The sequence below is a fragment of the Adiantum capillus-veneris genome, chromosome 5 (genome assembly GCF_014529385.1).
Source record: "Adiantum capillus-veneris isolate H3 chromosome 5, ASM1452938v2, whole genome shotgun sequence".
NCBI classification, from domain to species: Eukaryota; Viridiplantae; Streptophyta; class Polypodiopsida; order Polypodiales; family Pteridaceae; genus Adiantum; species Adiantum capillus-veneris.
The window spans coordinates 163,983,212-164,054,514 of NC_140935.1; the positions used below are offsets into that span (position 1 = coordinate 163,983,212).

At 44.4% G+C, this 71,303-nt stretch overlaps 3 protein-coding genes across 9 annotated transcripts; 2 read left to right on the top strand and 1 right to left on the bottom strand.

Annotated features, from left to right (window-relative positions):
• Positions 1-9,361: 9,361 nt before the first annotated feature.
• Positions 9,362-49,628, top strand: LOC147458479 (uncharacterized). Of its 7 annotated transcripts, none has more exons than XM_086513118.1 (8): positions 9,362-9,623; positions 10,001-10,130; positions 46,575-46,691; positions 46,767-46,912; positions 46,994-47,165; positions 47,238-47,399; positions 48,951-49,069; positions 49,162-49,628. In XM_086513118.1, the coding sequence occupies exons 1-8, from the start codon at positions 9,595-9,597 to the stop codon at positions 49,268-49,270; spliced, it is 984 nt and encodes a 327-aa protein (XP_086369244.1). In that variant the 5' UTR covers positions 9,362-9,594; the 3' UTR covers positions 49,271-49,628. The 7 variants fall into 7 exon arrangements, 4 of the variants coding, with proteins under 4 accessions (XP_086369244.1, XP_086369241.1, XP_086369243.1 ...); XR_015188234.1 differs by having other exon boundaries at positions 9,365-9,623; positions 47,238-47,312; positions 48,281-49,069; positions 49,162-49,191; XM_086513115.1 differs by having other exon boundaries at positions 46,994-47,399.
• LOC147458480 (uncharacterized) lies at positions 41,418-42,260 on the top strand. Its single transcript, XM_086513120.1, has 2 exons — positions 41,418-41,556; positions 41,647-42,260. Exons 1-2 carry the CDS (start codon positions 41,512-41,514, stop codon positions 42,031-42,033), a joined length of 432 nt encoding a protein of 143 aa, XP_086369246.1. The 5' UTR covers positions 41,418-41,511; the 3' UTR covers positions 42,034-42,260.
• A 1,184-nt stretch (positions 49,629-50,812) lies between the features above and the next one.
• Positions 50,813-52,237, bottom strand: LOC147458481 (uncharacterized). The gene has a single exon (XM_086511855.1). The coding sequence runs from the start codon at positions 51,844-51,846 to the stop codon at positions 50,884-50,886; it is 963 nt and encodes a 320-aa protein (XP_086367981.1). The 5' UTR covers positions 51,847-52,237; the 3' UTR covers positions 50,813-50,883.
• Between the last annotated feature and the right edge of the window lie 19,066 nt (positions 52,238-71,303).

The following is a 71,303-nucleotide window of genomic DNA, read 5'->3' on the forward strand; positions in this document are numbered from 1 at the left end:
ACCTCCCTTCTTGAGCAAGAAAAGAGAAACCTTGTGCTCTGATACGAATGGAACATTTAATGGCCTAATAACTTAAGTGTAACGGAAATTAGCATTAACATAGTGAGCATTCATCATAATAGATTCCTAATGAGCATAACAAGAGTACTTGGGTGGAGAGAGCAACAAAAATCATAACACCTAGTTAGATAGCATGAACAATACTTCAAAAGAGAGAGAATTAAGCTATTGACAATAGTTGAGGACCTGATTTACAGGGAGCCGGTCCCCCCTCCAAAAGGCTTTGTATTATAGGTTTCTCCCATCAAGAGAGACATTTTATAATACAATTCTTTGTGTTCCTTCAAGACTGGCTAGTGCAATGAAGATGGAAGCTTCAAGCACTAAGCAAAACACTTATAAAACACAACATCAATTCCCTCATGGTCTCAGACCCAAGACCTCACACACCTTCAAGATGGTGAGAGCTAGCGGGGTATGAGAGTAGATTGAGAGGAAGAAGGAGTAGTCTTACGAGAAAGATGTACATCTCCTCACATAATCACTCATATTAGCATAGCATAGCTTAGTAATTAGCCTGGTAGAGGAGATGAGCATGCATTGAAGCTTGGCTCTTGGTTGGATTTGCATCACAAAGCCAAGAGTTGTTGGTGTAGGCCTCCCTTCTCACAAGCCTGGAGTAGGTGATAAGCTTTCCATTAAAGCTTGAGAAAGAGAGAGAGAGTGTTTTCTTGCTTCACACATGAGCTTGTGTGTGAGTGTATGAGATAAATGTCTTTGAAAATTCAGTCCCCCTCTCTCTCTTGGTCCACCCCTCTTGCTATTTGCTCATGCTACCACCCCATTGGACCTCTCGAGGCTTAGCCAATAGGATTTAAGGAGCATTAGTGATAGCCTTCTGACACGTGTCCCCCTTTCCACTTTTGTGAGAGCTTTAGGTAATTAATTAATGCAACTTAACTCTCATTGGACCCCTTTGTCTCCTGGCCAATATGAATCAGGCAAGCCATTGGGTTGCTGAATGCTCATTGGACCCCTTGGAGACAGTCCAATAGTCTTCTAGAGAGCTTAATTCTTATTGGTTTTTTAATTAAGTGTTTTTGAATCAATTAAACTAGATTTACTCCAGCCTAATTCTCATTGGTCCAACTCCATGGCCATCCTATAGGATTTGAGTACACCTTGTGGGCTTCTGGGCTAGGAGCTGACATGTCTCTCTCATTTCCTTTGTGTAAAGGAGGCTTGTGTGTGTGTGTGTGTGTGTGTGTGTTTGTGTGTTTCTCTCTCATCCCCTACTTGCAAGTCTGGCCCCCTCCTTTGTAGGATTTGTGAAGACTTTTTTTACACACACAAAGCATCCAATTTTCCTAAGCTTAGCCATTGGGCACAACCTCCGATTTTTGCAGCCTTAGCATTCCGGAAGTCTTAATGGGATGAACCTTAGGGTCTTTAAAGCCCATTGTTGCACCTTGCTCTATTGTAGATGCCCCCGCCTTTGGATCCCTATGTTCCCTCCTTTGGATCCTTACTGTGGCCGGTCTGCCAGCTTAACCAATATTATAACTTTTTCTCCCTTGGCACTTCCCCATATTAAATGATCAGTTTAAAATGAGAAAATCATTTAGGAGAATTAGTTATTATGATTTACCTCTCTCTTGAAATCATAGTCATCCTCGACTATGGGGTAGAGAAGATAAAGCCTATTCATTAGTCCTTTTTCTAGCGAGTAGAGGATCCCTATGTTACCCTATGACATTGTTCCAGAATGGGTGACTAGTCCAATTGATGCTTGAGAATGTAAGCTGCCGCAAGTATGTCTGCACATTAGTCCTATCAATCTTCCATAGTAGAGTGACAAGCTCTACTTGGTGTTTGGGAGACGTCGTCTCTGCAAACTTGATCTAAGCATGCATACTACTTCATTTTTGTGCACAATAAAGAAAAAGAGAGTCTTATAAGACAAAAACTTTGTTCATTTTAAACATTTGTACATTTGCTTACTCTAGGGAAGCATTGTAAGCATTGACAAGGTTTAAGTTATCCTTTAATTGTATGCCTTGCATCCATCTAGCATCTTCAAAAGGATAATTCTTAAACTTAATAAGATATTGTCGGATAGTCTTACCAACTCTTAATACCTTGTCTTCATGTCAGAGAATGGACTTGGACTGCAGTACTCTTCTTGGTCCTCGATCTCCGGTGGGTCTTCAATAGTTGGTTCTTGAGGTGGCTCTCCTTTGTAAGGCTTTAGTAGCCTCACATGAAAAGCATCGTGTATGAGCCAAGGGCTGGGCAACTTGAGGTTATAGGCCATCTCATTGATAGGCCTAAGAATCTGGAAGGGACCAAAGTACCTTTTTGCTAACTTAGCATAGTAATTTTGGTGTCCCGTAGGATTCTTGCCCGTCGTGTGCCTTAATCGAGCCTTGGGAAATTTGAGTAAGACCCAATCATTTTCTTTAAAGGCTTGGGCTCTTCTGTGCTTGTCAGCATCAGCCTTTTGCCTTTGCTGTGAGATAGAGATAGCATCCTTGATCTTTTGGAAAGATTCTTGTAGGTCTCGGCTATACTCATCTGCAGCGAAGATCTTCCCATGAACCTTAAGTAGCAAGGGACTTTTTTATCTTCCCTCAATTACCTCAAAAGGTGCTTTTCACGTGGAAGTATGTACATTGTTATTGTAGGCATACTCCACTAAGGGTAAGTACTTCTCCCATTAGGATCTTTGATCTACTTCCATTACGTAGGCTTTTAGTAGATTGAGATTGTTAGGTTAGCTATTTCACTTTGGCCATCCGTTTGCGGGTGATAGGCCGAAGAGAAGTTTAGCCTTGTTGCCAAATTCTCAAAGAGACCCTTCCAAAAGTTACTGGTTATTCTAGGATCTCTATCCAACACTATGGACATTGGCAAGCCATGGTACTAGAAAATTTGTGATATGAAGAGGGTTGCCATTTGATGGGCTTGGATAGTCTTTTTGAAAAGTATAAAATGAGCTTGTTTACTGAACCTGTCTACTATCGTCCATATTCTCGTATTCCCATGGATAGACTTAGGCAATCCAAAGATAAAATCCATGGATATGCTCTCCCATGGTGAATTAGGGATTGGCAAGGGTCGAAGAAATCCAAGTTGCTTCCCTCTATCGAACATTGTCTTTTGGCATACCACACATTTAAAAACATACTCTTGTATGTTTGCTTTTATGGTAGGCCAATAGAAATATGTTTCAATCCCTTTTAGGATAGAGTGAATCCCTCTATGCCCTGCATAAGGAGGAGCATGAGATTCATACATTACTTTCTCACGGAGTGAGTTAGTAACGCATAGCATATTGCCATAGAGAAGATAACCATCTTGTAAAGTAAATGGTTCCTCTTTCTTCCCTAGTGCAAGGGCTGAAATCACATCTCTAAAATCGGGATCAATAGCATACTCATCTATCATAGAAGATAGATCATTGTGAGTTGCTATGGAAACCGCGTTCACTCTCGGCCATCTTGAGAGTGCATTGGCTACTTGGTTATGCTTGCCAGCAATGTGAGCAATATGAAAATGAAATTGCGAAAGAAAATTTGCCCACCTCATTTGTTTGTCGGAGAGCTTGGTCTGCATCATGAAGTACTTAAGACTTTGGTGATCCGTTCGCAGAATGAAAGGAGTCTCCAATAAATAGTGCTTCCATGAGTCTAAGGCATGTAGAACTAGGAGGAGTTCCTTTTCATATATGCCTAGAGGTTGCTCAATAGGGTCGAGCCTTTGACTTTCATAGGCTATGGCGTGTCCTTCTTGGAGCAAAACAACTCCAAGGCAATCACCACAAGCGTCACATTGGACCTCAAATGGCTTTGAGAGATCCGGCAGTATAAGCATAGGTTGAGAGATAAGCTTTTCTTTAAGCTTTTTGAAAGCATTGTTCTCCTTGGCAGACCATGTATACCCAATGTTTTTCTTTGTTAGCTCATGTAATGGTCCCGTGATTTGTGAGAACTTTTCTATGAAGCGTCTATAGTATGCACACATACCTAATGAGTTTCTTAGCTCATGAAGATGCCTTTGATGTATCCATTTGGACGCCATCTTGAGAGATAATGTGACCTAAATACTGAATCTCTTGTAAGAAAATTCACTTTTCTTTCGATTAATGTAAAGTTTATTCTCTTTTAGAACTTGAAATATTACGTGGAGGTGTTGCTTGTGTTCATCTAATGCAGAGTAGATGATGATATCATAAAAGAACGCTCCAGTAAAGGTTCCGTGAGGCATGAATAGCTTCTCCGTCAAGCGGTTGAATGTGGCTGGTGCATTTGGTCAAGCCAAAAGGCATGACAATGTATTCGTAAAGACCAAACGTAGTGCAAAATGCGGTCTTTACAATGTCTTGATCAACTATCCTTATTTGATGATAGCCACATTTTAGGTCAATCCTACTAAAGTAGGTCGACCCTTGTAGCTTATCAAATAGGTCTTCTACCCGTGGAATGGGAAACCTATTCTTGATAGTGATCCTATTTACTGCTCTATAGTCGACACACATACGAAATGTGTCGTCTTTCTTTTGCACTAGTAACACAATTGAGCAAAATGGAGATGAGCTAGGCCTAACCATGCCCTTCTCAACTAACTCATGCACTTGCCGCATAATCGCCTCTTGTTGATCATGAGAAACTCTATAAGGAGGTTTATTAGGGGGTGAAATTCCTGAAAGAAGTTCAGTTGCATGGTCATCATTGCCTTGTTTAGGAGGTAGTTCACAAGGGATGTCGTCAATAAAGACATCTTGAAACCCCTTGAGAAAATTGGATAACTCTAATTCCTTGTGATTGTTTATATTTTCTTTTGCTAAAGCATTAGGTTCATTTTGAGAATCTTTAACAAAAATCATGTATACAGAAATAGAGCTCTTTATTGACTTATTGAAAGCTTGCGTATGTACAATGGGTACGGTGTTACCCATTTTCTTAGCATCTAGGTACATATCTTTTTTCCTGAACCTAAAGTAGATTCTCCTTTCAGGGAATTTAACATTGGCAGCCATGCGATCAAACCATGGTGACCCTAGGATTACATCCTCATGCTTGAGAGGAGAGATAAAGAAATTGTCTTTGTCCACATAGCTTTGAACATGGAGCCTCAATTTCCCAATTAAGGGCGTGACTGAAGCTTCTTGCCCCTTGAAAGCACCATCTGTGGGTAGGGCATCTCCCATCTCATAGGCTTGGATGCCTAGCTTGGTGGCCAACTCTGTGGATATGAAATTGTGAGTAGAACCAGGGTCAAAAAGAATAAAAGAATAATGTTCTCTCACCTTTCCCCAAGCATTGTATAGAGGAGATCCTTTGTGGTGAGCTTCCTCTTCTTGGATGTTGACAAAGGTAGCTCTAGGAGGCTCATGGAGGTGTTCTTTTGGGGACAAGCACGGTACGCATGCCCTTGCTCGTTGCACTTGAAACAATGGTTATCCTTGTGATAATGCTCAAGCTCTTTAGGAGAGGGTTTGTTTTTGCCTTCGTAAACTCCCTTCTCCTTAGCCTTGTTGGAATTGCCCTTAGGAGACTTTTGGACATTGTCCTGCCCCTTAGGCTCATTGGAACCCTTGTTTTTCGTGGGCTTAGAATTTTTCTTAGCCCCTGTTTGGATATTGATTTCAGAAGCCACCATAGTATGGTGTATAACCACAGATATGGTGCATGGCCTTTGGGAGTTGACATTCTCTGCCATTTCTTCAGTTAAGCCCACACAAAATTGATGCTTTTGCTCTCCAAAATCCATCTTTTTGAAGACAGTGGCTTTGAGATGTAGGTCCCAAAACTTGTCTACATATTTGTAAATGGATTCGTAGGGAGAGAGCTTCAAGCTTCGCCATTTAGTGAGTACTTTGTCTTTGGCATCAGTGGCCAAAAACTGCTTCATAATGGAAGCTCTTAAATCTTTCCATGTTTGTGGAGCTTCACCGTTCGCCCGTAGGCTAGACCACCATTGCCTTGCGGACTTTTGAAAGTGCATAGCTACATGGCGTAGCTTAGAGGACTCCGTGAAGCCCTCATCTCCAAAGGCTGTATCGAATTGTTGGATAAAGGCCAAGACTTTGTCCATAGCACTAAAGGAGCCATCGTAGGTAAGGAAAGAGATGCTCTTTCCTCCCTCTTTGAACTTCTTGAGCTTGGACGACCTCTTCCACGCGGCATAGGATTTCCTATGGCCTCTTCTTTTTTATGGTTCAAAAGTTGCACCATCACTTTCTTAAGAAGATGAAGAATTTGAGAAAGATGGAGAAGAGGGTGACCTCTTTCTCGCCTTTTTCTTGCCTTGATCTTCTTTGTCTGCACCATCACTTTCCTAAGAGGAAGAGGATGAAGAAGATGGAGAAGAGGGTGTCCTCTTTCTTGCCTTTTTCTTCTCTTGCTTTTTGTCATCCCTCTTTGAATTATGGTGTGGAGAAGTGTGCGATGGTCTTCTCCGTTTAGGTGGTGATGGAGAGCATTTAGCCCGCCGTTTTCATGGAGCCATCTCCGTCGAGGTGGCACAAGACTCACGTCTTTCTCGTTCCTTCGGTGGGGGCTCTTGAGTTCTTCTTTGAGAAGGAGATGCGTCATGAAGAAGCAAATTTCTGAGCCCTTCGTATGGATCCTCTTCTTTTTCCCGAATCGGAGAGAGGCCTCTTTTGGGAGTCTCACGAGGAGGCTTCCTAGGTACTCTCTCGTCATGCTGGGGAGTTTGGAGAATCCCATGCGCACGAAGCAATCATTGCATTTCACTTTGAAGGGATGGATTGCCCATGGCTTGTTGAAGCCTAGAAACAAGGTAATTAACAAGCATAGGGGCATCATTAGTAGCCTGCTCATTAGCAAAATCAAAGCTATCAACATTAATTTCAATCTCTTTACTATTGTCAGCCATTCTAACAACTTTTAGGTGTAAACTTTTTAGGTGTACTTTGGCACTTCAAGCCCTAGTTGCTACTCCTCTTTAACCCTTTGGAAAAGCACTCAAGCTACTATACCCGTGGCTCCAATACCATTAATTGCAAGGAATAGAAGAGAGGGTCGTTCAACACCAAAACAACACCGGCTCCTGTCAAGCTTCTAATAGCTCAATAGTGGTTAAGCTGTAGGCAAGCCCCGTAGGACTCCACTATTAAATAGCTCTCGACGGTGATGCCCCATTATCTGCACAAAGGCAGGCGCACTACAAGGCTGAAAAATCCCTATTCTACTTACTCATTTGCAATTAATAATAACAACCATTTATAGCTAGCTTGATGACCTTCCTTCTTGAGCAAGAAAAGAGAAACCTTAAGCTCTGCTACCAATGTAACATTTATAGTAACTTGTGTGTAGCAGAAATTAGCATGAACATAGTGAGCATTTCATTAGAATAGATTCCTTATGAGCATAACAAGAGTGCTTGGGTGGAGAGAGCAACAAAAAGAATAACACCTAGTTAGATAGCATGAACAATACTTCAAAAGAGGAGAAATTAAGCTATTGACAACAGTTGAGGACCGGATTTACATGGAGCCGGTCCCCCCTCCAAAAGGCTTTGTATTATAGGTTTCTCCCATCAAGAGAGACATTTAACAATACAATTCTTTGTGTTCCTTCAAGACTGGCTAGTGCAATGAAGATGGAATCTTCAAGTACTAAGCAAAACACTTATAAAACACAACATCAATTCCCTCACGGTCTCAGACCCGAGACGTCACACACCTTCGAAGATGGTGAGAGCTAGCGGGGTATGAGAGTAGATTGAGAGGAAGAAGGAGTAGTCTTACGAGAAAGATGTACATCTCCTCACATAATCACTCATATTAGCATAGCATAGCTTAGTATCAAGAACAGCCTGCACAAGGGAACTATCAGAAATGATTTTGCTTGCAAAAATGAGTTGCTCATTAATATCCTTGATGCCAGCAGGAAAGTTTGCATGTCATCTTCCTCATGCATAATCTTCGACTCCAGCTCTTTATGCAGCAATGCAATTTTAGCCTCATTGCAACTTGCATAAAGACGAGCCAGAATATCCCAAGCCTTATAATTGATTTAGCTGAGCGAATGTGAGGAGTAATACGGCGCTTCATAGATAATGCAATTAGTGCATGGGTCTTCACATCTCTAACATCCCAACGAGCCTGCTTAGCTGTAGGCAAAACAGCTCTAGCAACATCAATCCTGCCACCAAAACCTGCAACATTCTCAATAGTGCCTACATGCACAGAATCAGGACGTACATCAATGCCCTGCACAACAATGCTCTTGGACACAAGAAATGTTGAATCATGTAAGCTCACATTGGGTAATTGTCCTTGTCCAAAATTATCCTCAATATCATACATCTTGAACACATATGTGTTGTTGTCAGCTATGGCGAATGCCTGCACGTGATGTGAAAACTGCCCGAAAAGAGGAGAAACAAAGAGGGACTAACGCGTGGTATATAGAACAACCCAAAGAAGAAATTAAGGGACTTGTTATGCCAAAAATAGCACTGACAAAAATTCTGCACAAAAGGACAAAAATGCTTGCACAGTAGTGCAAGTGGAAACGGAGGCCGAAATGAGCCCGAACCAAAATTCTAAGCAGACCTAGAACTACGAGCTATTCCAAAGTATTTGTGGACTTGCTGACGCTCACCAAAGCTCTCACCCAAATTGGAGCAAATGAGCAGGCGGGTGCTGGCGACTATGCCTGGGAGGATGCAACCTACTCGGGTTGCAGGGAAACACACACAACTCGGAGAAGACGAAGAAGGTCAAGGCACACACCAGAGAGTAGTATTACTTAATGTGCAATTGAAAGATAAGTTAGCCCTAGAGTGATGAGTGTATATACAATGCACGAGGGAGAAAAACCTGCTAGTGAGGTCACACACATCACTACTACATATATATGGTAACAGTTTCTCTTCATTGAATTTAGGTTGCATATAACAAAACACCACGATCTATGAGTCCACCCCATACCACCCTTGGTGTGTAATGAACTTTCCCATGGCTTCGTATGAACAAATGACAATTTAATTACCATTTCACCACCTTACTCCTATTATTTTAAAGCCCTATCTTGTACTACTCCAAATACTACGTGAGCACTCCTATGCCTCACTTCCCTATCTCGTCTATTTCACAACACTTTCTTAGTAGGCCAACTTGATTCTTCATCTAGTTACAAATAGAAAGCGTGTAGTGTTTTTTTGTTTGGGAGCTCGTTTCTTCTGCTCTATGTTTTTAAAATTGTGAGTTGTGTTATCGAAGCATGAGATTAGTATTTAGATTGTCATTTGTCACTTTTCTATGTTTTGTGCATACACTAATGAAAGGCAGTGCCTTCGTCTACTGTCAAAAGCAAAGAACCAAGAGAGGGGTGGGCGGCGGGGGCAAAGTGTGAAATGGAGGATTTTTGAAGTGAGCGAGAAGAGCAAATGGGGGTAGACACGCTAACTGCTTTATTCATCGTCAAAATCATGCTATCCTTATCGCAGAAAAGTCCTCAGTTCGGATCGTTTTCGCACTCCATGCATGCACGCCGCCTGTGTTTCGCTGTGCCTCTAGCCCGCCCCATTCTGCTCCAAACAAGCTTCTCACTTTGATGAGAAATGCCGAAGCATTCTCGTCCTCCCTCGAGGTACAATTAGTTTCACTTCTCTACTTTAATTTTGTCCTCTCCCGCCGTTAAGTTTTTCTACGCATTATCGCTTCAAATATGTGTTTCTCTCACTGAATTTCAGCTCGTTTCGTCTAAGATTCGTCTCTCATATTGATGCCACGAGTTGTTTTCTCTGAGTTTTATAATGACTACCAGCACAAATTGACTTTTGGTGTTTGATATTTATGTTGATCCACTGGTGTGAGTGCATCGCTTAATGTTCACGTGCAGACTTTATGAGGTCTTCTACGCATCCTTGTTGACCCGTGGGTGCTTAATCTACAGAAAGTTCTTAATGCATCTGCATTGTAGAATTCTTTTAGCACTTCCAATAACACGTATCTTTATGCTCTCAGAAATTATGGAATTCCAGAGCACAGTAATACTGATTCTTGTTGGGGAAAGCAACCGCGGCCTTTAGAGAATGGCAATTGGGTTTGTGAGGATCCACATTGTGGAAATGTGAACTATCCTCGCCGAACAGAGGTACATTGAATGGCTTCCAGTTTGGTTTGTTTTAAGTCTTTTTGGCGGATTTATTAGTTGTCTACTTGAGGCTAAAATTGGTAGCCTGTGATTTTTTTTGCTCTATGGTATATATTTGTGTGATGAGAATCGATAATTTTTCTCGAATATGTGAGTTTGAATAGCTTACTGGAGATTGTACTCCTCGTTATGTTTGGCAAAGAAATGAAGACATTAAATATATTTTTAATGGGAGTAGAGTTCTTTCAAAAAGAAGAGGACACCGTCTGATCGTTTAGGGCCCTTTCACAGCCAAGTATTGTCCAAAGTGTGAAGGTTTTGAAGGAGATCATGCTAAGGATTTAGTAAAATTGACAATCGTTGAATCACATTTTTTTTCTTTGGATAATGTTCTCCTGTGCACATATCTTATGCTTTTTATGCACATAATATGCATGAGGGTCCAGGGATACAAGAAGTTTAACAAAGAGGAACCGCCACTTTTTTTTTTGGTACAGCTTAAGAGCATGCAAAGGGAGAAATTTCTGTTTTAAGCCAACGTTCTTTCACCTTTCCATTTACATATTGTTCATGTGCAAGAAAGAAAAATGCGGTTGCTGATGCTTTATCATGAAAACCCCAAAAAGGAGCTGCAATATCTATTTTGGTATCATGAGCTTATGACATGAGAGAGCAATATGCTAAGAATTCTGATTTTGATGACATCTATGACAAATTGCAGACTGGTGTTGACTGAATGTCTCATTCCACCTTTTGGAGGACATTCTGGAGGCCTTGTGCACACAAAGCTCCTGGGATTGGTGGCCTACTCTTGGATTGGCGTATACTACTCATCATGTGCTTGCTTGCAATGGATGCCATCGTTCGAGAAACATTCTACACTATACATCCTATGGGAGTGCCACTATGGTCGTCACCTTTATCAACACACCAAAGACAAGTACACCAATACAAACCAATTCAAGGCTAAACAATGCAACACAACAGTGCAGTGTAAGAGGCACCGAATGCTAGGAGATCAGCTGTACCAGCTAGGTCTAGCTAATAACTTAAGGTTATGCGTCCCCAAGAGTCAGTACTTGGGAGGTTTTGAAGTGGGTGCATGGATGGATAGGAGCAGGGCATTTCTATGCCGAAGTGACCTCAAAGATTATCCTCCATTCGAGATCATGGTGGCCTGCGGTAACGGAAGGGCACCACGTGCCAACGGAAAACAACAAACGGACAAATTTTAAGCACTTCAAAACAACTGAAAGAGATGCACGGCACATGAGACACGGAGTGGCGGAGTTCCACCCCAAGAAAGCACTAGCCCCAAACCCTACGCCCCTTTCGGTATTTCTTTATATTAATTCAACAAGTTATAGCACGGGTGGCTCTACTCTGCATTTGCTGCCACAAGAATGCCAGAGAGAAAGGTAAGGCTTATGGCCTTCTAAAAGCAGTTTACATGAAAAGCATTCAATCCAAAAGCGTCGGGTCCAAAAGCTGCCTCCCAAAGCCATGAGCGTAATTTGCAAAAATCCGTATAGTGCCATGTCAGCATGTCAGCGCATTTTGCGGGCGTCCGTACAATTTGCCACGTTAGCATGTCAGCGTAAAAACCGGGTCGTTTGTACAATAGTGCCATGTCATCAGCGGTCTATGCAAGGCTTTTGTGTGTAAGTGTCCTTTATTTACTTGGGCCCCATAGGACAAGGTGCCATAAGTCGGGAGTACTTTTAATAGTTAGGCCTCTCGATGAGGAAGTGTAAGTTGGTGAGAATCTCTTCTTCTTTTGTTACTTCTAGGGTTTAGGTCCCTCGGTCGGGATCTGCAGGTTGGCGAGGGTTAGGATTGGGGAGCCTTAACCCATCGGGTCTTCAGTGGCTTGACACGTCAGCAGCTTGTGACATCCCCCCTTCTTGAAATTAGAGTAATCGTCCGCAGTTACAATATATCTGCAAAACAACTCAAGTTAGCTCAAAGATATTCATGGGTCATTCCGAGGGATAGTTAGTTTTCTCATTCCATATCGGAGCTCTTGATATTCTGGTGTAGCAAAATTAGCCATCACACCTAGGCTGCACTGATCCGCAACGGGTGTTGTAACAGACTTGGACACTCCAAGTCGAGAATCTACCGCGACAACACAAATAAACACTTCAAAACAGTTCACAGTTTATAATTGATTTGACACTGGCCCGGCGGAGTTCCGTGCCTAAAGATATTGGCCCCAAAGACTGGCGCCCCTTTCGGTATTTCTTTATGTATTAATCTGTGTTCAAGGCGCTCACACTCAGACTCTGCGTCCAGATACGCTGAGTTATGAGGCCCTGCCTGCTTATTTAAAGAGTACAAGGGATGCCAAAAGCAGAGCCCTAAAAGCTTCCCATAAAAAGCTGCGTCAAAACTGAAATTAAAGGCTTGTGCTTTTCTCTCTCAAGTTCTCTCTCTCTTGAGCCTAAAAAAATAAAGCAAAAGAGTTCTCCCTCTCTCTCTTTCAATTTCCGTAAAATAAAGCAGCAAAAAGCTGCGCCAAATTCTGTGCCGTAAATTGCGGAATCCGTACAACAGGCCTGCCACATCATCCTGCCACGTGTCATTTTTTCGCAAGCTGCAGCCATGTCACCAATTCCAGCCCACCATGCCGGGACTAGAGGGTGTGTGTGTGTGTACACTAGGCAACCACTTCACCAGTTTGTGACATACCCCCTCTTCAAAGCATTGTAATCACCCTCAATTACGCTTGCAAAACAGACAGAAGCCATAAAGTGCCTTAGCAGACATTGACTGTTAGTACCAATGCACTAGGAACACACATCTGGCACACGTACCAATCGACAATCACATCACACGACATCACAGGACATCACAAGACATCACAAGACATCACAAGACATCACATAAAAATTCAACATTCATTCGGATCTTAGACCATGATTTATTGGCAATGCAGTTAGCAATCGCATCTAGATCCACTCAGGACCTCATCGATGCCCGTTTGACTAACTCCTATTGTAACCATGTCTATTTGAGATCAATCAGACCAAAATGCTGTAGTCATTTCGTCTATCAGTTCCTGCACTTAAAAACAAGTCAAGAACAAATCAGTTTCATATTCAGGAATTCCATTTCATAAAGTCATACAACAGAATACTGTCAGCTCTCAGTATCCCTGAAGCTCAAAGAGACATCAGTGACTCTAGTATTCAAAATTCAAGACATCTGTTGACAAAGGAGCAAATTAACTCCCCTCTTGTGGAAACCCACTGCACCATATCTCCGGCCAAGCTCAATTCGGGGTTCCATTTGGAATAGACTATGCTAAACCAAAAGCTTCAAGGTAAAGTTTCACAATTTGAGGAGTATCTGCTAGGTCCTCCTCCTCCATCCACTTCGCATTCAATGCAGGATAGTTCTTGAATTTAACCAAGAACCGCCTTCTTACTTTACCCTTATTCTTTGTGTCCTTATGTGCCAAAATCTATTCAGGAACAAGGATCTCCTCGTTTTCTTCCACCTTGGTTGCTCATCAGGCTCCCCATCTTCGGGCACATCACCTTTGAAAGGTTTCAAGAGACTCACATGAAATGCATTGTGAATCCTCCAAGTGTCCGGCAGTTTCAGTCAGAAGGAGACATCATTGATCTTTTCAGAGATCTGGAAAGGTCCGTAGTATCGCACACTAAGCTTTGGAAAAAGCCTCTCCTTTCTCTTTTTCTTTCTTAGGCGTGCCTTCTCAAAACGTAAGAGCACTTAATCATCCTCCTTCAATTTCAAATTGCGACGATGGCGACCCGCTGTCTTTTTTTGTCTTTCTTGAGATTTCTGCAAAGCCTCGCGGACCTTTGCAAAAGCCATGTCTAAGTCGCGTGTTTACTCATCGGCTTCAAAAATCTTATCTTTCGTGCTTAGAAAGGGTGGAACCTCGCAGCTCCTTCAATAATCTCAAATGGCGCCTTCCACGTCGAAGAGTGTATCGTGTTATTGTAGGCAAATTCCACCAAAGGTAGATACTTTCCCATTGAGTCTTCTGATCCGAGATATAAGACTTCAATAAATCTAAAACCACTGAATTGGCAATCTCAGATTGCCCGTCAGTCTGCGGGTGGAAAGAAGACGAGAACTGCAACAGTGTGCCAATGTTCTCCCAAATTGCCTTCCAAAACAAACTCGTAAATCTGGGGTCCCTGTCGGAGACAATCGTCTCGGGCATGCCATGTAAGTTGAGAATCTGGGCCACAAACAGTCTCGCTAAATGATCCGGCTTGACTGTTTTCTTCACTGGAATGAAATGAGCCTGCTTGCTAAATCTGTCAATAACAATCCAGATACCATCGTGACCACTCCTGTGTTCTCGGGAGATCAAAAATGAAATCCATTGCAATACTTTCCGAGGGGTGGGTGGGTATGTGCAAAGGCTGTAACAATCCCTGTGCTTTATGCCTGTCAAACTTGACCTTCTGGCATACCAAGCAACTGCGCACAAACTTGTCCACATCCTTCCTGAGTCTCGGCCAATAGTGGCATTCAGTCATAACCTTTTCCCTCAACAGCTGTGTAATGCACAACATGTTTTTCCTCATCAAGTAGCCATCGCGAATAGAATATCTCGCTATTGTCTCCCCATCCCATATCCGTGTGAAAACGTCTGCAAAATCCATATCTGTGGCATACTGGTCGACCATATCCTTGAATCTCCTATGATGTATCGCAGAAATAGCTAGAACCAACGGCTTTCGAGACAAAGCATTTGCCACCAAATTCTTCTGTCCCTGCACATGGACAATCTGGAAGTGAAACTGTGACAAGATGTTCGCCTACCGCATGTGTTTTTCCGATAGCTGCTTTTGTGACAAGAAGTAGCGTAAACTCTGATGGTCTGTAAAGACAGTAAATTTGCTCTAAGTAGGTAATGCCGCCACTGAGTAAGAGCATGGATAACCGCCAAAAGCTCTTTCTCATAAATTTGTGCTGTCCATTCCGGCCTTGAGAACAATCGGCTCTCGTAAGCAATGACATGGCCTTCTTGCATTAAGACCGCACCTAGACTACGACCACAAGCATCACAATATACTTCAAATGACTTCTGCAAGTTCGGCAAAGTCAAAACTAGTGCCGTAGTCAATTTCTCTTTCAAAGTCTAAAAGGCAGTCACCTCTGTGGGTCCCCACGAGAAAGGGACTCCTTTCTGTGTCAAGATATGCAAAGAGGAAGCAACCTCTGCAAACTTTCGAATGAACCGCCTGTAGTACAAACACAATCCCAAGAAGCTTCTAACTTCATGGACATTCTTCAAATCGGGCCAATCATGGATAGTCTCTATCTTGGCCGGATCCATTTGCACTCCTGCTGCTGACACAATGTGTCCCAAAAAGTGTATCTTTGGTAGAAAAAATCACTTTTCTTCGCATTGTAATGCCTGAAATACTTGAAGCAGATGATCTCTATGTTCTGCCTCATCCTTGGAGAAAACATGATATCGTCAAAGAAAGTGCCAACAAATAGCCTGTACTCTCGAAAAATCATGTTCATCATCCGGTTAAATGTCGCAGGAGCATTGGTTAGGCCAAAAGGCATCACCAAATACTCAAATAACCCAAAAGTCGTCCGAAAGGCTGTCTTGTAGACGTCTCCTGGCGCAATTTGGATTTGATGATATCCACTCTTTAAATCAATCCTGCTAAAGCATGAGGATCCCTGTAATCTGTCGAGTATGTCAACGATCCTAGGAATCAGAAATCTGTTGTTGATGGTGATTTTGTTGAGAGCTCTATAATCGAAGTTCATTCTCCAAGATCCGTCTTTCTTCAATACCAACAACATTGGAGAGCAATACGGTGAAGTACTAGGCTAGACAAGACCCTTTTCCAAGAGGTCTTTCACCTGGTTCATAATCTCTTCGTTCTGGGCTCGGCTCACACGGTAGGGTGGCCGGTTTGGTGGTGTGCTTCCAGGTATCAGATCTATGGTATGATCTTCAAGACGAGCAGGTGATAACTCGTCTGGCATGCCCTCTGAGAAGCAATTGGCATGAAGTGGAGAAAATATTGGCGTTCTTTATCAAGTTCATACATATTTGTCCTATCCTCATCTCTCAACTCTTTCAAAAAGATCGAGTAAACAAACAAACTGGATTTCATTAATTTAGAAATGGCCGAAGCCGATACAATAGGGACAGACTCTGCCTTAAGTTTTATATCGAGTACAATGGTTCTGCCTTTCTCTGTTGTCAATGTCGCTTTCCTCGCTCGATAGTCGACCACGGCGTTGTTCTTGTGGTACCAGGGAATTCCCAAGAGGACATCACAACCTCCAAAGGCATTATGTAAAAGTCCTCATGCCCCAAATACCCCCAACAATGCAACCGAAGTTTGCCAATGACAAGTGTAATGGCTACGTCTCTGTCGGGTGCTGCTAGAACTGCCTCCGCAAGTGGTCCCTTTCGATCGGAAGTGATCTCGAGCCGCGCCGCCAATTCCGGTGAAATGAAGTTGGCCTTGGCTCCTCCATCAAAGAAAATAAGGGCTTCTTGGTCTTTCACTTTGCCCCAAGCTCGGCAAAGTTCTGTACTCTCGTCCAACGTGCTGGGATCGGTACCCACGCAATCTGGAACCAGTCCTGTTTTCATCTTGCCTTTTCTTCCACGTTCCTCAGCTGCTCTCGAACTCTTAGGCCTCTTGTCGTCCTTGTCATTCTGTTCTTTCTGTGCCTTTTTAGGGCACTTTGCGGAGATATGTCCAGTTTCCCTGCATCCAAAGCACTTCCCTTCCTTGATGTAGCAAGCTCTCTCCTGAGGAGTGAGCTTGGGTGGTGCATCCTTGTTTTCTGGGTTGCTCTTCCTCTTTCTACTTTCATTTGTCGAAGTCTGTTTGGCTCTTTGTGTCATGATGTCATCGGTGGGTAGGTCAAAGTGCCAGAGTGAATGACAAAACCCCGTTTCACATGACTCATCTACTCCGGAATGGAAGCTAACTTTTGTTCCAAGCAATGATCTCGGATCTCTGTAGGAAGACCCAAGGTAAACCGCTCAATCTGTTCCTTGAACGAGATCTTCTTAAATGAAGAGGCAGGTAGAAAAGAGCTCCAGAATCTCTCGCAATAAGCGTCCAATGTATCCTTCTTGGTCATCCGAAGATGGTTCCAAGCAGTTTGTACATCGTGTTCATACTCTTGAGTCAGCCAAGAAGAAATAAAAAGCCTCTTGAATTTCAACCATTTAACTGGCGTAGTCTTGTTTAATAGAAGCGTGGACCACCAAGGTCGAGCATTCCCCTTAAAGTAAGAGGCAGCTCTCTGAATCTTAGAGTGCTCTGAGGAACGCCCTCCCGCGAAAGCGATGTCAAACTGCTGTACAAAAGACAAAGCCTTCGAAGCATCTCGATAACCAGAAAACGTGTCAAATTTAATTGACTGTCCACCTTCCTTAAACTCTCGGACTTTCTTGCTTTTGTCTTCCAGAAAGTCATACTTGTTGGCTTTGTAAAAATTCTTCTTCTTTGCATAAAAGTTGCTGTCATTAGAGTCTGAACTGTCTGTAGACGAGTCCTCTGTAGAACAGTCACTCACGGGGCGAGATTTAGACTTCTTTGCCTTTTTCTTGCCCTTTCCAAAGCGTTGCTTTTTGCTTCGCTTTTTGCCTTTTCTGTCTTCTTCGCTCAAGTCAGATGAGCTAGAAGAGCTATCGAAAGAAGAAGAAGAACAAGAAGAAAAATAACTAGGTACTCCTTCAAATCGAACACACTTCTTTTGCTTTCTTGCCTTTTCAAAAGTAGACTGACGACCCAAATAACCCGGGAAGTTAGTTCCCTTCTTCTGCTTTTTGTCGTGCTTTTTAACTTTGTTTTGCGCGTCAAAAAGCTGAGCAATTCGTGCATCGACCACCTTTTCTAATTCTTTCTCTGTATACTTCTTGGGAGTAGGAGGTTTCTTGAGAGCAGGTTTTGTGGTCTTCTGCACCTCCTCGAAAGAAGTCTTGCTCATATATTTTGCCAATTTCAGGTCCTTGGCAAAATTAAGCATCATCTTTGTTGCATCGCCGATCAATTGTCGACGCTCCATCTTTTGACGCTCCGCCTGAGTAGGCCGAGGCGGGCCATACTCCTCGCGTGAATCTTCGTTGTGACCCCTTCCCGCATCTCCGGATGCAGAGGGAGTCGACTGATCTTTGCTTGAAGCCATAAGTGCCGCGGGAAAAAAATAGGGATCGGATTTCCCGTAGAAGTGAAATTGGCCGTGCTTTGATACCATTGTAACAGACTTGGACACTCCAAGTCGAGAATCTACCGCGACAACACAAATAAACACTTCAAAACAGTTCACAGTTCACAGTTCACAATTGATTCGACACTGGCCCGGCGGAGTTCTGTGCCTAGAGATATTGGCCCCAAAGACTGACGTCCCTTTCGGTATGTCTTTATGTATTGATCTGTGTTCAAAGTACAAGAGTGCAGGCATGCGCTCACACTCAGACTCTACGTCCAGATGCTCTTAGTTATGAGGCCCTGCCTGCTTATTTAAAGAGTACAAGGGATGCCAAAAGCAGAGCCCCAAAAGCTTCCCATAAAAAGCTGCCCCAAAACCTGAAATTAAAGGCTTGTGCTTTTCTCTCTCAAGTTCTCTCTCTCTTGAGCCTAAAAATATAAAGCAAAAGAGTTCTCCCTCTCTCTCTTTCAATTTCCGTAAAATAAAGCAGCAAAAAGCTGCGCCAAATTGTGGCCCACAAGCTGCATTGTAAATCGTGGAATCCGTACAGTAGGTCTTCCACGTCATCCTTCCATGTCATCTTGCCACGTGTCATTTTTCCGCAAGTTGCAGCTATGTCAGCAATTCTAGCCCACCATCCCGGAACTAGGGGGTATGTGTGTGTGTGTGTACACTGGACAGCCACGTCACCAGTTTGTGACAGGTGTCTCGATGCACTAAAAATAACATACCTAGGCAATCTCACCCAATTAGGAATAAGTGGTTGACACATCACAAGGCAACACAAACGCTCACACATGCATGCTACAAGACACAACAAACAGTACCACTGAGCACTCCCAGACAGACGATCTTATGCATGAAGGTACTCAACGACTACCTCCTCACTCCCTCCGCAAATAACCTAAAAAGTTCCGGGCTATGAGCTTAGAGGATTGATACAACCAAACGGTCCCTAGACCGCAGCTTGCATCGCTTGGAGGTTTTGAGCATAGAACTAATCGCTCCCAGACACCCGCCGGTGTGCGTCGTTCAGAGGTTTTCTAGCATACAATCAAACGCTCCATTTCAAACAAATTCCGAACAATATTTTCAAACAACTTCTCAAATAGAGTTTCAGACAATGTCTAAATTAAACTTAAAAAGCATTCTCGGTGTATCTTGGTTTGTCGAGCTCGAAAAGACGACAGGTTTTCCATCCTGAGACCTGCAACAAAATCAAGGTTAGTTTCCTTGTAGAAGGTTGTAGCCGACCGCAGCATGGTCCATAAGCTCTTGAATGGTTGAAACTTGCTTGGACAGACAGTGTGCTTGTAGCGGTGATGGCAATCCGATGATATAGCAATCACATTGGGCTTTAGTTCGAGAAGAGACACCTGATGAGAGATGTTGAGAAATTTCAAGTTGTAATCTGCTAGGGTTTCCGTGTGGCAGCATTTCAGGATACCTCACTCTGCCAGAAATTGCACTCGAAGGAGGATGTCCAATGGCATGTAACTTGGGGCAAAATTTTTCTTGAAAGCTTGCCAAGTCCTTGGAGTGTGCGGCTTGGTAGCTATAGACATTTACCACTGCATGGCACTGTCTCTGAGAAAAGCGGTGGCACGAAAGATCTTTGATTCTTTTGAGTAGTTTCCCATGGCATAGATGTTGTCAAACTCATGTAGAAACTGTAGAGCTTTCCTTGGAACTTTCTCTCCCAAAAAGGAAAGAAATGAGTGAAATTTGGAAGGGCCATCTTGCTTTGTTTGCTCTTTGGGAGGATTGGTATGCTTTCAGAAAAGCACACGATTGAAGCTCTGATACCACTGTAACGGGAGGGCACCACGTGCCAACGGAAAAGAACAGACGGACAAACTTTAAGCACTTCAAAATGCAACACACGAGGCACGGAGTGGCAGAGTTCCACCCCAAAAGAGCACTGGCCCCAAACCTTGGCGCCCCTTTTGGTATTTCTTTATTTTGCTTCAACAAGTTACAACACTGGTGGCTTTGCTTTTGCATCTGCTCCTGCAAGAATGCCAGAGAAGAGAGCCCCCTCTTCATATTTAAAGGCGCATGGCGCTCTAAGAGCAGTTTACATGAAAAACATTAAATCCAAAAGCATTTGGTCCAAAAGCTGTGGCCAAAGCCATCAACGTGATTTGCGGAAATCCTACATTGCCACATCAGCATGTCAGCGCGTTTTGCAGGCGTCTGTACAATCTGCCATGTTAGCGTAAAAACCGGGTCGTTCGTACAACAATGCCACATCATCAGTTGTCTACGCAAGGGTTTTGCGTGTGTAAATGTCCTTTATTTACTTGGGCCCCATCGGACGGGGTGCCATAAGTCGGGAGGACTTTTAATAATTGGGCCCTCATCGGGCCTCTCGATGAGGAATTGTAAGTTGGTGAGAACGTCTTCTGCTTCTGTTACCTCTAGGGTTTAGGCCCCTCGACCGAGATCTACAGGTTGGCTACTTGGGGAGTCCTAACCTGTGGGGTCTTCAGTGGCTTGACACGTCAGCAGTTTGTGACACCTACCCTTCATATGGATTTAGCTAGGTGTAATGATTGTACTTGAATGGTTTATGAGAAGGCTAAGTATGATAGGTCAAGGCACCATATGTGCACCAAAGACAACTTTTAGCCAAATCACTAATAGAGGATCTAGCCACATCTTTGCAAAAGTGAAGGAGGCTCTTCAAGAGTATGAAGACAAGCAAAAGAAGGTAGGAGATAAACAATGTTGAGCTTTGAAACTTAAGGAATTAGGTTCTTCGTAGAATTGAGAAGGCCAAACTCAGGAAGATGAGGGAAAGGAGAAGCTTTATCCAAAGCTCAGTATGAGACATTATGGAGTCTCGGACCTTTTCACATCATAGAAAAGACCAATGATATCTCTTCCAATTGCTAGATCATTGGAGGATTTGTGTTACAGCCTTGGACACCCCAAGTCAGAAATCTGGCATGACACACGAGATTATCACTTAATAACACTTCTAGGCAGAGAGGCGGAGAAGTGGTACTCCTTGGAACCAGAACACTCTTGACCAAAGGAGAAAGGCTGCCTAGGTCAAGAAGAAACCTGGCAGCGCTCCAAGTCAAAAGGAACGGGCATAAGAGGTGGTAAAGGGGCAAATGAAGAGGCTAGAGGGTAATGCCAGTAGCCGATATCTTGATGGAGGCATTGGGACCAGCAGGAATTGAGACTATCCCGGATTCAAATGAAACATCAACAATTTGCATCTCTATGATGCTCATGCTGTCTGTGATAACATCTAGCTATTGTATGTCCATGTCTTCAGGCTTCCACAATAGGTACAAATAATATAAGGTTGAATTTTGTTGGGTAGCGGTGCTAGGGTTTCCTTGCTGAGAAGCTCCAGCACTGCAAGCAGTTGCTGAAGTGGTCACTGGTGTCACCCAACAATTGGGTAAGGGGCATATCGATCTTGAAGATGAGAAATCTGCTACAAAGTACTATCAATTTGGAAACGGTTGAGGCCGATACAAGAGGGACTGATTTGCTCTGATGGTTTTTAGGGTTAGGGTTTCTGCGTCGAGGTCATAGAAGCATCGGATCAATGTGTTCGTTTGGCCCGCCCCAGACTCACTCCTCCTATAAAGGTGGTCCATGCCAATCTCTTGGTCAAAGCCAGAATTCTTTGTGCTATGATCAGTTCTCTCTATGTGGAATTTGCATCTAAAGACATCTGCGTGGTGCTAGGAACATCTGCTTGACCTTGGGTCTTGTACTAACTTGACTGGGTTTTGCAAGAATTGAGCGAGAGGCCTAAAGCCTAGAGAAAAGAAGAAGAAACTGAAGAATTCACAAGTTTAAAAGTCTTGCCAAGTGGCCCAAAGAAACTTAGGGGTTAGGAATTATTAATCCTAACCCCTACCAACTCATGGAGCATTGGCCGAGGGGCTTACAATCCAATAATTAAAAGCTTGACTCGTGGAGCTGGTACGTGGCACTGGTGTATGGACAGCTCCGCAAATTGCATTAACTAATGATGTGGCACTGTTGTACGGATTTTCGCTTTTTTTCGCTGGTAGCAGGGGCATATTTTCACGCAAGCTGTTGGATGCAGATGCTTTTGAGTGCAAGTGCTTTTAGGACTGATGCTCTTGCGGCTCTACTTTTGGCATCCCTTGTAAGTTCATAAGTGCCCTAGGGGCCACTTCTTGAGAGCATCAGGTATTTTCAAGAATATGTCTTCAGGAGAACTGTAACGGGAGGGCACTAGCCAACGGAAAAGAACGGACGAGACAAACTTTTTAGCACTTCAAATAATAGTGATCTGAAAGATCTTTATAATGCTTGAATTCAATACAACAAACATGGTGCGGCATTGCCTTGCTCTGCTCCTACTCCTGCTCCTGCTATTGCAAGGCAGCTATAAAGAAGCCCACCCTTCTATTTAAAGGCCCATGGCCTTGAAAAGCACTTTACATTGAAATGCTTCAAGTAAAAAAGCATCAAAAGCTAGTGAAACAGCAGTCAATGTAAATCCAAGGAATTTCGTACAGCTGTGCCATGTCAACAAGTGCCATCACATATCGCGGCGGTGCGTACAATGCCACACAAGGCAAATCGGGGGGGCATCCGTACAAGCAAGCCACGTCATCAAAAAAGTTACGCAGGGTTATTTGTGTGTGTGTGTGTGTGTGTGTGTGTGGGTCTTGCTTTATTTTAATGGGCTTAGGCCCTAGGAAACTTGGGCCCCATTGGATGGGGTCCCATAAGTTGGTAAGAAATCTTTAATAAGTTGCCCCAATCAGCGAGATTTTGTAAGTTGGTGGGAACTCCTTTTGCTGCTTCTAGGGTTTAGGCCCCTCAGCCGGAATTTGCATGTCAGCTTGGGTTGGGTCTGGGAAACCCCAACCCGCCAAGTCTTCAGTGACTTGACACGTCAACAATTTGTGAAACCCGCCGGGTCTTCAGTAACTTGACGCATCAACAATTTGTGACATCCCCTCTTCTTGAAAGAAGAGTAACCGTTCGGATTACCGTATATGTGCAAAACAAGTGAAGTTAGCTCAAAATTTCCGAGGGTCATTTTGAGGGACATTCCACTACTCCCCCGAGACGAACGGTCTGCGGTATGAAGCTACTCAACGATTACCTTGTCTCTTTCCCTGCAAATAACCTAAAAAGGTTTGGGCCATGAGCTCAGAGGACTGATGCAACTAAGACCCCAGCATGTGTCGCTTGGAGGTTTCAAGCCTACAACTAAACGCTCCCCAGACATCCTGTCTAAGTCGCTCAGAGGTTTTGCAGCGAACAACGAAACGCTTCCTAGACATCCTGTCTGCGTCGTTCTGAGGTTTTCAAGCATACAATGAAACGCTCCCCAGACATCCGTTCTGCGTTGTTCTGAGGTTCAGACAATATATCATGAAACCAATGTTAAAACCAAAGTCAACAATTCTAATGGGCATCAAGACAGGTTTAAAATAGATACAATCCATTTTAAACAAATTTCAAACAATACTTTCTTAAACAAAGTTCAAAAGTATCTAATACATAACAACTAGAAAATTCATACAGGTTTATGTTTAGACAGGTGAACTTTGAGGACGACTGGCTTGCCCTTCTGAATCAAGGTAATCGTACGATTTCGGACGTGAAGTATCGCGTCATTTTTTTCGTGCCAAGGCATGTCCAAGAGAACGTCGCTCTCGCAATTGCCTAACTTCAGGATGTGGAAATATTCTTTTCCATGGTATCCTTGGATAGTCATGGGAAGAGTCCCAATTAACGAGACAACTTTGTGAGTTTGTCCGGTAGCTAGCTCGGCTTCGATTTCGCATCCTTGTGAATCATAATCAAAGTCCATCGGCTTCAGAAATTTTGGAGGATGAATTTTTGGGTAGCTCCGAGATCGAAGAAAATCAGGGCTTTCATGCCTTTTTCTTTGCCATATGCTTTGCACAATTCATTTGAACTCTCAAGATTTATGCCATAAATATCAGGTACTAGTCCCATAGCAAGTATAGCTCTCTTAGCCGGCGGTGGCCTTGGGGATCTTTCTATTGCCGGAGCGGAAGGTTGCTCTGAATATGTCAAGGCTCCTTGAGGACATGTATTGAAGGTATGCCCGGTTTGAAAGCATTCAAAACATCGGCCTTCTTGTAGCAGGGTTTCTCGTTGACGTTGTGTCAGATGAGGTCTTTGTGGTTGACTTTCACGGGATTCCTGGGGATTGGTTCATTGTTGCCGAGAGTTCGGATTGCTTGTCCGAGTTGTTTCTGTAGTAAACTCGAGCTTTCCTTTAATAAATTTATAGCCAACCACGGCATGGTCCATAAGCTCTTGCATGGTTGATACTTGCTTAGACAAACAATATTCCTGCAACGGGGATGGCAATCCAATGGTGTATCGCTCGCGTTGGTTCTCCGAGGGAATTAACTTAAAAAGAGACTCACTCCGACAAAATGTGGATTTCAAAAAGAGAAGTCATATAGCTATGAGCAAAAATTGTCTTGAAAGCTTGCCGTGTCCTTGGAGCATGCGGTTGTGTCACGATTGAACTCCACCACTGCATAACATTAAGAAATCCCGCTGCTCGAGAAATCTTGGATTCTTCTGCGTAGTTCCTGTTGGGGTATAGGCGTCTGTGCCTTGCCCGGCCGCCCAGAGTCTGGGCGCCCATTGACTTGTATACCTTATACATAGCATAAGTGTATAGGGGGCTGCTCACTCTTTGAGTCTCCCCACCCATATCTGTGTCGTGTGTCTCCTTCTCTCGCTCACTCTCCGTTTGTGGTGCTCCCCGATCCCCTTCAATTGGTATCAGAGCGTAGGTGCGAAGGGAGCGTGTGTGTGCACAGTCACAACGACAGCGGAGAGCATGTTTCATTCCCGAAATCGCGTCCGCGCGCGCACTTTGAAGAGTGCAAACAGGGTTTCAACTTCGGCATCGGCAAATTCATCTTTCCGAGAGCGTTTCCAGCAGGTATCCTGACGTTTTACCCCCCTTTCGAAGCCATTCGAACCATCAAAAACTTCATTCGAGCTACGGTTGAGGAGCTGCATTTTTCAGCCCTCTTTTGGCAGTTTATGCTGCGTTTTTGGGTCGAAACGGAGGTTTTTTGGCATAGCTTTCACACCCGGACTCGGATATATGTGATCCAGGAGTCTACCTTGGGGTTTTGGCACGCTCTGGACACGCTCGTCATATCAGAATTTTAAAATTCTGAACGCTGAATTTTCTGCAGCAGCAGTTGTTTATTGTGTGTCAAGGATTCCACACATGGTTTGCTCTCAAATGTGAGAGTGATATTTGATGCAAGTTTCCTCACAGGTGGGAGGATACAATGAATGCCTTATGTGGTTTGATGCTCAGGGAGACTAATGTGATTGCATTTTGAGCTCGGCAATGTATGCCTCGAGCATATTTTTTGGCAGTCACAGGTAGAACAGATATTTGTGTACTAGATTTGCAGGTGTTTGCAATGATGTATGCAAAGTGTGGAGATTTGGTGCATGCATTTGGAGTACGGTTTGATGCGCTTTGGTTGCTCATGGTTTTGAGCGTGCAGTCAGTTTGGTTACTGGTTTTGTGGCTGTTTTACTGACGAAACTTTGGCGAAATTTTCTCAGGAGTTTTATGCGCATTATTTATGCGATCTAGGTAGAGATTGCGGGTTTCACTCAACATTTGCGTGCGGTGTTCTCTGTAGGTGGGAGATTTGTGTGTGTGTATGCATCGATACCGGACAGTGTGGACTTGGTGATTAGCTCACGGGTTTGACAGGCGTACAATTATCTTGGCACACTCACAGGAGTGAGTATTGTGATGTATGCTTGTGTGGCTACGAGCTAGGTAGCCGGATTCGAGCACTAATGGCTTGAGGTTTTTCAGCACGTTTCAGCTACAGGTTTACAAGTTTACAGGCAGGTTTGAGGGCTTATTTGGGCGCTGAATTTTCAGCCATTGTTTCCTCTTTGCAGGTGTCCATGTATGGCTCAGTTGTAGGCTGATTTGGGACACATTTGTGACTTGTTTATGCAGCTGTTTAAGCGCAGTGTTTTGGGGCTGATTTACAGCCATATTTGCAGACTTTTGTTGATGCGATTCGAGCCAGTTTAGGGCTGATTTGGTTGACATTTGCTACTCATTGTTGGTTGCTCTTTTGCGAGCATTATGGCTGATTTTTCATTTGACTTCCAGCGTTATGGTCTGACACAGTTTGATGGTGCAGATTTTGTTGCTTGGAAGGAGCATATGCTTGTTGCATTGGTGGATTTGGGGCAGGATAAATCCTTGCGTGGTTTATCGGCGAAGCCCAAGTCTATGCGTGATGATGATTGGCAGGATCTTGATGAGTCAGCCATGTCTACGATTTGTTTGCATCTGGTTGAGTCTGTTTACTGGTAGGTCTCGAGGGAGACTACAACTCATGCTTTATGGCAGAGTTTACATGCTATGTACGCGACATCCATGTCTACAGGGGAGTCTAGTCCCACTTCTATGTCCATGGGAGAGATTGGTCCCACACGCAAGTCTCGACGGCATAGAGACTTGAGATGTTGGCATTGTGGACATAGAGGGCACATTAGGCGTCGATGTTTCAGGCGTTTGAGACAACGGAGGCGACATATGCGTGATGCAGATTTGGGCACGACAGATGCTAGTGAGATCAGTATGGTGGTTACTGAGTATGCTTGTGACGGCGATGTCACATTTACATCTAGCTTGTCTTCAGACGATCTTATGTCTACGGATTGCATATCGGATTGCACATTGTCTTCACGTTGGTTACTAGATTCAGATACTACTTTCCATGTCACGTCGCATCGTGAGTGGTTTAGCACGTTTTCTAGTAGGAGACTTGGTTGTGTGCACATGGCTGATGGTTTTGTGTATGACATTGAGGGTGCAGGAGACGTATGTTTGTCCTTGCCCAGTGGTATGAGATTTACCCTGCGTCATGTGCGTTATGTGCCAGCTCTGAGACGGGATTTGATCTCAGTCAGACAGTCACGGGATAGTGGATGTCAGATTTCGCTACGAGAGCGAGATTTTGTGATACATTTGGGTTCGCTAGTGATTGGGAGAGGTGCCAGGAGTGGTACAGGTTACCCATTGCATGTGGATCACGAGAGAGACGGTGTTGTCTCTGTGATCATGCAGCCAGGTAGAGAGCGAGAGAGCAGGCGAGTCTCTTTTGCTCATGGGTTGCAGGATGCTTTGCATGGAGTGCAGAGTAGTGAGCTCGTTGTGCACACAGTTGAAGCACGACTTGAGCAGTCACACAGAGAGGTGACAGAGTCAGACATGCATGCTTTGCTAGTGACTAAGCAAAGCAAAGAGTCAGTTGTGCGAGATACTTCTATGCAGGATAGACAGGTAGAGCGGTCTTGCTCTAGTGAGTCACGACAGGAGGACGTTGTGCAAGAGTCTATGCATATGGAGTTAGAGCATGAGAGCTCTAGTGAGTCACAGCAGATTGAGTGGTCATGTTTGCAGTGGATGATTGCAGAGGAGGTTGAGATGTCAGTGATTATGCAGTCATTCCTTTCTATGCTCGACAGTGAGCATGGGGATATAGTTGTGCAGGATATGTCTTCCAGCAGACACCTAGAGCAGCTGGTTTGCATTGAGGTTGCACGACAGGTTGATGCGTCTTTTGTGGACAGTCAGGAGATGCATGTGGCTGACACGCCTTGTCAGTCAGAGATACCTATTGCCAGGGATATATATGTTGATGCATGCTCCGTAGAGCTAGCAGGGCCCGCTAGCATTGCATCGGCATTCGGTGGTCTCATGTATGAGATGTTGATCTTGAGATCGGATATCGCAGCTGCAGTGGGAGCATTTGCAGTTGGGGTTGTCAGTCGTGTTGACTGATGATGGCATAGTGCACGAGGGAGATATGCAGGTATTGTATACATACTTGCAGTACGTGTGCGGTACGTCTTGTGGTGTATGGACTTACACGGGAGCAGGACAGCCGGATGCACACGATCACAGCCAGCCAGTGGGCATCGATTGAGAGCGGTTTTCTCTCTCCTTTTGTAGTCTTTAGACTAGGTTCTCTTGCTTAAAGGCACAGTCGCCTTTAAGTGGGAGGTTGTTGGGGTATAGGCGTCTGTGCCTTGCCCGGCCGCCCAGAGTCTGGGCGCCCACTGACTTGTATACCTTATACATAGCATAAGTGTATAGGGGGCTGCTCACTCTTTTGTGTCTCCCCACCCATATCTGTGTGTCGTGTGTCTCCTTCTTTCTCTCACTCTCCGTCTGTGGTGCTCCCCGATCCCCTTCAGTTCCCCAAAGCATAGATGTTGTCACATTTTTGGAGGAACTATAAAGCTTTCTTCTGATCTTTCACCCCAGAAAAGATGAAAATTTTTAATGTCGTGCCGCCATCTTTGAAATCCTTTGGCTGGTTATACGGGCTCCAACTATTGTATCCTGGTGGCGTTGGTGGTGGCAATGCCGGTGGCAAAGGCGGTTGCATTGGGTCAGGGTTAGACGACTGCACCATATTCTTGAAGACTTCCCTACTCGTAACAAACGGCTGGGAAGGTTTCCGGTTAGAAGCTCTCGTACTTTTGGTGTTGGAGGAGGAGGTACCACCTGAGGCATTAGAGGGGGTAACATGTAATTCATAAACTGCTAAAAACTCTGCAACATTGGGAGATTCTACTGCGGATGCCGTGAAAGAATGTTCCGAAACTTGTCGTGGAGAAACTCCATATACTCTGTCATGAGGTTGTGACAACCACTAACGTTAGTTGTTGGTTTCTTTTCCTTGATTTTTATTTAATCTCTGGGACCCTCTTTTTGAAGTCTGTAACATACTTGGACACTCCAAGTCGAGATTCTAACGTGACACCACAAGAATACACTTCAAAACAGTTCACAGTTCACAATTGATTCGACACTGGCCCGGCAGAGTTCCGTGCCTAGAGGTATTGGCCCCAAAGACTGGCGCCCCTTTCGGTATTTCTTTTTGTATTAATCTATTGCAAAAGTACAAGTGAGCGGGAGGCTCTCACTCACAGACTCTGCGTCCAGATGCTCAGACCATGATTTATCGGCAATGCAATTAGCAATCGCATCTAGATCCACTCAAGATCTCATAGATGCCCAATTGACTAATCCCTATTGCAACCATGTCTATCGAGATCATTCAAACCAAAATGGTGTAGTCATTTCGTCTATCAGTTCCTGCACTTAAACAAGTCAAGAACAAATTAGTTTCATATTATCCCGAATTCCATTTCATAAAGTTATACATCAGAATACTGTCATAGGAGGTTTCTTGAGTACCGGTTTGAGGGGTGGTTCTATGGCCTTCCGCCACTGAGAGTGCATTTCGTCGAAGGATGTTTGCGTCAAAAATTTTGCAAATTTGGGATCCTTTGCAAAGTTGATCATCATCTTTGTCGCATCGTCAACCAATTGTTGACGCTTCATCTCCTCAATCTCTGCCTGAGTAGGCTGAGGCGGGCCATACTTCTCGTGAAAATCTTCTTCGTGATCTCTTCCCGCATCCGCAGATGCAGAGGAAGTCGACTGATCTCTGTTTGAATCCATAAGTGTCGCAAGAAAAGGATCGGATTTTCCGGTAGAAGAGAAATTGGCCGCGCTCTAATACCACTATAACAAACTGGACACTCCAAGTAAAGATTCTACCGCGACATCACTTCAAAATAGTTCAGAGTTCACAATTGATTGGACATGGCTCGGTGGAGTTTCGTGCCTAGAAATATTGGCCCCAAAGACTGGCGTCCATTTCGGTATTTCTTTTTGTAATAAATCTGTGCTCAAAGTACAAGGGAGTGGCGGGGTGTCACTCTCAAACTTTGCATCCAGATGCTCTGCAGAGTGAGAGCCCTGCCCACTTATTTATATGTTTACAAGGGGTGCTAAAAATAGAGCCCCAAAAGCTGAAAATCAAAAGCTGCCATATTTTAAAAAATAGGTTTCAAAATAAAACAACTCCAAAAGCTCTCTCTCTCTCTCTCTCTCTCTCTCTCTCTCTCTCTCTCTCTCTCTCATGCTTTGTGTAGGAGTTTTTCGTAGCCAAAAGCTGAATTTCCATACGCTTTTGCCACGTCAATAGTCCGTGTTTTGTGCCGGATTTTGCGCCGCAATTTGCGAGGGTCCGCACACTTCTGCCACGTCAGCCCTGCAACGCAATTCCTGGAATTGCCTGTGAGAGAGAGTGTGTGTGTTTGGTGTTTCCTCTGCCTAGGACCATGCCATGTCACCGAGTTTGTGACAATGTTGTCCGAATGGACACTGCCAATTTTGAAGCAATCAAGACATGGCTAGACTTGAAGACTGTGCACGATGTTCGATGCTTCTTGGGATTATGCTCTTACTATAGAAGGTTCATCCGGAACTTCGCTGAGGTTGCTTCACCCCTACATGCTTTGCAAAAGAAAGAGGTCACTTTCAAGTGGACACAAAAAGAGATTTTAGCTTTTAATCTCTTAAAGGAAAATATGATTTCGGATCCAGTAATTGTTTTTCCAGATCTCATGAAGTCATTTGAGGTCCAGTGTGATGCGTGTGGCAATAGTATTGGGGCAGTGTTGATGTAGGGTGGTCGGGTAGTAGCTAATGAAAGCAGAATCTTGCAAGGGTTAGAAAAGACTATGCAAATCTATGAGAAAGAGCTACTGGCTGTGATTCATGCACTTTCAAGTTGGAAACACTACGTGCTATGTGCTGATTTTGTTGTCCAAACATATCATCATTCCTCTTGATACTTTTTGACACAGTCAAAGTTCTCTGAAAAGCATATGCGATGGACAAACATTCTATCTATGTTCCACTTTCAAATTCTTAAGGCTGACCAAGAGAGTTACCTCCTCAGCGTCCTGAAGATCACACCATTGATTTGATTCCAGGAAGCACTCCACCTTACAGAGTTAGCAAAGCCCAAAACGAGGAAATTATAAATCAAGTAAAAGAGCTTCTAGAGAAGGGTCTCATTCAACCAAGTACATCACCTTACTGTTTGCCAATGTTGTTAGTTTTGGAAAAGATGGATCTTGGAGAATGTGCATTGACTACAGGGCAGGGCTCTCAAAAAAATCACCTTCAAGAACAGGTTTCCAATTCCCAGGATCGATGATATTTTGGACAGGCTACAAGTTTCTACATGTTTCAGTAGAATCGACTTGAAAAGTGGCTATCATCATATCAGGATCGCTCCTGGAGATGTATACAAGACCGCGTTTGAGACGTCCTTTGGATTGTACGAGTATTTGATGATGCCTTTCGGTTCTACAAATGCTCCTGCAATGTTCAATAGAATGATGGATAGGATTTTTCGAGAGTATAGGTCATTTGTGGGCACCTTTTTCGACGACATCATCCGTATTCTCCAAGAGTGAGGTAGAGCACAAACACCATCTGTTACAGGGTTTTTAGGCATTGTGGCAACATCGTTTGGTAGTTAATTGGAAGAAGAGCGAGTTTTTCTTGCCAGAGATACACTCTTTGGGACACATTGTCTCTGCAAAGGGTGTTAAAATGGATCCGCGGCCAAGGTTGAGACCATTTGAGATTGGCCAAATTTGAAGAATGTTCACGATGTTAACAACTTTTTGGGTTTGTGCTCTTATTATGGGCGGCTCATTCGAAAGTTTGTAGAGATTTGCTTTTCCTTTGCTTATTTTGACGCGAAAAGGGGTTTCTTTTACGTGGGGACCATCTGAGATTGCATCCTTCGAGACTCTCAAAGAAAAGTTGAAAATTGGTCCGGTGTTGGTATTGCCAGACTTGCAAAAACCTTTTGAAGTTTATTGTGATGCTTGTGGTTGCAGTTTGGGAGCCGTCTTAATGCAGGAGGGCCATGTTACGAGAGTAGAATGTTTTCTCGACTAGAACGGGTTGCACAGATTTATGAGAAAGAGCTTTTGGCAGTCATCCATGCTCTTACTTAGTGGCGACACTTTCTACTCAGAGCCGATTTCACAGTGTTCATTGATCACCAGAGTTTGGGATACTTTTTGTCTCGGAAGCAGCTTTCGGACAAGTTGATGTGGTGGGCAAACATTTTGTCGCAATTTCATTTTCAAATTGTCTATGTACAGGGACAAAAAATGTGGTGGCCGACGCATTATCTCACAAGCCACTGATTTTGGTTATTTCAGCAATTCATCATCACAGCTTTGAGGATATGGTAGATCCATATGCCATAGATCCAGATTTTGCAGATATCTCTGACCGATTGCAAAGTCGGGAGGTAGTAGCGTGTCTGCGCAATATCCGGTTTGCTGTCACGTCAGCAGGGTTGTGTCCGAGGGCCAGCCATGTGTAAGGTGCAGCGGAAGTGAATGTTGAATTTTGCTCAAGATGAGTGCTCCGAGCTGTGCTCAAGGGTTCCTTTTACTTAAGGGAGAGCCTTCTGTTCCTTTTGTGAGAGAGTGCAAATGATCACAAACAAAGTGAATGACCCTATGAATGAAGGTGGAGAGAGAGAGAGAGAGAGAGAGAGAGAGAGAGAGAGAGAGAGAGAGAGAGAGAGAGAGAGAGAGAGAGAGAGAGAGAGAAGAATACGACACCAGACGGTTGTCAAACCCTCCTCCAAGGGCCCCCCCTCTCTATGGCGAGAGATGTCTATGCTATTGATTGCACAAACCTGGTACAATGGTCTAGATGCAATGCACTTGTCGACGATGTCGATGACAATGATGGCGACGACGAGACGGGCTGAAATCTGAAAACGCTAGGGGCTGAAATTTGCAAATCTGCTAACCGCTGAATTCTGACAGTGTGCGGCGAGGACGGCGATGGCGACGACGATGCGCTGAAAACGCAGATGCTGAAATCTGCGGACAGCGGGCTGAATCTGAAAACGCTGGCTGATCTGACAGTGTGGCGAGGATCTGCTGTGGGGAGGTGAGATCTGCGATGTTTTGGATTGATCTTGCGGAGTCTAAGTGCTGAAAACTGAAAGCTAGGGGCTGATCTGTCCGTTGGGAATCTGCAAAATGCAATCTGCAAAAAACGTTGGAGCAATTTGCAAAAACGCTAGGCCTGAATCTGGAATCTGCTAATGCTAGGGCTGATCTGGTGCTGCTGAAAACGCTAGGCTGAACTGTAGCCAAAACGCTGGTCTTGATCTGCTGTTGGCTGGAAACACTAGGTAACCTGCCAATCTTGCTGAGAAGGTGCACTGTAAGCTGGTGGATTTCTGCTGCCTCTTTTGCCAGAAAGCGCTAGCGCTACGTTTTCTTTTATAGAACTTAGCAGATTTGCCCTACCTAGTTTCCCAACAAAGTCACTTATTAATAAGTGAAAAATGGATAAAATAGGTTCTGTGCACTGTAAAATGCTCATGATGGGTACTGATTGTCATGCTGATGATCATGCTGTGTGCAACCAGAGGATATGCAACTACTCGAAGTGCTTGGACATGCATGGCCTGTGCACAAGCTCACAGAGGTGCCATAACACTTCCTAAGTTGACCTGAACCCTAGATCTCAAGTAGCTTGTCCACATGCACATAGGGTTAGATGTGCACGTGACACCACGTCACTAGTTTGTGATATACCCCCCTCTTGAAAGAATTGTAATCACCCTCGATTACGCCTGCAAAACAGACAGAGGCCATAAACTGTCTTAGTAGACACTGAATGTTAGTACCGACGCACTAGACACAACACCTCTAGCACTTGTACAAAGCGACAGTCACATCACCAGACGTCACTTGACATCACATGACATTACATGACAAATCACATTCAAATTCATTCCAAATCTCAGACCATGATTAATCGGCAATGTATTTAGTAATCGCATCTAGATCCATTCCGGACCTCACGGGTGCCCGATTAACTAATCCTTATTGCAATCATGTCTATAAGAGATTTATGAGACCGAAATGCTGCAGTCATTTCGTCTTTCAGTTCATGCACTAAAACAAGTCAAGCACAAATCAATCAGTATCATTTTCGGGAATTCCAGTTCATGAAGTCATACAACAAAATATTGTCAGCCCAGCAGTATCCCTGAAACCCAAGGGACATTAGTGACTCTATATCAAAATCAGGGTAATCTGTTGACAAAGGAGCGGAGTGACTCCCCTCTTGTGCGAGCCCGCTGCACTAGATTCACCCATTCTGAAATCAGGGTTCTATCGGAGTAGACTATGCTAAACAGAATGCTTCATGGTAAAGTTCCAAAATTTGAGGAGTATCTGCTAGGTCCTCCTCCATTCACTTCGCATCCAATGCACGATAGTTCTTGAATTTAATCAAGAACTGCCTTCTTACTTTACCCTTATTCTTTGTGTCCTTATGTGCCAATATCTGTTCTGGAACGAGTATCTCCTCGCTTTCCTTCACTTCGGGTTGCTCATCTGGCTCCTCATCATCGAGCACATCGGCTTTAAAAGGCTTCAATAGACTCACATGAAATGCATTGTGAATCTTGCAAGTATCGGGCAGCTTCAGTCTAAAGGAGACATCATTTATCTTTTCTTTTATCTGGAAAGGGCCATAGTATCTCATTCTAAGCTTTGGAAAAAGCCGCTTCCGGCCTTGAAAACAAGCGGCTCTCATAGGCAATGACATGGCCTTCTTGCATAAAGACTGCACCCAGACTACGACCATAAGCATCACAATATACTTCGAATGACTTTTGCAAATCCGGCAAAGTCAATACCAGTCTCGTAGCCAATTTCTCTTTCAAAGTCTGAAAGGCAATCACCTCTGTGGGTCCCCACGAGAAAGGGACTCCTTTCTGTGTTAGAATGTGCAAAGGGGAAGTGACCTCTTCAAACTTTCGAATGAACGGCCGGTAGTAAGAACATAAGCCCAAGAAGCTACTAACTTCATGAACATTCTTCAAATTGGGCCAATCATGTATAATCTTGGCCGGGTCCATCTGTACTCTTGATGCTGAGACGATGTGTCCCAAAAAGTGTATCTCCGGCAAGAAAAATTCACTCTTCTTTGTATCGATAATAACTAACTTGTGATCTCGCAATGCCTGAAAGACCTGAAGCAGATGGTGTCTATGTTGTGCCTCATCCTTGGAGAAGACTATAATGTCATCAAAGAAAGCATCGACAAAAGATTTGTTACTCTTTGAAAATCCTATCCATCATTCGGTTGAAAGTCGTTGGAGCATTGGTAAGGCCAAAAGGCATCACCAAAAATTCATATAAACCGAAGCTCGTCCGAAAAGTTGTCTTGTAGACATCTCTCGGCGCAATTATGATCTGATGATTCCACTTTTCAAATCAATCTTGCTGAAACAAGAGAATCCCCGTGGTCGGTCAAGAATATCATCGATCCTTGGAATCAGAAATTTGTTTTTGATGGTGAGTTTATTGAGAGCTCTCTAATTAATGCACATTTTCCAAGATCCGTCTTTCTTTAAAACAACCAACATCGAAGAGCAGTAGGGTGAAGTGCCGTATGGATAAGACCCTTTTACAGCAAGTCTTTCACTTGGTTCATAATCTCTTCATTTTGGGCTTGGCTAACACTGTAAGGTGGTCGATTCGGTGGTGTGCTTCCAGGTATCAGATCAATAGTATGATCCTGAGGACGAGATGGTGGCAACTCGCCTGGCAGGCCCTCAGAAAAGCAATCGGCATGAGTGTGGAGAAAATCTTGGCGTTCTTGATCAAGTTCAGACATATTCATTCTGTGTTCATCATTTAACTCTTTCAAGTAGATCGAGTAAACAAAGACTGGATTTCATTAATTTGGAAACGATCGAAGCCGATACAATAGGGGAGACTCGGCTTTCAGTTTTACATCAAGTACGATTTTTCGGCCCTTTTCATTTGTCAAAGTCGCTTTCTTGGCCCGATAATCGATCATGGCGTTGTTCTTATGATATCAAGGGGTTCCTAGAAGGACGTCACAACCTTCCAAGGGCATTATGTAAAAGTCCTTGTGCCCCAAATACCTTTGACAATGCAACCGACGTTTGCCAATGACAGGTGTAATGGCTATGTCGTGTCCGGGTGCCGCTAGAACTGCCTCTGCTGGTGGTCCCATGTGATCGGGTGTAATCTCGAGCGGCGCCGCCAATTCAGGTGAAATGAAGTTGGCCTTGGTTCCTCCATCAAAGAAAATCAAGTATTTTTGATCTTTGACTTTGACCCAAGCTTGGCACAGTTCTATACTTTCATCACCCATGCAATCTTGAACCAGTCTTGCTTTCATCTTGCCTTTTTTGCCACGTTCCTCAGCTTCTCTCGAACTCTAAGGCCTGTCTTCATGTTGGTCTTGCTGTGTCTTTTGGGGCACTTCGCGAAGACGTGCCTACGTGCCCCGCATCCAAAACACTTGCCTTCTTTGATGTAACTGGCCCTCTCTCGAAGAGTGAGCTGGGGTCGTGTATCCTTGTCTTTCTTTTCTTGGAAACTCTTTTTCTTTCTACTTTCATTGTGAGAGGTCTGTTGGGTTCTCTGAGTCAAGATCTCATCAGTGGGGTAGGTCAACTTTCCCGAATGTATCGCAGAACCCCGTTTCGCATGACCCATCAATTCTTGAATAGAATTTGACTTTTGTTCCAGGCAGTAGTTTCGAATCTTTGTAGGGAGTCTGCAGTAAAATTGCTCAATCTGTTCCTTAAAAGAGACCTTCTTAAATGAAGAGGTTGGTAGAAAAGAGTTCCAAAATTTCTCGCGGTAAGCGTCCAAAGAATCTCCCTTGGTCATCCGAAGATGATTCCAAGGGGTTCTTATATCTCGTTCGTACTCCTGAGTCAGCCAAGAAGAAATAAAGAGCCTTTTGAATTTCAACCATTTAACTAGAGCTTCCTTCCTCAGAAGAAGAGTGGACCACCATGTTTGAGCATTTCCCTTGAAGAAAGATGTAGCCCTCCTAATCTTGAAGTGCTCTGAGTAACGTCCTCCAGAGAAAGCTATGTCAAATCTGTTGAATGAAGGCCAAAGCCCTCGAAGGATCTCGGAACCCAAAAAAGGAGTTCAAACTTAATCAATTGTCCACCTTCTTTGAATTCTTTTACTTTCTTGCTTTTATCTTCGAGAAAGTCATATTGGTTGGCTCTGAAAAAATGCTTCTTCTTTGCAGAACCGTCAGAAACTGGGCGAAATCTGGGGTTCTTTGCCTTTTTCTTGCCCTTTCCAAAGCTTTGCTTTTTGCTTTGCTTTTTACCTTTTTTGTCTTCCTTGCTTGGGTCAGAAGAGCTAGAAGAACTGTCAGAAGAAGAAGAAGAAGAAGAACTGGGTTGTCCTTCAAATCGTACACGCTTCTTTTACTTTCTTGCCGATACAAAAGATGATTTACGACCCAAATAACCCGGGAAATCAATCTCTTTCTTGTGCTTTTTCTCTTGCTTTTTGGATTTGTTGTTTGCGTCCAAAAGCTGACTAATCTGTGTTTGAACCACCTCTTGTAATTCTTGCTCTGTAAACATCTTCGGAGAAGGAGGTTTCTTGATTGCCGGTTTGATGTGATGAATTGCTGAGACAAATTTTTTGCAAATTTCGGATCCTTCGCAATTTTAATCATCTGCTTTGTGCACTCGTCAACCTAGTGTTGACGTTCCATCTCTTCAAGCTCGTAATGAGTGGGCCGAGGAGGCCCGATACTCTTCCTCTGTTTGATCATTAAAATGTTCTTTGTGATCTCCTTCCGCATAAGTAGATACAGAAGAAGTCAACTACCCGGTAGAAGAGAAATCAGCCGCGCTCTGATACCACTGTACAAACTTGGACACCCCAAGTCAGGATTCTACCGCGACACAAGAGGTTCACTTCAAAATAGTTCACAAAGACGACAGGGCCCGGCGTAGTTCCTTGCCCAGAGGTATTGGCCCAAAAGATTGGCGCCCCTTTCGGTATTTCTTTTTATATTAGTCCATGTTTAAAGTACAAGAGAGTCGGTAGGTGCTCATTCTCAGACTCTGCGTCTAGATATGAGGGCCAACCCACTTATTTATTGGTACAAGGGATGGCCAAAAGTAGAGCCCCAATATCTTTTAAAATTAAAAGGAAAGTTTGCCAAAAGCAATTGGTCTTTCAAAAGCTGCTAAAAACAGCCAACTCAATTTACGAAAAATCCGTACAGCTGTCAACGAAATTCATGGACGTTCGTACGTTGCCACGTCAGCATGTTTGTGTAATTTCTGGATGTTCGTATAGTGCCATGTCAGCCTGTCCGCGCAAAATCCGGGTTGCTGCCACATCAACAGGGTTGTGTCCGGGGGCCAGCCACGTCATTAGTTTGTGACAGTTACACAAGCATTGCAGAATAAGGTTTTGACAGAGTGCCACTGTCCACCTTTTTTGGGCCATCGCGGCATAGACACCACCTTGAAAGGTGTGGAGCGGTTCTTGTATTGGCTGAGGGTCAAAAAGGATGTGTTCGAGTTTGTTTGCAGTTGTTTAGTATGCTTTAAGGTCAAGTTTGACAGGCATAAAGCACCATGTCTTTGGCAACCTTTACCTATACCTAGCCGAACATGGGAAAGTATAGCAATGGACTTCATTTTTGATCTTCCCAAGACTCAAAGTGGGCATGATGGCGTTTGGATAGTTAATGACAGATTTAGCAAGTAGGCTCAGTTTGTTCCAGTCAAGAAGACAATTAAGCCCGATTATTTGGCTAAGCTGTCTGTCTCATAATTTTTTTGACTACATGGTATGTCTGAGTCTATAGTTTCAGATAGTGATCCTTGTTTTACCAGTTTGTTTTGGAGGGCAATATGGGAGAATATTGGTACGTAGCTACCAAAGTGGAATCCGTACGTACGTACCTTACCATTCCGTACGGTACAATACGGCATGATTTTTTTTTTTTTGAGGCGTTTTCTCCACGGACCAAGTGCGCTAGGGGCGCTTTCAGATAGTGTTAATAGGGTGAAGGGGAGAGAGCCTTAGGCTTTTTTAATTGACCTGGAATACAAAAAGACTCTCTGTTGTGTTACAGAGAAGTGCACAGATACCTGCAGAGAAGCGCACAGAGACCTGCAGAGCCGAGCTACGCGTGTGAAAAGGTACTGCTTCTGCCACCATGCACTCCGTACTCTTCTCGCACTCCGTACTCCTCATGTGTGTGCACTCTTTTGCATTTGCAATGTGCAGAACTCATTATGCCGCGTAAAACCAACCCCAACAGGTCGCTCCATACCAGTGTGTTGAGCATCATCACGACCACTTCTCAGCAAGGTTCCAGCACACGCTTATGGCAATGCAAGTATTGTGGGGACCAGTACACTAGTACTATTACGCGAGTCAAAAAGCACTTGACGGGCATCGGGTGCACTGATCAAATTGGTGCATGTGAGAAAATACCACCACCTTTGAGGGAGCAGCTTATTGAAGAGTATTTTCTTGTTGGTGCTCCTGGTTTGAGAGGTGCTCCCAGCACACAAGATGCTTTACATGATGCTTTTGTTGGAGAGCTAGAGACTTTAGGTGTGGAGACAGAGGTTGGAGGAGGTTCGGCCTCCATGCAACCCCCTACTTCCAAGAAGAGAGCACGTGTTGGCGGTGAAGATGAGGATTCCTTGCCACGTGAAAAAGGTACATCTGAAACACCAACGCAGACCACTTTGCCTAGTCGCATCTCTTCTCAGACTTGGGTCAAAGAGCGTCAGAGGGTGGAAGAGATAGAGATATGCCGCACTCTTATTGAGTGCAACATATCTTTCAATGTTTTGCGCATAGATCAGTGGAAAAGAATGGTAAAAGCCATTGCACAGGTTGGGCCTATTGAGACATGGACATGTCTTGATTACACCAAGATGCGCACCACTATGTTAGATGAACAGAAGGCCTTAATTGACAAGGCACTTACGCCTGTGAAAGCTGGATGGAAGGAGTTTGGATGCACCATTATCTCAGATGGTTGGGCAGACATACGTAGACGACACATAATCAATATCCTTGTGTCTTCTGCTTTGGGCACCTATTTCTTGTGTGCTGTGGATGCAAGAAAAGCAGGGAAAAAGATCTCGGCTGAGTTTATATTTGGTCACATCAAAACAACCATAGAGGAGGTTGGCAAGGAGAATGTTGTGCAGGTGGTGACAGATAATGCAGCTAATTGCAAGGCAATGGGATTTATGGTCGAGCAACAGTTTCCTGGCATAGTGTGGACTCCATGTCTTGCACATTGTTTGGATTTGCTCATGGAGGATATTGGCAAACTTTCATGGGTGCAACCCATAGTTGCAGATGTAGTCAAGGTCACCACATTCTTTCGCAAGAAACATCAGGCTCTCGCTATCTTCCGCAGCCATAGCACTTTGGATATGGTGCGACCTTCAAAAACCAGGTTTGCCTACACTTACTTGGTTTTACAGAGACTCTACAAACTTAGAGATCCACTACTCCAAACAGTGGTGGATCCAAAATGGCGAGACATGTCAAGATACTTGCAGAGGCGGATCCTTGATGAGAGCTTTTGGCAGAAGTGCACGCTCTTTTAGTGGCACTCAAGCCAGTCTACGTCCTCCTTCGATTGACGGATATGGAGGGATTGATCTTGAGACTAGTCTATCATCTGTTTATGTAGACGAAAGACCACGTTTCCAAATGCTCTCTGTTGACTATTGATCGGTAAGGGGTTCCTCATGTTCTAATGGTTGTCTGTTTTAATCATCAAGTTTAAGTTCTAACTTGTATTGACAAGTTGTTTTGATATTTCAGCCGATCAGATTTATTGGGATGTGTTGAGATGTGTTGAGAGCCGCTGGACTTTCATGAGCCGTCCCATACATGCGATGGCTGCCATGCTTCATCCTCTCTACAGGTCGCCAGAGCTATGGAGTGATACATTGCTCAGCACAAAACTATCAGAGTATATTGGGCTCATGTTTTTAGAGGATGATCAGCTTGGGATAGACAAGGAATTCACCAACTACATGAATGGCATTGGCGCTTCTTTCACGAGAGCAATTTCTTTGAGGAAGGAAGCCACGAAGTATCCTTTGACGTGGTGGCACTCGTATGGGAGAGTTGGTCTTCCCAACCTCTCATGCATTGCTCTTCGTATCCTTTCTCAGGTTAGGAAACTGCCATCCATGATTCCATTGTATATACTACTTTTAACTTCATCTTTATATTACTTTTCACTCTCCTTATTTTGTGTGCATTGATGATTGCGCTCTTGCTTGAGCACCGAGCAGGATTGCTCGGCTAGAGCATGTGAGCGCAATTGGAGTGCTTACTCTCTTATACACACGAAGATTCGAAATCGCCTTAGCACTTCTCAGTTGGAGAAGTTGTGTATTGCAGAGCCAACATGAGGCTCGTGCGGAGTTACCACTCTTTGGGGCAACCCAAACAGGTAAATTATCTCGATGTTGGCTTCTTTAAACTCAACCTGCAAGCATATGCCATAAATAAGTCATTTTAACTTTATTTTACTCTTCAACAGGTGGATGCGACAAAGCTGAAAATGGTAGATGATCCTAGACCAGAGGAGGTGGACCGACAGATCAGAGACAAGCAGGAGCAGATTCTCATAGAGCTGCATACTCCTCTACGCACGGTGGGAGGAGATCCAGACACTGTGAGACGAGAGAGTATTCCAAGGGGGAAGCTTCCTATTTGCTCCAATCGCAGGCGAGCGAATGAAGCTATCCGGCTCATCCATGCAGAGATTGCTGATATGCCTGAGGAGGCTTGTGGTGCAGAGGTGCTTGTACCAGAGTTGACATATGCTGAGCGTGACCTTGAGTTTGATGAGGAGGGCAATGTCCTTGATGATGGGGGCTTGCTCTCTACCGACGATTCATCTTCCTCATCTGACACAGACTTTTGAGGCTGCACGTCTTAGTGCACACTGGTGACTGCATGCTTTGGAGGACAGGCTGCAACAGACTTTTATTGTTATTATGACATTGTAGTATTTCACAGTACTTTGTTTTGGATCTTGATTCAGTTTGTATGGTATATGCCGACTTCAAGCTGATGTCATGGACATGATGTTTGTAGTCGTTATTTGGTTTTATGATTTATGGTCATTGGTTTTCTCATTGAGTATTGAGTCTTGAGTCATTAAGTTTTATGATCAATATGTTCATTTTTAGCATTGCATTGTTAATTTGTTAATGAGGCTGAATTTTGAAAGGTCTGTGAACTTAAATTTAGTGTAATTTTCTTTTTTTACAAATGGTACGTACCTATCACGTACCTAAAGGTTGGTTTAGTACGGAAGTACGTTCCGTACGTACCTAAACCGTACCGTACACTACGTACCTTTCCACCTTGGTAGCTACAATTCTCGTTCTCTCTTCACCGGTAGATAGATGGGCAATCAAAAATAGCAAATTCAGTGGTGTTGGACTAGTTGAAGTCATACATCTCCGATTAGAAGACTCAGTGGGAGATGTATTTGCCCTTGGTGGAGTTTGCCTACAAGCACACAGTCCATACATCTACGGGGAAGGCACCGTTTGAGATTATCGAGGGTGTTAAGAAGGTTCCACCTATTCTAAGCACCAAAGATAAGATTTTTAAGCAGATAAGTATACTCAGGATATGGACATTGCTTTTGCTAAGGTACGCAAGGCTCTAGAGAAGTCTCAGGTGTGACATAAGAAGACAACAGACAAGCATCGACCTGACTTGCAGCTGGAGGAGGATGATTGGGTGCTTTTACGGTTTGAGATGGCATGCCTACGGAAACGAAAGGGTAAGGAGTGATTTTTTCCAAAGTTGAGTATGCGATACTAAGGCCCTTTCCAGATTCAGGAGAAGATAAATGATGTATCTTTCAGACTGAAATTAACAGACACTTGGAAGATTCACAATGCATTTGATGTGAGTCTAGTAAGACCTTTCGAATGTGAAGTGCTAGTGGACAGAGAGCCAGAGGAGCAACCTGAAGTGAAAGAGACAGAGGAGATTCTCATTTGAGAACAGATTCTGGCTTAAGGTAAGCTGGCACACTGGTATTTAGTCAAGTTCAGGAACTTTCCGGCTTTGGATGCAAAATGGATGGAGGAGGAGGACCTAGCAGATACTCCTCGAATTTTAGAGCTTTACCTTAAAGATTTTGGTTTAGCACCGACTATTCCAAGAGTTACCGATGCATCAGTAGGTTGAATCTTATGCGGTGAGGATTTCACGAGAGGGGAGTTACTCTGTTTCTTTGTCACATATTACCTCGAGGAAATAAAGTCAATGCTTTCTATTGAGATTTCAGGGATACTAATGTGCTGATAGTATTTTGTTGAATGACTTTATGTAAAGCAGTACTTAGAAATGGAATTCCTAAAATGAATTTGTTATGTGTGCTCTTTCCTGTGTGTGTTGTTTGAGTGCATGTTTTTTAGATCTCAGGGATATTGACGTGCTGACAGTATTTTGTTGAATGACTTTATGTAAAACAGTACTTTGAAATGGGAATTCCTTAAATGAATATGTTATGTGTGCTCTTTCATGTGTGTAATGTTCGAGTGCATGTTTTGAAAGACGAAATGACTACAACATTTTTGTCTTGTTCACTTGAGGGGTAATGTGAATATGGTAGTAACGAGATTTAGTCAATCAAGACGCCTATCAGAGATCAATGCGGTTTGGGTGTGATTGCTAGATAAGTTACAGTGATCATGATTCTCATTTAAAATCTCGACAAGGATAGTGACTTGAATGTGAAGTGCTTGTTTAGTTGCTATCGTCTTTGTGCAAGTGCTGGATAAATGTGGTCTAGTGTGTCGGTACGTGAAGATGGAAGCTTCATGCACCAAATTATGCTTGAAAAACACACCTAGTTTCCCTAGCCTCTGTCCCAAGACCTCACACACCTTCAAAAACGGTGAGAGCTAGCAGGGAATGAGGAAAAATTGAGAGTCAGTGTCTATTGAACTAGTTTTTGTCCTATGTCTATTTTTGTAGACGTAATTGAGGGCGATTACAATTCTTTCGAGAGGGGGGTATGTCACAAAGTGATGACGTGGCATTACCTAAAAGACGGACTCCGGACAAAGAGGAGTCAAATCATAGTGAAAGATGCAGAAGAAGTTTTACCAACTTTCAAGTCTTGCCGAGTGGCCTATATTTAAAGTTCAGTTACCACCAACATATGGGACCTTGTCTGAAGTGCTAAAGTGTTGCTAAGTGTGTAGATCGCAGCTATATTGTGTTTCCATCTGATCCCTCGCCGGAAAAGATTACACTCGGCCCTTTCACATCGAAGACTAGAACCTTTCCCCCCTTCTATGCTTCAATTGTAGTTTTCTAGCCGAGTCGTCCAGTATCACACTATTTTTGTGGTGCCAAGGCATCATCAAGAGACCATCACACTCTTCATGTGGCATGATATGGAAGTACTCCTGTCTAATATAATTCTTACCGTGCACGAGGCTTGCTTATCAGAGGTGTCATTGCAACCTCATGCCTTGGTGCCGCCAGAACTGCGTCCATCTGTGGCCCTGTCTCTCCTACTCGTGGTGAAATAAAGTTGGCTTGGATCCGTTGTCAAAGAAAATAAGAGCTTTCTGATCTCATACTTTGCTCTATGCTTTGCAAAGCTCGGCACTCTCGTCCTCTTGATCCTTGGGCGTCCCCATGAAATTTTCTACAAGTCCCGTCTTTGTCTTTCCTTTTTTGGCATGTCGCTCTTTAGCCGCCGTTAATTGTTTGAAGTCTCCGGCTGGTCATGCTCCCCGAGTGACACAAGAACACAAGCCAGAGACTTCAAAGTGCTCCTTCAAGGCCCATATTTAAAGGCATTGGGCCTCAAAAGCAACTGCTATCTAAAATTGATGCTGAAAAAAGTAGTAGCACCCAAAAAGTCAACGGGTTTGATAACTGAGGCCGAAAAGCAGCCTGCCGTCCTATTGCAGCTTGCCACATCAACGTGCATCCGTATGTGCCATGTTAGGATGTCGTGCAGCTTGCAATGCAACTCCCGCAAATGCTCTGCGTGTTTGTGCCGCGTTTTCCTTTGCATTCCACGCAAGCCCGGCCTCGAGCTCCAGTTCAACTGTCACTTCTCTCTTTGCAACTGGCAAGCCACTGTCAAGGTGGTCAAATCTCTACAACAGTCAACAAATTGAATCGATATAGCAAACACTGAGAACACCCCACAATAGACCAAAGATACAGAGTGGCAGACTGCATCGGCTTCTCTTTTCTTGCCAAATAACTTCATATGCAGCCAATGGAAATGTTTTTGAGCTAGAAGGAAACCTCGGCATCTATACAACTTAGGGTTTTCTTCTTTGGCATTGCACAGCTACAAAATTATGCAATTGTGGCTTCATAGGTCTAGCAGTAATACGTAGAAGTGGTGCACAAAAGGGAATTCGGTTGCTTATCTATAATTAGGTGATTGAGCACATGGCTGAGTTAGTTTTTATGCGGGTTTGGGTTTGGGGTTACCACCGGTTGAAACGATTTCTATTTGTACCTTCTTTGCTACAAATAATCAAATCTATTTGGGTTTTACATTTGTTGTGTCTCTTGCACGCGTTTCTACTGTTCTAGCTTAATTCTTCTCACAGCTAGAGGTCCGGTGCCTTCCTAACCCCCTTTGGAACAACATTTTTTCTGACAATGCGCGAGAGAGTGTAAGCAAACTCTGCAACTCAAAAATTTCATGATGAATGATCACCCTAGGCAGGGCACACACTGAAGAATACAGATGTTGGGAAAAACCTAAAAACCCCATGAAAATGGGTAAAAATGGGAAACCCCAAATTAAGACCCAAAATGACCAGCTGCATTAAATTGAAAGTGCCTGGTCGTGCATCCTACATGCAATGCAGTGGGTGGCCAGCCCGGAGAAACCCTAGCCATTTAAAAATGCCAAGAACCATGATGCAGCCAGGGATAAAACTCGTAATTGATGTAAAATTCAAGAGCAAATCTGGTCTATTTTATATGCTGCTGCTAGTTCAAAGTTGATAAACTCTCATCTTTCTATGTACCTGGTATTTCTAAAAGAGAGATAGGTGAGTGAAGAGCAGTCTAATTTGTCTACATTATACAAAGTGAGGATGGACTTTCTAATAAGTTTTGCAGACTGCTCTTTTGAATCTCCTCCTAGCCCTCCCAAGCGTTTGGAAGGTCCTTGCGTGTGACTTTTTAAGTATTCAAGTAAGCTTGTCTCATTTATTCTGCCTATGTCTTTTGTTTTAAGCTGTTGATATTATATTTCTCCCATTAGAAAATTCGAAATCAGTCTTGTGCTTTAATCTGTTTTTTTATTTTAGGCATATATGCGTCTCTTGATTCTATGCTTTATGCAGTGTTTTACTCTGTTAAGTTTGTGAATTCTAAGCTTTCTGACCTTATTAAAAGCTAGAAGAGGAAGGTAGTTACCCGACCATTCAATAAGTTCTCTCTTTGTTCTAGTGCTTCAAGTGTAGAAGGCGGCGAGGTCCATTGGGTGATGCTATAGTAAAAGCTTTTATAGATAAGATGAAGCTGGCCAAGGGGGACCTGCAGCCAAATGGAATAACCACACCTGTTGTAAGTATGTGAAACCAACTGCTTATATCTTGTGTTATATTAGTTTTTGAAGCATTTGAATACTCCCTTCTGCAGCAGGGAATGGTGTCATCTGCTTTACCACTAGCCAACAACAAACTAGATCCCTGGTTGGTGGGCCCTTGTCCTGAGCAGCTTCCATTGGAGGCACAACATTTTGATCCTAAACAGTGTTTTTTTGGTCGGCGGTCTGCCACTTTCAGGTGTTATCCAGTTGAGCTTCATTAAGCACACAACACAGCTGACAATTCCTAATTATTTTACCGGATCGTATCTTTGGGCAGTGCAATGACAGAAGGAAAGCGACTTGCAGAGCACTTGATAACTTGTTTTGCAACATCATCTGATCCTTTTGGAGATGCTGGAGAGTGCCTGACATCAGCAGCGTTATGGCTTCAAACCATGAAACCCAGGTTCCACACAGCAGAGGAGCAATCTCTGTCTGTTTCGTCATTGGTCTGTATAGGTTCCCCAGCATTTGGCAGCTTGTCTTTGGGGCTAAATGGTTCTGTCAATATGCTGTCACAGCCTCATTATGGAGCAAATATGGCTCCAGGTGCGATCACAGGTGCAGCAGCCACAGTAAATCGACCCACCTCTAGTGTGAGTAATTCTTCAAATGCTCGAACACTAGTGCGTTCCAGTTTAAAGTGGGAAGACTACAAAGACCGACCAAGTGACTTTCTCCGGGTAAAAATAGTCTTGCAGACGTGTATTCTTTACATGCATGATTTGCAACAACTTTCTTGCTGGACTTAATATTTGGGTCAGTAGCACACTGCACGTTCGTCGCTTTTGCCATGTTCTTTGGGATTTGAGAAACTGCGTGATGCCATTGTTGAGGCTTTTATGGATTGAGTCTGCACGTGTATATCATGCCCTAAATTCTGCTGTATACTCATTGGTGACAATATGAGAATATGTGGCATAGGGTATCACAGGGAATGAGCGTTCTGCTTGCATGTACAAATTTATGTGGCTATCTAACCATACATAAATTTCTAGTGTGGTGAGCTCACAGTCAGCTGGTATGAAAGTTTTCCAAGTCCACTGTTGTCAGAAGTTTGTCAATTGGTTACAAATTGCTGGATAACTATGGAACTGATTGCAAGTAACACTGGTTTTGGCAAAGAAACAAAGCTTGCTAATCGCTTAAGAAGGAAAAATGCACTCCATAACACTGGACAGACTGCTGGCATTTGTTCATGTGCAAGGTCGTGCTAGGTCATTGATAGCAGCCTTGGCACCAGGTATGGAAGATAGATTATGTATTGATATTCTCCATGGGAGTTACGTATGCACATCATCTTCTGGCTCTTTGGCTCGATGCACATAATGGTTAGGGAGCAGGTGCCTCACCGGCCCACTGTTATTGGTCCTTCTTTTGCGATGAATAACTTCCTTGCTGTAATGGTGCAACCAACACTGAATTTCAGTAGCTGTGGGGCAAACATTACTTTTCTGCCATGATGCATGTGGAATGTTATGACATGACATATGCTTTTCAATTTCAGGTTTTGTCTATTGTACTTTTTGTAGTGAGGGCATTTCTGAATGACTTGGTGGCGTAGGCTGACAAAAACAACTTCAAGATGGTGGGGTGCATTGGCTGTCAAGAAGGTGGGGTGCATTGTTTTCAAACTTATTCAGAAGGATTGAGCAAGGGAAGATTGAGCAAGTTTTTACCTGCAATTGGTTTATGCGTTACCAAGCCTCAGTTCTGCTCCACCTGGAAGAGTCGGGGACCCTTCTTCCCAATCTTGGATTCATTATCAGGCTTCAGACGTTGATATCAGTGCTCTACACTAAGACTCGCAGGTCGAGGCCTTCAAATCTTTGCACTGCATACGTACACATCAGTCTTTCCGAGAACCCAGTAAGAGTTGGAGGTGAAGCCTTGCTATAACCTTGTTATCCATTGGCCAGCATTACTAGGTTTAGCTGAAGCAAATAGATGGGGGAAGATTGTGCTCTTGGATACTTGTGGATCTGGATTCTGGCTACAGTGTGAGAATAAAAGAGATCTATGAATGAAATATCAAGTAGCACATCCGATTATCCTAATTAAAAGCTGTGAAACAGCAACAGGCTGGTGACGGAATGTGGCAAGGTTTCAGAAAAACATTTTAATTATGCAGGCTTGATTGCTTGGTATCTCAAGGATTTATTGAATGAGACACCACTTAAATGTTTGAAAATAGCAATTCAGTTCTCCTCTTGACAATAAATGTCCGAATTTAGGAGTTTGGAGATCCTGCAGCAGTAACTGCAGCTGCTTTTGGTGGAGGCCTGAAGCCCGAGCCTGGAGTCAATGGAAACTGGGAATGCGAAGACTGCAAGAATGTGAATTTTCCTCGAAGGTGAGCAACAACTGTCTAAAAATAAGACCTGTGTCTGTGTTAAGACTTTCTTTCTTTGAGGTTGGTTCTAAAAAGTTTAATGCAACTGGTAGGACTAGTTGCTTCCAGTGTCGCAGGAAGAGAGGAGTTAAAGGAGATGAGCTGGTCCGGAAATATGTTCGTGGCCTGTTCAATGATGGAGACACAATCTGGTCTACATAGAACGGTTGAGTACCATATTCATACTCATTCTAAGACTTGCTTCTTGCAAGCGCTGGGGGTGTCAGCTGGTTTGCCAAGTTCAGGAACTAATTTCATCTTGGTGTACATGTGGAGGTTCAATTTCATACAGGAATTCAGGATAGCTGTGTAGTTGAAACATTTGGCAGTAATACTACAGGTTCAAGTGGTTGTATCAGAGGCCACCAGCATAGCTATGCCTGCAGTAATACTACAGGTTCAAGTGGTTGTATCAGAGGCCACCAGCATAGCTATGCCTGGTAGACACTCAAATTGCTGTAATAAAAGACTATTTTTGTGCTCTTCTTCTTAATCATGAGGACAATTAGTGGTGCATTGTTTTGAGGAAACGAGGGTCTTCCTTTTCTTGGTCTGCACATCGGAGTATGTTTGTGTGTAGTGCCTCCTGTAGTCCCAAGTGAGTGAGTCCAATGGGAAGGCTTAGGCCATACAGTCAAAAAGAGCATCGCAGTAGCCATCGACCACACAAAAAGAGCATCGAAGCAGCCACCGACCACATAACAAGACATAAGTATGGGGACGGTCTTTGCAAATTCCATCATTTAGCAAGGCTTAGAATGGCCTATTGACAAGGGCACTGCAGTGCATCATATTTTTGGCTTGCTCAAAGGCCAGTGCTGATTTTGGACCAATTTCAGCTCGTGTAGCTGCCCTTGCTGAGGAGTTTGGAGATCTTCTTCGACACAAGGTTGCTTAGGGTTCAGTTCAATTTTGTTTTTGGGGGTGGAATAATAAGCACCACCCACAATGATGGGCGAGGTGTGTGGAGAGTTATGGTGGGAAGTTGTGGGAAGAGAATGCAAGGCCATTCTTGTTTTTTTTTTTTTGGAGAAAAGCAGAATTGATAAATGATGAAAACGAAGATACAATTGCCCTAAGGTGGGATAGGAAAGTGACCTATGAGACCAGAACGTTACAATGTGGTGGATCTGATACAAAGTCAGAGTAACAAAATGACAAAATTAAAATACTATGGAATCCAACTGGTAGGTGTGAACTAAACAGCTAGCTGGGATAGCGAGATCACAAGAGATCGAGGATCGATCATTGGCGGATCTCATCAATCTCTTCCATGGTCAGCAGTCTGACCGGGCGTCGTGCATGTCGGGCCAGAGTGATCCGAATCCTCTGATGTAGCCTCCGTGGATGCTGTGTAGTCCTCCGCAGTCGTGGGCGTCTGGATCTCCCTAGCTCAGTTGCTCGGTCGATCAGTGTGCCTAGAGAGAGAGAGAGAGAGAAATGAAATGAAATGTTATATTAACGTCTTCAAAAAGACAAAGTGACCTATGAGACCAGAAAGTTACAATGTGGTGGATCTGATACAAAGTCACAGAGAGAGAGAGAGAGAGAAATGAAATAAATGAAATGAAATGTTATATTAACGTCTTCAAAAGGCCATAGTGACCTATGAGACCCGAAAGTTACAAAGTGGTGGATCTGATACAAAGTCAGAGTAACAAAATGACCTAACAACAGTACAAAACAAAGATATATACTATGGGGTCCTAAGTTGGTCGATGTGAGCCAAGCAAAAAAACTAAGCAAAAAATGGGCGGCTTGTTGGGATAGTTGAATCACAAGAGATCTAGCATCGGTTGTTGGTGAATCTCATCAATTTCCTCCATGGTTAGTAGTCTGACTGGGCGTCGTGCATGCTTGGCCAACGTGCTCTGAATTTTCTGTCGTAGCCTCCGTCGATGTTGCGTAGTTCTTCGCAGTCGCGGGCGCCTGGATTTCCCCAGTTTAATCACTCGGTCAATCAGTGTGCCTCTGGTGTGAGACAAGGGGGAGCTCTGCTGTGCGAGTGGCTCTTGCGGCTGTCCCGTGTCTGCTCTCAAGAAGTCTGTGATCCGTCTTTGAGACTGGCTAGCCTCGCCATTCATCAGGCTATCTCTGTGTCTGCGCAGCTCGAGCAAGAACAACCCCAGACATCTCTGATCTTCGTACCCCATGACTCTTGAGAGTGGTCCAAAACCCTCTCTGAACAAGCAATGGAAGCGGCCTCGTATCTCGTAGTAGACGGGGCAGCGGCATGTATAGTGTAGCTCTGTCTCAAGTTCCATGTTACACAAGGGGCATGTCCTGTCCTCTGCTGGTACTCCGCTGTATCTCCTAGTCTCAATCCGCAATTGGTGAGAAGATGTGCGTAACTGGCCAATAGCACATCGTATCCCATGAGACAAGTGGGTATCCATGTATCTGGGTCTCGTCACAAAACCATCTTCCGTAAGATGGAGAAGGTGGTCTCTGTAGAAATCCATCTTCGTGCCCAATTCCTGTGCTGGTTGTATCCATGTCCTCCTGGTGTCTAGCTGGGTCAGGTCTTGGCGGATGAGCTTGGTGATCTCTGACTGTCTAAGAGTGAGAGATGGTGCATCCAATGAGTAATGGAATGGTGGCAGCCTGTCTATGTTGAACCCATGTGCCTGAAACCATGATGTCATCTCCCCATACCAGCATGTTGTATCTCCTTGTATGGCTAATTGTCGAGAGGATTCAAGTGCTATGCGAGCATATCTGTCTCTAGAAGTTCCCATGTGCGGTTTATGAAGGAGATTGATCTGGTGAGCGCCTCCACCACTAGTGGGGGGGCCGCTAGCTCTGCTCGGATAATTGCCCGTGGTACTGATGCCTTGGCTCTAATGAGCCGCGAGATCATAGAGACGAGAGGTTTCTCCATGTTCCCCCATCCGTGTGTGCGACCCGGCCTCCCGTGGTGATCCAGTGAAGGTCCCCATATCTTGGTTCCATAGAGCAATGCTGAAGCCACCAAGGTGTCAAAGAGCCAGAGCTTCGTCCGGAGAGCTTCGTCCGGGGCTCCTGAAACTGAACCTGCGAACACATCCTCTCCAATCTACCCAATGCTGCGTGGGCTCTAGTAAGTCTGGTCTCAGCTGCTCTTCTGAGCGAGAATGCAGGTCTGCTAAAAACCACTCCAAGGTAAGTGTAAGCGTCTGTGTACTCCACAGTCTCCTGGCCGTATGTGAATGTAGGTGCTGACCTCTTGATCCACTGTGGGGTGGTATTAAACACCATAACCTTGGTTTTACCCAGGTTGACAGACAAACCACTTTCGTGGGCAAACGTATGCAAAGCATCCAATTGACGTTGCATTCCCTCTGGGGATTCGGAGATCAATACTATGTCATCAGCATATAACAAAAGTGGAATCCATGTCCCTGCCAACTGAGCACCTTTATCCCCATCGCTGTCAATGTAGTCAGAAACCTCATCCACATACATACCGAAAAGAGTAGGAAAGAGCGGGCAGCCCTGCTTCACCCCAATAGTCGAGTGAACCGGTGTGGAAAGTCGCAACGGGGTGCGTACATGCCCTACTACTGATCTGTACAATGCCATGGTCCCCCAAACGAGTTCTATGGGTACTCCCATTTCCTGTAATCTGCGCATCAGTCTAGCTCTGGGTACTGTGTCGAAAGCTTTGCGGAAGTCCACAAAGCTACAATAGATCCGTCTCCCATGAGATCTGCCTTCCTCGATGATGGCCCTGAGTGTCAAGATGTGGTCAAGAGTAGAGAAGCCTCTCCTGAATCCTGCCTGCCCAGTTGCACGTATTCCTTCCCTCTCTGACCATCTACTCAGCTGTTGCTCAAGAATGGATGCATACAACTGTGCCAGTGTGTGCCCAATCATAATAGTGCGATAATTCCCAAGCTCCATGGGGTCTCCTGATTTGAAGATAGGTACCATCGTAGATAGGCTCCAAGTGTCCGGTAGGTCCTCACACATGGCACGGTTAAACATAACTGCTAGAAGCTCTGCTAGTAGGTCTTTGGCATGCATGAAATGCTCAGCGACTAGGCCATCATGATCATATGCTCTCCTAGTCTTCATCTTGTCAATAGCTTTCTTCACCATCTCAGCGGTGAAAAAGACACATGCACACGTGTGGGCATGGATCGGGGGGGTTGGGGAGGGGTGGCTGTCCAGGTACTGTGTACAAAGATGATGCGTACTGACCCCAGGTCTCTGTTGAGGAAATAGCGGGGGGGGGGGGGGGGGGGGGGGGGGGGGGGGGGGGTTCTGCTCATGAAAGAGCCGCCACGCCTCACGCGAGTCCTGACTCAAGAATAGTATATATGGATCCTGGTCGTGTCGAGCCAAAAAAGCCCTCTTCTTCCGCCGCACCAGGCGTCGAAAGTCAATCTGTGACTGTCTGTGGGTGACGTCCCCCAACAGCACCTCCCTCTGAAGTTTGGCTCTAGTCTGGCGGCACTCCTCATCGTACCAGCAGTTCTGAGGCATGCTCCTTGATCGGCGGCTCTGCTCAGGCTGGGTGTGTGGGTATGCTTCTTCTGCTGCCTCATGTAATGTCTGTGTCAGTATAGTAGTTAGCTCCTCCTGAGGTCACTCCGGGTCCTCAGTGCATAGGCGTCTGTAGATTCCGTCCATGTATACAAAATCCGTCTCCCGTGTGAATGTGTAGCGAGTGGGGGCTGCTACTTGTGGCCTGTGTGCTACACTGAACTGGAAGGAGATGGTCATCGACACCAGAGCATGATCGACTGGCACCCCGACCGGTCTGGGCCCAACTGTGAGATCCTGGATACTAGAGATGAGATTCGGTTGTGCCATGACATAGTCCACTGTGCTGGCTCCATGTGTGTGTGGGAAGCATGTAAAACCTTTCGCAGCAGGAAATCTCTGTAGGCCATTCAAGATGGCCAATCCATGTGCAGTGCCCATGATAGCCAAGTACAAACGACCTCGTCGGCACACCTCAACGAGCACCAAAAAATTGATCATGACATTCCTCGTTGGGTTTCTTGGATGGAACCTATTTCCGTCTACCTTCGCTGTCTATCAGGTGTCGCCTATACTCAGTATATTCCACATCGTGTGATAGTCTAGAAAGGCCCGTCTCTGCAACATCTAGCTCTCTTAGCATCTCCTCTGAAGTATCATAAAACACTGCCTGGTGATTGGCAGTTCTAGCATTGAAGTCCCCTAGGATGATAATGTCACCATCCCTAGAGAACTCCCATATGTCATCATCCAAAATAGAGAAAGGGGACTGTCCTCTCGGTGATGCATAAACTGATGTACTCGGGGGAAAGTAGCAAATAGCTAGATAGAGGGATCTGCATGTCTTTGCTTTCAGTCTCACCCACATGTACCTAGCCTGCTCGTCCCTACGGGCTATATGTATCAGTGGCTGCAGATCCTCTCTTAATAACACTGCCACTCCCCCCGAGCCTCGCCCTCTGTGCTTTGAGCGTGTCTCCTGTCTGTAGGCTGTCTCCCACCTGTATCGAGTGATGTGAGGCATGGATTTCCCAGGGGCCTGGTGTGTCTCAGAGTAAAAGATGATGTCTCTTCCAGTAAAGCTATCCTCAAAAGCTCCCACATCAAGACGCATAGATCCATTGCAGTTCCAGGCAGCTACTTTGAGTGTGGTCCCATAAGTCTCGCACCGTCATGTGGAGCGTCGCTCTAGTATTACCACTTTTCCGTCTCTGTAAAAAGCAGTCTTGCCTTTTTCCCTTGCTGCTCTAATCTTCGGCATTACTTCCTACAAATGAGCAATCTGCGAGAGGGTGAGATCATCCTCGAGAAAGATGCCGGTCTCTATAAGAGTTGGTCTTTTCTTCAAGAAGGACTTCTTCGCTTCCATGGAGGGAAAACGGAGGATGAGTGCTCTTTCTTTTGAGGTTTCTCCTCTGCTTCCATTTTTCTTTATGTTGCCCAGTCTCCATGCCCTTGTGTGCGTCGGCTCATGGATTCCCATCAAGGCTTTGAGTTATTTTACTTCTTCATCCACATTGCCTTTGTCTTTAAGACCGCAAATTCTCACATGTAAAGCGCGCACCCTTCTCCTCTGCTCCTCCTCTAGTGTCTGATTAATGATGATGTTGGGTGTGGACGTGGACGTTATCTCCTTGCCTTTTCCTTTCTTGGCCACCTTGATCCATTTCTCGGCTTCGTCCGCCTTCTGTTGAGTTTTGGTAAGAACATCCACCCAAGAAGTCGTCATTTCTATGTGTTGCTCTTCTCCCTCTTTGATGGCCCGTACTTGCTCCTTGATCGTGTTGATTTCTTCGATTACTGAGGGTTGTAGTTCGCCCTCTTCCAGTGTGTTTCTTGATCGTGCTTCGGCGAGATCTTTCTTGAGTGACGCGATCTCTTCCTCTTGGGTCGTCACTATGTCTTCCAGCGTGCTTATCTTGCTCTCTTGGATCAGCACGCGTCCTTCGAGCATGTTTATTGTGCCCCAGAGATTGCGGTTCATCTTGGTAATGATCTTCGTCATTTCCTCTTTGCATTTTTGAATGGCATCCTCTAGGGGGTCGGCTTTATTGTTCATCTTCCTCATGCTTGATCGCCGTCCGCAAGGGAGTTAGATGTACGTGTGCACCCACACTAGCAGCGGGCGCGGCAGCTGGGCGAGTGGGGGAGCCGTCTGCAAGGGAGTCACTAGATGTACATGTGCACCCACACTAGCGGCGGGCGCGGTGAGTGGGGCAGCGAGAGGCGGTATGGCCAGGGAGGGGCGGCGATAGATACAGACGGAGAGAGGGGGGGCGGGAGGTACATAATGGTTTAAAAAAATAAAAATAAATAAATATTAAAATGAAAAGAAATGAGATGAAATGTTATAGTCACGTCTTCAAAAGGCCATAGTGACCTATGAGACCGGAAAGTTGCAAGGCGGTGGATGGGTTATATAAAAAAAAAATAATAATAATAATAAAAAAAGAAGATTTCCTACGCGTAGAAGAAGGGGGGGGGGGGGGGGGTACCGGCTATGAGACTTTCTACGCATTAAAAAAGGGGGGGGGGGGGACATGCTGAGAGAGAGAGAGAGAGAGAGAGAGAGAGAGAGAAGAGAGAGAGAGAGAGAGAGAGAGAGAGAGAGAGAGAGAGAGAGAGAGAGAGAGAGAGAGAGAGAGAAAATGAAATGAAATGAAATGAAACGTAATATTAACGTCTTCAAAAGGCCAAAATGACCTATGAGACCAAACGGTTACATGTGGTGAATCTAATACCGGGTCTGGGTACAAAAAGTACAAAGAACTGAAAAGAAAATAGTGGGTAGGGGTGGGGTGAAAGCTGATATATATATATATATATATATATATATATATAATATATAGAGAGAGAGAGAGAGAGAGAGAGAGAGAGAGAGAGAGAGAGAGAGAAATGAAATGAAAATGAAATGAAATGTTATATTAAACGTCTCCAAAAGGCCAAAATGACCTATGAGACCAAATTGATAAAATCTTGGTGGATCTTATACAATTTCTAGGTACAAAAACAAAACGAAGTAAAGTGAAAAACTAAAATTTTAACTGCTATGAGTGAACTAAGCAGCTAGTTGGAACTATGTAGGATGTTGGGGGGAGAGAGAGAGAGAGAGAGAGAGAGAGAGAGAGAGAGATGAAATGTTATATTAGCGTCTTCAAAAGGCCAAAGTGACCTATGAGACTAGAAAGTTACAATGTGGTGGATCTGATACAAAGTTTGAGTAACAAAAATAAGAATACTATGGAATCCTAAGATGCTAGATGTGAACCAAGCAGCTAGCTGGGTTAGCTAAATCACAAGAGATTCAACATCGGTTGTTGGCAGATCTCATCAATCTCCTCCATGGTGAGTAGTCTGACTTGGCGTCGTGCATGTCGGGCCAAAGTGGTCCGTATCCTCTGATACAGCCTTCGTCTATATTGTGTAGTGCTCCGCAGTCGTGGACATGTGGATCTCCCCAGCTTGGTCACTCGTGCCTTTGGTGTGAGGCGAATGTGGGCTTTGTTGTGGTAGTAGCTCCTCCGTGTGTCCAATGTCTTCTCAAAATAAGTCTGTGATCTGTCTATGAGACTGGCTAGCCTCTCCTCTGATCAGGCTCTCTGTGTGTGTGCGTAGCTCGAGCAAGAATAAACCCAGGCATCTCTGGTCCTTGTACCCCATGACTCTGGAGAGTGGTCCAAAGCCCTCTATGAAAAAGTAGTGGTAGCGGCCTTGTATCTTATAGTAGACTGGGCAGTGGCATGTGTAATGCAACTCTGTCTCAGGCTCTATGTGACACAAGGGGAATGTCTTGGCCTCTGCTGGTACTCCGCTCTATCTCCCAGTCTCAACCCGTAGCTGGTGTTAAGCTATGCGTATCTGGCCAATAGCACATCCTATCCCATGAGACAAGTGGGTGTCCATGTATCCGGGTCTCGTTACAAAACAATCCTCCATAAGCTGGAGAAGATACTCTCTGTAGAAGGCCATCTTCATGCCCGGCTCCCGTGTTGGCTTATCCATGTCCATCTAGCTGAATCATGTCTTGGCAGATGAGCATAGTGATCTCGGACTGTGTAAGAGTCAGAGAGGGTGCATCCAGCGAGTACTGGAAGGGGGGGCAATCTGTCTATGCTGAACCCATGCACCTAAAACCATGATGTCATCTCCCCATACCAGCATGCTGTATCTCCTTGCATGGATAATTGTCGTGAGGACTCAAGTGCAATACGTGCATATCTGTCCCTGGGAAGTTCCCACATGCGGTGTATGAAGGAGACTGATCTTGTGAGTGCCTCAACCACTATTGGGGGGCAGCTAGCTCTGCTCGGATAATGTCACGTGGTACTGAAAGCCTTGGCTCTAATGAGCACAGAGAGAGAGAGAGAGAGAGAGAGAGAGAGAGAGAGAGAGAGAGAGAGAGAGAGAGAGAGAGAGAGAGAGAGAGAGAGAGATGAAAATGAAATGAAATGTAATATTAACGTCTTCAAAAGGCCAAAATGACCTATGAGATCAAAAGATTACATGTGGTGAGTCTAATACCAGGTCTTGGTACAATAAGTACAAAGAATTGAAAAGAAAATAGTGGGTAGGGGTGAGGTGAAAGATGATACAGGGAATACGAAGGGTGAGCTGATACAATGGAGCTCTCTGACAGTAGAGGCATTATATACATATACATAAGTCTCCAAACGACTATTGAGGTTCAATGTCCTCCAAGGTAAGCACTCTGTCGGGACGGCTCCTATGTCGTGCCAGTATGGTATGGATCCTCTGCCGCAATCTGCGTCGATGTCGAGAGGGCCCCCTGATCCGTGGGCGATAGGACCGCCCCAACTCTATCGCCTGGTCAAGCAATATGCCTCTGGTGTTGCTATGCTGTTCAATGTCCTCCAAGGTAAGCACTCTGTCGGGACGGCTCCTATGTCGTGCCAGTATGGTATGGATCCTCTGTCGCAATCTGCGTCGATGTCGAGAGGGCCCCCTGATCCGTGGGCGATAGGACCGCCCCAACTCTATCGCTTGATCAAGCAATATGCCTCTGGTGTTGCTATGCTGTGCGGGCTGCTCGAACTCCTTTGTCTGTAACTTGAAGAAAACTGTAATCTGCCACTGATGCTGGATCTCTCTCATTGTGCCCCTCTTCAAGAGGTCCTCTCTATGTCTGCGAATCTGCAGTAAGTATATTCCGAGGCATCTCTGATCCTGGTATCTCACGACTCTAGAAAGTGGTCCAAAATCCTCTCTGAATAGACAGTGAAAGCAGTCTCGTATCTCATAGTATATTGGCAGTGACATATGTAATGTAGCTTTGTCTCGGGCTCTATCTGGCACACCTGACAAATCCTGGACACAGCCGGTACTCCTTTAAATCTCCTTGTCTCGATCTCTAGCTCATGTGAGGATGTGTGTATCTGACCTACAGCACATCGTACCCCGTGGGATAGATGAGTATCCATGTATCTTGGTGTGATCACAAAACCATCCACTGTAAGCTGGAGAAGATGCTCTCTATAGAAAGCCATCTTCGTACCCAACTCATGTGTAGGTTGTATCCATGTCCTCTTCGTATCCAACTGAATCAAGTTTTGTCTGATGAGCTTGGTAATCTCTGCCCTAGTGAGGGAGATGGATGGTGCATCCAGAGAGTACTGAAATGGGGGTAGCCAATCCATACTAAAGCCATGTAACTGAAACCAAGATGTCATCTCTGCATATCAACATGATCTATCTCCCTGCAATGCCAGCTTTTGGAAAGACTCTAGTGCTAATCGATCATATCTGTCTCTAGGGAGAGCCTAGGTGCTATGCATAAATGAAACTGATTGAGTGACTGACTGCCTTCACTACCAATGGAGGAGCAGAGAGCTTTGCCCTAACAATGTCATGTGGTATTGAGGCCTTGGCCCTAATCATCCGAGAAATCATAGACACCAAGGGCCTCTCCATACATCTCCATCCATCAGTATGGCCGAAGTGACCAAACTGTCAAAGAGCCAAAGCTTTGTCCGAGGTTCGTGGAACTGAACCTGCGAACATATCCTCTCACGTCTCCCCAATGCTGCATAGGCTTCAGAGAGAGAGAAATGAAAGGAATGTTATATTAACGTCTTCAATAGGACAAAGTGACCTATGAGACCGGAAAGTTACAATGTGGTGGATCTGATACAAAGTTTGAGTAATAAAAATAAAAATGCTATAGAATCCTAAGCTGCTAGATGTGAGCTAAGCAGCTGGCTTGGCTTGTGTAGGATATGGGTAGGGGGTGAAGTGAGTGGGGGGCTAAGACAACACAGTGTGAGTGTATCCTCAGAAAGAGTTACATCACAAGAGATCCAGCATCGGTCGCTGGTGATCTCATAAATCTCCTCCATGGTCAATAGTCTAACCGGGCGTCGTGCATGTCGGGCCAAAGTGATTCGAATCCTCTGATGTAGCCTCCGTCTATGCTCTGTAGTCCTCCGCAATTGTGGGCGTTTGGAGCTCGGTCGCTCGGTTGATCAACATGCTTCTGGTGTGAGGAGAATGTGGGCTCTGCTGCAGTAGTAGCTCCTTAGGTGTCTAGTGTCTTCTCTAAAGAAGTTTGTGATTTGTCTTTGAGACTGGCTAGCCTTTCCCCTCATCAAGCTAGAGAGAGAGAGAGAGAGAGAGAGAGAGAGAGAGAGAGAGAGAGAGAGAGAGAGAGAGAGAGATGTGAAATGAAATGTTATATTAACGTCTTCAAAAGGCCAAAGTGACCTATGAGACCAAAAAGTTAGTATCCTCAAAAAGAGCTAAATCACAAGAGATCCATCATTGGTCGTTGGCAGATCTCATCAATCTCCTCCATGGTCCGTAGTCTGATCGAGTGTCGTTCATGTTGAGCTTGAGTGATCTGAATCCTCTGATGCAACTCCGTTGCTGTTGTGTAGTCCTCCACAGTAGTGGGCATCTGGATCTTCCTATCTCGATCGCTGGGTCGATCAGTGCCTCCGGTGTGAGGAGAATGGGGACTCTGCATTGGTAGTAGCTGCTCCGGCTGTCTAATGTCCGCTCTAAAGAAGTCTGTGATCCATCTTTAAGACTGGCTAGTTTCTCCTCTCATCAGGCTCTCTCTGTGTCTGTGCAGCTCGAGAAAAAACAATCCCAGGCTCTCTGGTCCTCATACCCCATGACTCTAGAGAGTGGTTGAAAGCCCTCTCTGAACAAGCAGTGAAAGTGGCCTTGTATATCATAGTAAACTGGGCAGTGGCATGTGTAGTGCAACTCCATCTCAAGCTCCATGTGACCTAGGGGACATGTCCTGGCCTCTGCTAGTACTCTGCTGTATCTATCAGTTTCGATCCGAAGCTGGTGCTCTGGATGTCTAGTGTCCGCTCTAAAGAAGTCTGTGATCCGTCTCTGAGATTGGCTAGCTTCTCTCATCAGGCTCTCTCTGTCTTTGTGCAGCTCAAGCAAAAACAATCCCAGGCATCTTTGGTCCTCATACCCCATGAAGGCTTTGGACCACTCTCTAGAGTCATACCCCATGACTCTAGAGAGTGGTCCAAAGCCCTCTCTGAACAGGCAGTGAAAGCGGCCTCGAATGTCATAGTAAACTGGGCACTGGCACGTGTAGTGCAACTCTTTCTCAGGCGCCATGTGACCTAGGGGACATGTCCTAGCCTTTGCTAGTACTCCGCTGTATCTACCAGTCTCGATCCAAAGCTGGTGTAAAGATGTGCGTATCTGGCCAATATCACATCATGTCCCATGAGATAAGTGGGTGTCCATGTATCTGGGTCTCGTCACAAAGCCGTCCTCTGTAAGTTGGAGAAGATGCTCTCTATAGAAAGCCATCTACGTGCTAGCTCTTGTGCCGGCTGTATCCAAGTCCTCTTGGTGTCTAGCTGAGTCAAGTCTTGGCGGATGAGCCTGCTGATCTCAGACTGTGTAAAAGTTAGAGAGGGTGCATGTGGAAGAGGGGCAACCTATCCATGCTGAACCCATGTACGTGAAACCATGAAGTCATCTCTCCATACTAGCATGCTGTCTCTCCCCACATTATCTTTGTCTATAAGGCCACAAATTCTCACATGTAAGACGTGCACACGTCTTCTTTGCTCCTCTTCTAGTGTCAGGTTAATATTGGTGGGTGTGGGCGTTGTTTCATTGCCTTTCCCTCTCTTGGCAACCTCGATCCGTTTCTCGGCCTCATCCGCTTTTTGTTGAGTCTTTGTAATAACATCCACCCAAGAAGTTGTCATTTCTTTGTGTTGCTCCTCTCCCTCTTCGATGGCCCGCACTTGCTCTTTAATCGTGTTGAGTTCTTCGATTAGTGAGGGTTGAAGCTCTCCCTCTTCAAGTGTGTGATCAGACCTCGGCAAGTTCCTTCTTGAGTAACGCAATCTCTTCATCTTGGGCCGTCACGCGCTCCTCCAGTGTGGTTATGTTGCTTTCTTGGACCAGCACACGTTCTTTGAGTATCTTTATTGTGTCCAAGAGGTTACGGTTGATCTTGTTAATGGTTTCGCCCATTTCTTCGTTTGCATTTTTAAATGGCATTCTCCAAAGGGTCAGCTTTGTCATTTTGCTTCTTCATGCTTGATAGCCACCAAAAGCAAGAGGGTGCGGAAAGTTCTGGTGGTAGAGAGAAGACCACACTATGTCCACGTTATGCATACGTGTATCCCCACATCATGCATACATATGTATTTACTACATCAAGCATACATTCCTGCTATTTCTTTCTCCAGAATTTCTCAAAAATTTTTGCACCAAAATTTTCCTAATTTTTGGCCACTCTCTGTGTGAACAGAGTGCTGACGGCGCAAGCAAGGGTGGGGGCGGGGGCGGGTTGCTTGCACGACTAGGGACGGGCAGGGATCTTGTTGGAAGAGCCTGCGCGACCAAGCAGGGGAAGCCTGTAGGACCTGTGCTTTGCACCCTGTGCGAGTTCTACCTGCCTGCCTGCTGTCTATTCCCTATGTGCTGCTCTGTTCCTCGCCCTGCAGCACCTGCGTACTGCTCTGCCCTGTGCGCTGCTAAGCCTACGTGTTGTCCAGTTTCCAACACGCTGCTCTGTTCCTCGCCTTGCAGCACCTGCGTGCTGCTGAGAGAGAGAGAGAGAGAGAGAGAGAGAGAGAGAGAAAGAAAGAAAGAAAGCTTTTTAACGTCTATGTGAGGCCGAAGTCGGCCTATGAGACAAATCAATTACACATATGTGTATGTCTTCTGTCTATAGGAAAAGACAAAATAGTTAAGATTGGTACAAAATAAAAGAGAGAGAGACGTCTGGTGGGTGATGAAATCTATGGGGATGGGTGGAGCACTAGTACTAGGGATATGTGCATGTCTATACGCTGAGGGTAGTACAACCATGCAAATGCATCAAGCTAGCTAGCTCCATCTTGTGCTAATGGGGGGGTGTAAAATGTAGTACATGGGAGGGTCGGGAGCAAGGGCGGCCCTGATAAACGTCTCTGGGTGAGCCATCATCTAGGCTCGTCTCTCCTTTGTAGCTCGATGTGCTCGAGTCCGGATCTCCTCGATCTGTTTGGGGTGGAGTCGTGGGGCCTCGCCTCTGGTAGCCCGCAGGTGTCGTTGGGCCCGACTGGCCTCAGCCTGCTGAAGGTCACTCCCCTCGGTGGGTCTGGGAGTGGTAGGGGGGTAGCTCTCTGAAAGAAATATGCAAGCTGGACGCCCCCCCCCCCCCCCCCCCCCCCCCCGGGGTCTCTGTAGGTGGCTGTAGAAGTGTGTCCCTGTGCCTCTCTAGCAAGTAGCGCACCAGTTTTCTCTCTGGTCTCGAGAGTGCAAGATATCTCGGAAGGTAGGTTGCCCTCTGAATAGGGGCTCGTATCGGCCTCTGATATCTGCATAAGCTCTGCATCTGCAAACAAAATGCTCCTCGCTCTCCACTTCCTCTTTGCATACTCTACACACTCTCTCCTCCATGGGAATGTCGTGAGCTCGCCCTACCTCGATCTCTAGTCTGTGTCGCTGTATGAACCCATCCTCGAGTATGGTAAGAAAATGGTCTCTATGTGTGATATCTTCCGCCGGAGGGGGGATGTGATCCAAGTCTGTCTGACATAGAGCTGCCAGAGATCTTGTTGGATCACTATGTTTCTCTCACTACGTGAGAGATGAAGCTGGGGGGAGTCGGGGTCATACTGGAAAGTGGCAAACTCACCAGGTCAAGGCCGTGTGCTCCGAACAATGCTCTAATCTGTGTGTACCATGCTCTGTCGTATCTGGTCTCCGATATCTGTATAGCTGACTCAAATGCTCGTCGTGTGAGTCTGTCGGTCAGAAGCTCTCGCACTCTTTGGATGAAGGAGACCGTCTGGAAGAGTGCCTCCACTACCATTGGAGGGAGGGGGGACAAGCTCTGCCTTGGTGATGTTCGGCGGCACTGTGTGCTTGCCTCGAAAAAGGCGAGAGATCATATAGATCTGTGGTCTCTCAATCCGTGTCCATTGGCTATCTGTCAATCTAGGTGCCCACATTGCTGCTGCATATATCAGGGCTGGAGTGACTAATGTGTCGAATAGCCACCCCTTCGTGCAAGGCTCCCGAAAGTGTGCTTGATGGCATCTTTGCTCTAGCATGGCTAGTGCTGCATATCCTCTAGTGAGTCTGTCAATGGCGGCCTATGTCATAGAGAAGGGCTCCTATCTGCTGGTGAATGTGACTCCCAGGTAGATGTAAGAGGTGACCACCTGTATTGGTCCTCCTGTTGCTGTGAATGTGGCTGCTTGTTGAACTGCTCTGGAGGTGTGGAAGAGCATGATTTGGTTTTCCCAAGATTCACTGTGAGTCCCCTATCTGTGCAAAACTCATCCAAAGCTCTTAGATGACTCTGTAGGCCTTCTGATGACTCTGAAATCAATAAAATGTAATCAGCATATACCATAATGTGGACTGTGGTACTTGCTAGGTCTCCTCCTTCCCCCCTCTTGCTCATAGGTTGTAGTTGGAGATCTCGTCGATGTAAAGTTCGAAGAGGGTTGGGGAGAGGGGGCATCCTTGCCTAACACCAATAGTGCTAGCAATAGACTCTGACATACCGCCTAGCAGCGAAATCTCCGAGAGAGAGAGAGAGAGAGAGAGAGAGGGGGGGAGGGGTGTGTGGAAAGATGATGGGATGGCGATTCCTTCAAGCAACAACATGCATGCCGTTCTCGAAACTCGGTAGGTGGACGGCCGCTTCGAGCCTCTGCCTTGACCCCACCTGCTTGCAACTGCACCATCTCCAGTCTTCCCAGCTCTTCCACACATCTTGGATAGATTCCTGGCAGCACCAGCACCATGGCCTTCTCCTATATGAGCATGTCTTTCGTGTCTTCTGCAAGACCTGTCCCAGATTCAGTCTCCTATTTTAGCACGGGTAGCTCCTCGTGTTGCAGCTGAAGGTGGGCATTCCTTGCCACTGTTTCTTGCATTTGCGCCCTCCCCGCAACCATCTGTGCCCATTGCTGGTTAGCATACTCAAGAAATCTGAGGCAGTCCAAAGCATGGCAGGGGTTGAACTCATAATTTGCAACAGCCCAAGGATAACCCCCTGCATTGCTAGAGCAGAGAGAAGGCCAAAAAGGGTTATTGCTGGACTCAACAGGCAATTGAGAGACAGGATGAGTGATAGTGCTTCAGCCTCCAGTACCACGTCCGACTGCAACACATCTTGTACCAGTGGCACATTCTGCTGCTCCGGTTGATTATCATAAGAGGGGAGTTTGGAACCCATAGCTAGCCTCCATCTCACCATTATCTGGACGATGAGACGGGGTCAACACACCTATCGATAGCAAGTAGCAGTGCTGCTCCAACAGTTCTGGCATCAAGGAGTACACAACCCTATGCAAGTGCAAAGCGGTGATCTGGCTGAGAGGCACTCTGCTAGACATTGTACCAGTAAGATGGTTGGAGAGAGGGGTGAAGTGTGGCGCTCCCTGAAGCAGTCATGGTGGAAGCAGTTAACAAAAGCAATGGTTGCACAAGTGTATGGCTGAGGGCAAGAAGGAAGGGAAACTGGAAGTTGTGAAGCAGAGAATATGGCTGATAATGCGCAACAGAAAGCACTGGGTGAAGGATGAGCTGTATAGCTTATAACGAATCAATGCCCTCTATGGGCATCCTGCCTTTAGCCTAATCAACACTGGCACAGGAAAACTTGTCAAACACAGGAAGCACACGGCGGAGCGGGTTCATTTGATGGACTTTGAACACTAGTGTCAGATGTTATTATGTGGATTGAGAGCCAAGATTTTAGCGAGGGGTTCAAAACACCTCGGTGTGCATGCGTCCTCTTTTCAATTTGGCAGATTCTGTTTGTAATCGCTTCTCACTCTTTTTTGCACAATGCATGAGAGGAAAGGGTGATTCCATGCGGGATGACCAACTGATCATCGAGGGTGCTGAGATTTGGCGCTGGGATGCCATGTGCTGGCAACATGGGTGCTCTTTCTCTCTCTCTCAACCCACTCCTCAATGTTACTGACAATAGAGCCTGCAAGGAGGGGATTATACTGCTTTAAGTGTGCCCTCCTTTAACATGTTCATCTCTGTGCCCTTCTGATTCTTCGGCTTGAGCTTGGGCTCACACTCATTTCATCTTGAACTTACACATACCGCTCACCACATGCTTGACTGTCAAGCTCTTTGATCTTCATCCTCAAGTACAAGTTTGTCCATCATGGTTGTGTTTTCAGAGCGGGTGTGTCTTAAATTGTTTCCTAGTATCTTCCTGATATCACGCAATGACCTCACCTCTACTCATTCAAAGTCTCTGACCACTCTCCCGATATCCCTTACAATATGAAGCACTTGGACTTGCAAAGAGATTTGGATTTGTCATATCATTTGTATGTGTCCCTCAATTTCATACATGTGAGCATCTCCATCTCCCAAGAGCAAGTTGGTGAGACATGCCGGAAATGTTGTCATGATGCATGCAACCTAATTTCTTATGTTCCTAGCATGGAGGAATAGAGCTCTGGAGTTTCTATGCAACTGTTTATGCTCATTTAAGTTAATAGGGTCTTTCATTGTGGCCTATTGCGTTAATGGTCTAATGGTAGGCTTCGTTTGTTTTTTTCATTGCATTATTGCAAATCTGGGCACTTTCACTTGATAGGACCAATTGAAACAAAGGCTATATTCAGGGATGCATGGCGGTCATTCACAATGTCATCAATCTTAAGTTCACACATTATTTAAATCAAATTAGATTACTCAAAGATTGACCGAGTCCTTATCTATTTGTTCTCGAGACAGGGAGTGTCACCATCCACATGCTACATGTATAGTCAGATGAAAGAAATGTTCATTGAATCGAGAAAACAAGCAGATTCCTTGATTGGAATCAATATGATACAAAATGTGTTGCATTAATAAATGGAAAAGTTACCAAAATACCCTTGAAATTTGTGGAAAATCACCCCTCATGTTTTGCCAAAAGTTTCCAAAATGCTCTTGAAATTTTATAAGCTAGATATTTGAAAGATTAACGAGGTATTTTGGGTCCAAACACATTTTTTTGTGCAAACCTTCATATGAAAATTGGTTCTTCCTCATTGAAAGATGATAGACTATGATTTTAGATGATATTGTGAACTCAAAATGGTTTGTTATTTGTAGACCTCTATTTATTTATGAGCTCATTGGTGAAACGTGTGTTAAAAGGCAGCTCTCCATTGCGAAAAAGATTAAACAATGGAATGATTGTAGCAATCCATCTAGAATTGGTAAAAAGGTATTATGGAAATTTGTGAAATTTGACTAGATATAGGTGAACTTCTACTCATAGAAGAACCATGAGAAGTAGCTACATTGCTATTGCTACCTATTTCTTGAACAGTGAAAAAGTCTATTCAACTGTGTGTTGTTTAGCCTTGTTCTTTCTTGAATGTAACAACAATGTGCATAATGCATCAAACTTGATAGCTTGGGGTTTCCTTGGGTCATAAGTATCTAAGTATTAGCAAAAGTTTGGCAACACATTGAAAACATTTTGCTAGTGAACATCACCTATAGAAATGAGTTGCACATTGATATTGTTAATACCAACAAGAAAAGTGTTGTTATCTTCCTCATGCATAATCTTTGACTTCAACTCTTTAAACAACAAAGCAATTTTAGCTCTCATTGCGACTTCCATAAAGACCAACCAGAGTATTCCAAGCTTGTTTTGTTGATTTTTTGAGCAAATGTGAGTAGTACGCCTCAAAGATAATGTAATCATTGCATGAGCTTGCACATCTCTAATATCCCAACGAGACTACTGAGTCGTATGTAAAACGACTCTAGAAACAACATACTTGTTAGAGCCAGCAACATCCTCAACAGAGCGTGTATCCGTAGAAGGTGGATGTACATCAATGCCTTGCACAATATTCCAAACGGCCTTTGACACAAGAATATGTGTCATCATGTAAGCCCACATTGGGTAGTTATCCCCATCCAATTTGTCCTTAGCAACAAACATCTTGTGTTGTGTCAGCCATAGCGAGTGACTGTACATGATGTGAAAATTGCTATGCAAGAGAAGAAACGAAGTAGGACTAACATGTGCTATATTGCACAACCCAAAAAGGACTAGAAGGGATTATTATGTAGAAAATTGCATTGACAAAAAATCTACACAAAAGGATGAAATTACTTGCGCAATATTGCTTGCAGTGAAAATGGAGGCCGAAATGAGTCTGAATTAAAATTCTAAGCACCCCAAGATATACTAGCTTTTTGGATTATTACGTAACTTTCTCACGCTCACCAAAGATCAGCCAAATGGGAGAAATTGAGGAGAGGGGATCGATGACTATGCTTGGGAGGACGCAACGTGCTATGATAGCAACTGTTGGAATTAGGGTTGCATGAATGCACACACAGCTTGAGAAGATGAAGAAGCTCAAGGAACACAATAGATAGTGTATAGCCTAGTGTCCAAAATAGAAAGATAAGTTAGCCATAGAGTGATGGACATATATATACAATGCACAAGCAAAAAACCTCCTAGTGAGGGAAAAAGTGCCTCGGCGGTCCTAAGTGTATTCAATCACATCACCACCACATATATGGTAACATTTTTGAACTTTTTGAAAATCAAGGGAAAATCTTGTGAAATAGATTATGAGAACACTTTTTCCATAGTAGACTTTGGCACGAAGTCCAATCACGACATTATCTTAGGAAGATCATTGATGCATCAACTTTTTCCATAGTAGACTTTGGAAAGATGACCAATGAGGATAGTATCCTAGGGAGCCAATATATGCATCAACTTAAAGCTATTGTTAGTGAGAAACTAAAAAGAAAAAACTTATGTGCTAGGAAGGTTCGAATGGCCAATTTTCTAATGGGTAAAGGTTTCTGGGAGCGCATTGAACATGAATGGAGAAGCACTAGTGGTTCATGAGGAGACTCCTACACTTCAAGTGAAATCCTTTAAAGAACAATATCAAGGATCACATCAGGTCATGTATTAGTTATCTTTCAATCTGGAGAATACCATGATTGGGCATATACAAGATGTGAATTCTCCCAAGGAGTCATGGGAATATTTTCTCTCAATGGGTGGAAGAGGAAATTTCCAAGGTTGGGGTGAAGGGAGAATCAAAGAGTTCAAGGAAGAATCCCCAAAAACAATGTGAAGAATATTGGGAGAGAATGCTATACATATGGATATCAAGACCACTTCGAGCCTGACAATCCACAAAGAAGGAGATAAAACAATTTTCTGATTAATAGTAGGGATGTAGATGAGCCAAAACAATTGTTTGTGGTTTGAACACTATGTATGCAAGTGTATGAAATTGTAGTAATAAAGTATGGCGTGTGGATTTGGGTGCATTGGATCACAAGACCAACCATACGGAATGGTTTAGGGTTTTGCAACTTTGGATAGGCCTAGTTATCTTCATGCTAGGAATGATACAATACATCCTATTGTGGATACACATAATTTATTGTTGTCTTGTATAAATGGAAAAGTGAAGTACTTTGGAAGATGTAGTACATGTGCTCAATATCACAAAGAACTTGGCATCTATTGGGAGAATGGTTGAGCAAGATTTGCAAGTCAGGTTCAATTATGATGGTTTGTTTGTGGGAGAATACAAGAGGAATGGAAGGCTCATTAGACAAGGTAAAAAGGTGGGTAGAATGATGTACTTGAGATGAAAGGTGCAATGTTTGCACAAGGCTTGTGAGTTGTTGCAAGCATACACATTTAGCATAAGCATATTGGACATGCAATGTGCAAAAGCTCAAAACTATGTAAAGTCAAAAGCTTGTGACAAGTTTTCTAGTGTTTAAAATGGCTAAAATGTATGAATTTTTTTGAGACTTGTCAGCTAAGGAAGCAGGCAAAGGCGTCATTTCCTCATGATAGGCATGTAAGCAAAAAGTTGAAAGAGATAGTGCATTCTAATATGTGGGGTCCTATGAAGATTGCATACATGGTTAGATGTAGGTTTTATGTTACCGTCATTGATGACCATACAAGAAGTTATGCATGTACTTCACGAAGAAGAAAAGTGATCATTTCAAAATTTTAAGTTTAAGACTAGAAAATAGACAAAAAAGATATGCACATACCTGAGATCAAATGGAAGAGTACTTTCTTTAATGATTTTTGTAGTTTTTTGAGAAAGCATGGAATTCACGAGCTATACTTTATGACAAATGATGTTACTGGAATGTTCTACAATTGTATAAATTATAAATAGGATACTCATTGCTATTGTACATAGCATGACCCTTGAAGGGAAATTTACTCACAAATAACTTGATTTGTCACATCTTGAAGTGTTTGGATGTATTGCTTATGTGCATGTGCTGGATGAGTTGCACAGTAAGCTAAGTATAAAAGATAAAAGGTGTCTATTCATTGGGTATTCCCTTGAGCAAAAGTGCTTATAAATGTTCTAACCTTGTCTCACATCGTGAGGGTGATCAAGGACATGGGTTTCAATGAATTGAAGTGAAGGTATGCCAACGTAAAAGATGATATTATGGCTGATGTAAAGGAGAATGTGGCTATAGAAAATGTAGGTGCACAGTCACAGGTTTTGAGTGGACCACAAGGGTCACCTAATTTAAGTCATGTTGTTGAGAATCCATGGAGTGGCAACAAGTTATGTGAGAGAACGAGTCCTCCAAACTCATCAAATTTATCAAGAAAAGAGAAAGAAAATGTAGATGATTCCCCAAGGATGCCAAATTTCAGTGAAGGTCATGATGATGGTGATTTAAGTGGCTTGAAGCAAAGTCTTGATGAGGAGTTTGGTATAATACCCTTTGTGAAGAGCTTGGGTGCAAGAAGGATGCATGTATAAAATAGGGCATCTAAGAGTGATTTTGGACCACAAAGGTTTAGGAGAGTAAGGAGTCCCATGCAAAGATTGACTTATGAGAGCTATTGGCTTGCCATTATGCATATATGGCAAAGATTGTGCAAGATGTAGGGCCTATTTGTTTTGAGAATGTCGTTGGTGATGCATAGTGGGATCAAGCTATGGATTAGGAGAATGTTTGGCCTTGACACTAATGAATCATGGAATTTGGCTCCATTGTACAAAGCTAGATTGGTAGCAAAGGGTTGTACATAAACTAATGGCATTGATTATCTTGAGACTCTTGGCCCATGGCCAAGAAAACTATGGATTAGGAGAGGCTCAATAAGCATGTACAAAGCTAGATTGGTAGCAAAGGTTATGCATAAACTAATGGCACTGATTATCTTGGGCATGTGGACAAGACGACTATTGTTTATATCATTATTGCAATGGTT

Bases quoted from the DNA above. Each gene is read 5' to 3' on its own strand.
- LOC147458479 (XM_086513115.1), top strand. From the start codon at position 9,595: ATGCCGAAGCATTCTCGTCCTCCCTCGAG. The intron at 9,624-10,000 runs GTACAATTAGTT...TTATGCTCTCAG, and splicing joins CATTCTCGTCCTCCCTCGAG to AAATTATGGAATTCCAGAGC. The intron at 10,131-46,574 runs GTACATTGAATG...TCTTTGTTCTAG, and splicing joins ACTATCCTCGCCGAACAGAG to TGCTTCAAGTGTAGAAGGCG.
- LOC147458480 (XM_086513120.1), top strand. From the start codon at position 41,512: ATGAGGCTCGTGCGGAGTTACCACTCTTTGGGGCAACCCAAACAG. The intron at 41,557-41,646 runs GTAAATTATCTC...ACTCTTCAACAG, and splicing joins CTTTGGGGCAACCCAAACAG to GTGGATGCGACAAAGCTGAA.
- LOC147458481 (XM_086511855.1), bottom strand. From the start codon at position 51,846: ATGGGAACTTCTAGAGACAGATATGCTCGCATAGCACTTGAATCCTCT.